This window comes from Dipodomys spectabilis, unplaced genomic scaffold (genome assembly GCF_019054845.1).
Source record: "Dipodomys spectabilis isolate Male_0828 unplaced genomic scaffold, ASM1905484v1 ptg000564l, whole genome shotgun sequence".
Taxonomy (NCBI): domain Eukaryota; kingdom Metazoa; phylum Chordata; class Mammalia; order Rodentia; family Heteromyidae; genus Dipodomys; species Dipodomys spectabilis.
The window spans coordinates 943,521-1,008,214 of record NW_024871241.1 but is presented as its reverse complement, the minus strand read 5'-3'; the positions used below and the strand labels follow the sequence as shown (position 1 = coordinate 1,008,214).

General features: G+C 40.1%; 1 protein-coding gene across 5 annotated transcripts; it reads left to right on the top strand.

The window, feature by feature from the left end:
• The first annotated feature begins 4,499 nt into the window (after positions 1 to 4,499).
• On the top strand, positions 4,500 to 62,473 carry Bclaf3 (BCLAF1 and THRAP3 family member 3). 5 transcript variants are annotated; one of them, XM_042670525.1, is made up of 13 exons: positions 12,893 to 12,919; positions 17,750 to 17,824; positions 22,687 to 23,256; positions 23,626 to 24,285; positions 35,660 to 35,835; positions 38,258 to 38,372; positions 39,040 to 39,103; positions 41,199 to 41,314; positions 48,597 to 48,711; positions 49,589 to 49,672; positions 50,883 to 51,038; positions 60,695 to 60,722; positions 61,435 to 62,473. In XM_042670525.1, exons 2-12 carry the CDS (start codon positions 17,784 to 17,786, stop codon positions 60,698 to 60,700), a joined length of 2,103 nt encoding a protein of 700 aa, XP_042526459.1. In that variant the 5' UTR covers positions 12,893 to 12,919; positions 17,750 to 17,783; the 3' UTR covers positions 60,701 to 60,722; positions 61,435 to 62,473. The 5 variants fall into 5 exon arrangements, with proteins under 5 accessions (XP_042526456.1, XP_042526458.1, XP_042526459.1 ...); XM_042670522.1 differs by lacking the exons at positions 12,893 to 12,919; positions 60,695 to 60,722 and adding an exon at positions 4,500 to 4,532; XM_042670524.1 differs by lacking the exons at positions 12,893 to 12,919; positions 60,695 to 60,722 and adding an exon at positions 4,567 to 4,582.
• The last annotated feature ends 2,221 nt before the right edge of the window (positions 62,474 to 64,694 follow it).

The window sequence follows — 64,694 nt, the reverse complement described above, 5'->3', positions numbered from 1 at the left end:
CCCAGGCAGGAAAGTCCGTGAAACTCTTATCTCCAATAAACCACCAGAAAACCGGAAGTGAGGCTGTGGCTCAAGTGGTAGAGTGCTAGCCTTGAGCTGAAGAGCTGAGGGACAGCGCCCAGGCCCAGAGTTCAAACCCACGACCGACCAACCAACAAACAGCAGTTCCTAAAACAACAGATCTTTAACTTCCCAACCCAGACCAGCAAACCACTGTCTGGATAGATATCAAATACAATTCAGTGATCCTCACCCCTACTCCTGGGATAGCAACACTGCTCAAGAGCTTCTCCTGAGGAGGAACTTAAAGCTCTAAGTCCTTTACACTTCAGTAAAAACTTGTACCTGGGTTAAAAAAGCCTTTTAGTTCTCACTCTACTGGTGAGCTGCTTTTTTTTCCCCCATCCTGGGGCTTGAACTCAGGGCCTGGGCTCTGTCCCTGAGCTTCTTTTTTTTTTTTTTCTTTGGCCCGGTTGTGGGGCCTGAACTCTGGGCCTGGGCGGTGTCCCTCAGCTCTTCAGCTCAAGGCTAGCGCTCTACCACTTGAGCCTCAGTGCCACTTCCGGCTTTTTTCTTTTTGCTTATGTGGTGCTGAGGAATTGAACCCAGGGCCTCAGGCATGCAAGGCAAGCGCTCTACCACTGAGCCACCTTCCCAGCCTGTCCCTGAGCTTCTTTTGCTCAAGGCTAGCACTCTACCACTGAAGCCACAGCGCCACTTCCAGCTTTTTCTGTGTATGTGTTACTGAGGAATCAAACCCAGGGCTTCATGCATATTAAGCAAGCACTCTACCACTAAGCCACATTCCCAGCAAATGAGCTGCTTTCACTGTGCTTCACGTCATGTCTTAATTCTTCTCTTATTAGATACAAGGATGGAGGTGCATTACCTGCACTGACTTGCAGGTTACATTTCCTTCATCTCCCAATTTTATCATTTTTCTAAATCACTCCAACATAATAGAGAAAGAGTATGGAGAAGATACACTGCTTTCCAACATTTCATCAGCAACAACTAATTTCATGCCCTATTTATGTGCCCAGGATGGGAAAAGCTTTGCTTCTTACTAGAAATACTATGCTATGGAAAGAGGAGCACATGGAATTTGGCACTTAGCTAGTTGTCTTTGCCAAGCCCTGACTTACTTGGACCAGAGCTTTCCAACAGGAAAATAATGTGAGTCACTTAGGTCATTGGCAGTGCTCTCTCTCTCTCTCTCTCTCTGTATTAATACTGGGGCTTAGACTCTGGGGCTGGGCACTGTCGCTTGGCATTTTTGCCCTGGCTTTTTGGTGGTTAATTGGAGATAAGAATCTCATGGAGGGGCTGGGAAGGTGGCTCAGTGGTAGAGTATTTGCATAGGGCCCTAAGTTGAAGCTATAATACCACCCAAAAAAATCTGGTTAGAAATAATTTTTGGTTAATTATCAGAATAAGTTATTGAATCAGAAGGCTGGTAGCAACTTCCAAATTTTGTTTTGAAATCTATCCTCCACCATAGTAAAAAAACAAAAGGGGGGTGGTGGGGATAAAACGGTGTGACTACAATGAGAATAGAGGAACCTGCTGTCTAAGTGTTCTCCAAACCATTTTCTTCCAAGCACAAGAAATCATTTCTGTTTGTACTTTCTGTGAACAGAGAGTCATTTTTTTAAAAAAAAGTAAAGACAGCAGCCACAAAAAATGCTTAGGCCATGAGCCAGAAGAAAAGGGGGAAATAGTGCCAACTAAGCATTACCTCGCCAATTTCATTAACAGTAAGAGGCCACACAACCAAAGTCACCCAAGTACAAAAAAGTCTGCTATCTCTTTCTGGCTTGGACTCTAAGCCCTGATGTCAGTACTGACGGCCAAACCCACGCTGTGCATATAAAAACACTGTAGCCATGCAGAAGCCAGCAGTGTTCTCAGGCTATCTGTCCTAATTTATTCTAATTTTCCTTTCCCCATATTAATGCATGTTATGAAGAAAGATACACAGACGGGCTTGTGGGATGCCATCAGGATCATTGGCTTTATTCACCTTAGAAGCTGACTCCCTTCTACAAATGACAATGACAGTGGCTACTTTGTCTAGGTCTGTAGCAAAGCCTGAGTCATCTTTTTGAAAAAAAAAAGTTTGCTTATTTGTTCTGCTTTAAGTCAGGGTTCTCTGGAAGAACAAAGCCAATAGAATGTATATTTATATATAATATGCATAAATATATAACATATATATATATATATATAGAGAGAGAGAGAGATGTAAAAAGGTATTCATTAGATTATTTTGAACTACTGGGGGCTGGTTAGTCACATAATGGCTATCTACATGTTGGAGAACCAGAGAACCTAGTGACTGCTCATGTGAGAAGCTGAAGCCTCAGAAGGATGGGATTGATGATGTAGTCCAGTTGGAGGCTGAAGGCCTGGTGGCTACCTGAAAATGCTCTGGTGTGTGTGAGTCTGCATTAAAAGACTGAAGAAGCTCGTGTCTGTTACTCACAGGCAATGCAGCAGCCATGCATGTGCTCCTACAGAGAAAGGGCACTTGGAGAGTTGGCTAGCTTCCTTTCATCCCACTTCTACTCGACCTCTCCCTGGTGCTGGTCACACCCAGGATGGGCCTTTTCCCCTCCCTTGCTGTCCTACATGTCAATCCTTTCTGGAAATGTCTTCACAGATTTCCTCAGAAGTGTGCTTTACTAATCTCCAAGGCATTTTTCAATGTAGTCAAGTTAAAATTAAGACTAACCATCACAAAGGTTTGAAAAGTTACCCTGAATTTCCTCAATTTTTTTTTTTTTTGCCAGTCGTGGGTCCTGAACTCTGGGCCTGGGCGCTGTCCCTCAGCTCTTCAGCTCAAGGCGAGCGCTCTACCACTTGTGCCACAGCGCCACTTCCAGCTTTTTTCTTTTTGCTTATGTGGTACTGAGGAATCGAACCCAGGGCTTCATTCGTGCATGCTAGGCAAGCACTCTACCATTAAGCCACATTCCCAGCCAGGAGCCTTCCTTCTTTGACACTTTCCTTCTTTGGTTCCTTCCGTCTTTATTTCTTTTCTCCCTCTCTCTATTTGCGGAAAGTCTCACAGACTTTCCTTCTCCAGGCTGGCTCTGAACCATGATCCTCTGATCTCAGCCTCCTGAACAGCCACGCTTACAGGTGTGGGCCATCAGTGACTAGTAAGGTGTGAGTGCTTTCTTAAGCATATGCATGGTCCCGGGTTCTTGCACCAAAAATGAAGCAAGGTAGGCGAGGGAGAGGAGAGCAGGATAGTTGATGGGCTGTGGGGCATGATCTCAGCATCTGGGTGCTGTCCCTGAGCCCCCTTTTGCTCAAGGTTTGAGCTCTGCCACTTTGAGCCACAGCGCCACTTCCGGCTTCCTGGTGGTTAATTGGAGAGTCTCGCAGACTTTACTGCTGGGCTGGCTTTGAACCGCGATCCTCAGATTTTCAGCTTCCGGAGTCGACAGACATGAGCCACCACCAGTGCCCGGTGAGTGCTAAGTGCCTTCTTAAGCACGTGCATGGTCCTGAGTATCTTGCACCAAAAATGGAGTGAGGGAGGAAAGAGAGGGATAGTTGAGGGTTTTGTTGTTGTTGCTGCTGCTGTTGGACCAGGCAATGCCCCTGAGCTCCCTTTCCTTTAAAGGTAGAGTTCTGCCATTTTAAGCCACGGCGACATTTCCGGTTTTCTGGAAGTTAATTGAAAAGTCTGGCTGACTTTCCTGCCAGAGATGGCTTCGAACCTTGATCCGCAGATTTCAACCTCTTGAGTGGATAAGATTACAGACGTGAGCCATGGGTTTTTATTGGTTCTTTTAACTTACTTCTTCAGTCCAGCAGAGGAGGTTTGTTTATTTCAGGTAGAAGCTTCATATGAAACTCTGGGGGAATGCTTAAAGTTTTTGTGAATAGTTACAGATATTAGTAGGCGGGGATTGGCCATTTGGGAATAGATTCAAATGATCCGCTTTTGGAAGGGCTTTAAACACTAAGCCAAGGGCTGCAAGGTGCTAGGCTGCCACCTCTCTCTTCTTGACCCAGGTGACCACATTCCGGCCCCAAACCGGACCCCCAGCCTTCCAGGAACCCAAGCGATCAGGTTCGTTTAGGTCTTCTCATGGCAGGAGGGAGGCGCAAGTGCTTTAGCTGAACTAGGCAGGTGGTGGCCGAGGGCGCAGGCGCACTGGGCCGAGCGGCCAACGTGGGAATGGTCGGCAGAGGGCGCAGGCGCGCTGGTTGGAGTCGTTTGGGCGGGGCATCATCACGGAGATTTAAGGGGTCCTTGAGAGAGCGGGCTTGCCTGGGAGCCCGAGATAGTGGGCAGGGCCAGGTTGGGGGTTGAGCCTAAGCCGTTCCGGAAGGAAGTGGTTCCGGGTCTCTCCGAGAAGCAGTGGCAGCAGTAGTTCCGCTGCTGTGAGAGGCGGCGGCTGCATGAGGGGCGAGGCCTGAGTGGCCAACGGCTGAGGCGGCGGCGGCGGCGGCGGCGGCGGCGGCGGCGGCAACAGCAACGGCGGCGGTGGCGGTGGCGGGGATTTCCCGGCTGGGTGAGAGGCCGTGGCGAGCGGGCGGGGCGCGGAGACCCGAGCCGAGGAGGGTGTGTCTGTTGTCCGGGAGAGGCGGTTCTCCGGGGTGGCGGGTGCGACAGAGGGGACGGTACGGCTGTGTGGCTCGGCTTTTCGGGGTCCGGGTCTTCTCTACCCCCCCCCCCAACCCCTGAGCCAAAGCATTGCCTTGGCGGCGGCGGCGGTAGCGGTAGCGGTGGCGGCGGCGGCGGCGGCAGCGGCAGCGGCAGCGGCGGCCCAGTTCTGGCTCCTCCGTGTCCCTTCGGCCGTGCGATCGTCCCCTGCTGGAGCCTAGGCACCTGCTACCGCTCCCACTGATCTTTCCCTGTGGTCGGACAGACTGCGGTCCCTTTGGATCTGAGCGACTGTCACCAGGACGGACTGGGAGAAGGCGCCCTTGTTCTCACGGGGGCGGTGCACGCGTCGCCCGAGAGACCGGAGTCGCGGGTTCCCCCCCCCCCCCCCCCCCCCCGCTTTGTCCTGCTGAGAAGCTCCTGCCGCGCCGAGGCCTTTCCCCCTTGATCATGTCTCCAATGAGTAGTGAAGGCTGCTCTTCATCGTACATGCCAGAGTAAAACTTGGCTTTGCACAAACGGGTACTGGAAATTGGCGCAGCTCGTGTGTTTCTGTGTGACGTATTTAGGGAACGGGGCCACTGTCAGGGCTGTCTTGTCAGTAGGTCGGGAAGGAAAGAAATGGGAGCAAAACTTCTCCCCTTTAGTTTTTTTCTGTGGTGCTTTTCTAACTCCTTCCTAAGCGATCGGTTTTCCTTTCTGGAACAAATCACAAACTACGGGTAGAAAAATCAGAGTCTCCTAAGTTTCTGGTGGAATAACCTTTGCAGCATTTAAAACACAAATTTGTTTTGTGTAAGCACTGGGGCTTGAACTCAGGCCCTGAGCACTGTCCCTGAGCTCTGTTGCTCAAAGCTAGAACTCTAGCATTTGAGCCACAGTGTCACTTTTAGCTTTTTAGTGGTTAATTGGAGATGAGAGTCTCAGAGACTTTCCTGCCCTGGCTGGCTTTGAACCACAATCTTCAGATATCAGCCTTCTGAGTAGCTAGGACTACAGGTAAGAACCGCCAGCACCTAGCTTCAGTTTTTGTTTGTTTTTTCCTTTCCTTTTCTTTTTCTCTGAGATTCAGGTGCATTTTGGTCTAAGACTGGGACTCCAACGCGGTGCTTGATGCTTTTACTCATTGCTAATCAGTCTACCACCTAATTCTCACATCCAGCCCCCTTCCCCTTTTTGGAAACAAGTCCAAATGGAAAGACTGGAATTTGAAAAGGCCTGGCTGTGGATTTTATTTATTTTGTGACATGAAGGTCGGTCTAAACTCCTCTATTACAATAATCCTCCTACTCCAGCTCTCAAAAGTACTGGGGCTACAGGTGCATGTCACTGCTGGGCTATAGTGCTTTTTTTGTGGATTGTAGCAGCTGAACTCTGGGCCTGGGTGCTGTCCCTCAGTTCTTTCGCTCAAGGCTAGCACTCTACCACTTGTGCCACAGCACCACTTCCGGATTTTTCTACTTATGTGGTGCTGAGGAATCGAACCCAGGGCCTCATGCATGCAAGGCAAGCACTCTAGCACTGAGCCACCTTCCCAGCCCATGCTTTATTTTTTTAACGGTATTTTAATAGTAATTGCATGGTAAAGTTTTATTTTATTTTTTTCTTCCCTTTTTCCATACCACCTTCTCTCTTTACTACCCCTCATTTTTTTTTTTTTTTTGAGAATGTTATGGAGGAATCAAACCCAGAGCCTGGAGCATGCTACCCAATCATTCTACCTCTGAACTATGCCCCATACCCAGTAATGCTTTATTATTATTATTATTATATTTTACTACTAAAAGTTTCTTTTGAACTCCTCCTAGTTTCACAGTGTCCCTCAGAAATCTTTAAAGTTCTTTTTAGCTGTTTTCCCTTATGTTGGGTGATTGTAAGAGTCAAATAGTCTCTTGTACTTAGAGCATAGATTTAAGGATCATTGTTTTTCAAGTAAATATCTATGTTCAAAAGTTGTTTTGTATCTCAGCACTTGGGATTCTGAGGTAGGAGGATTGCAAATTCAAGGCCAGTTTGGCAACTTACTGAGATCCTGTCTCAAAAAAACAAAACAAAACAAAAAAACCCCGGAATCCAGGGGCTGGGAATGTGGCTTAGTGGTAGAGTGCTCTCCTAGCATGCAGGAATCGCTGGGTTGGATTCCTCAGTACCTACTACACAAAAAAAGCCAGAAGTGGAGCCATAGCTCAAATGGTAAACTGTTAGCCTTGAGCAAAAGAAGCTCAGGGACAGTGCCCAGGCCCTGAGTTTAAGCCCCAGGACTGTCAAAAAAAATTTTTTTTAAAGGATTCCACGTGCTTGTGGCTCAGGCATGTAATCCTAGGTATGCAGGAGGCTAAGATCTAAGGATCACAGTTTAAAGTCAGCTCAGTCAGTTTCACAGACTGACAAAAAGCCAAGAGTGGAGGTGTGGCTCAAGTGAGAGTGCCAGCCTTGAGTGAAATAGCCACGTGACTTTTGAGGCCCTGAGTTCAAGCCCCAGTATCTGCACCAAAAAAAGAGAAAAGGTTCTAAAGTCCTTTCCCCACCCACTTTCACTCCTTAAGTTTGAAGTTTCATACTGCTGCCCTAGATTCTATTCAAAATAGTGTCAAGTGGGTCTGGGGGGAGTAGCTGTGTGTTACAGCATGTACTTAGTGTTCAGGGCCTTGTGCTCAACGTTCAGAACCGTACAGAAAAAGAAAAGCAAGAGTTCTGAAACTAGGAGAATGAAGCTGCGTGAAGGTTAAAAGAAAATATTTCAAGGCACTCACGCTGTATAAAGCAAAGGGGGCAGATATAAAGCTAAAACACAGCCCTTGGTCTCATGATAAAGTAAACAATAGTATTTATGTGCTAGAGGCTAGAGATTGTCCAAGCAGCTAGAGTGCATAAAAGCTGATTTCCAAATTTAGATGGCAATTTTAGATGGGATTTGGTATGTCAACTACTGTTGAGTGTGCTGAAGATCAGTTCTGCTGACAGGGCATCTAAGTAAGTGATCAGGTAGTCTCCCCAGGATCATTTTCTTTTTCTGTTTCTTTTTTTGTTTTTGGTCGAGGAGCCTGAACTCTGGGTTTGGGCGCTGTCCCTCAGCTCTTCAGCTCAAGGCTAGTGTTCTACCACTTGAGCCACAGCACCACTTTAGCTTTTTCTGCTTATGTGGTGCTGAGGAATCCAACCTAGGGCCTCATGCATGCAAGTCAAGCACTCTACCACTGAGCCACCTCCCCAGGGTCATTTTCTGCAGGTAGGAGTTGTAAGGTAGAGAAGTGTTAGTATTGGAGTCCCAGAGCATGGATTCTGTCTTCACATATGACACATGGAGCAGATAGTTAACCTTTCTTTGAGTTGGTTTCTTCAATCAAGTTATAGAGGTAGTCCCAGCTTTCACAAGTACTTGTGAGGATTAAATAAGATAGCATTTGTATAGCATTTAGCAAGCCAAGAATGGTTTATGACCATTCTTATCACCAGAGACTTGGCTTCTCTGGGAAAGAGGCTAGGGCTCTTCCTGGTCCCTCCAGACACTAGCACTTAGTAATATTTGCTAAAATAATGTAGAATATGACCACTGATGAAAATTCAGTTGGTCCCAAAACAGGAGATAATATGTAAATATAGAATATTGGAGTTAATATTAAGGAATAAAGAAAACCGCACTAATTGGACAGACTTGTCTCTCTCACTGTTATTCTACCTTAGCTCCCTAATGCCAGGCAAATAGTCTCTTCTTATCAAGAATAAATCTACCCAAGTTGATCCCATTTCAGAACCTCCCTAGATCCCCTTACTACTCTGCTGCTACCCAGATTTTCACCTTACTTTCTCTGCCTGACTGTTTAAAGTAGTTATTAATAGCCTTCTCAGTCTCTCGACTTTCTACTTACTCTATGCAGCATTTGCCTTGGATGTCTCCTTTTCTTGAAACAACTCTCTTTATTTTCTGACATCCTATGTTTTCACACAAAGTTCCTCTCAGTCTCTCTTTGCTAGTTTCTCTTCATTCAAAGGTGGATATGTTTGCAGGCTTGATCCTTTTTATGCTAAACTGTGTCTGGAATAACTTATAGTGCATAGAGGCGATCTGATATTTGGAGGTTTGCTCAGGTACCCTGAAACCATCTGGGCCTGATGCTTTTTATGAGATTGTTCCTTATATAAATTTTTTTTGCCAGTGGAAATTGGTCTGTTATAGCTTTATAATTTAACAAGGTAAATTTAGAGAGTTTACTTTTTAGCAATGTATACCTTTCATCAGGATTTTAAAATTTATTTGGTAGATGATTTTAATTTTCCTTTATTGTTTTATATATTTTTACTTTCTTCCATTTTTCATCAAGAAAAAGTTATACAGATAAAAAAGAAAGAGGGCTGGGAAGGTGGCTCACTGGTAGAGCGCTTGCCTTGCATGCATGAGGCCCTGGGTTTGATTCCTCAGTATTATATAAGCAGAAAAAAGCTGGAAGTGGTGCTGCGGCTCAAGTGGTAGGGCACTAGCCTTGCTGAAGAGCTGAGGGACTGCTCCCAGGCCCAGAGTTCAGGCCCCACAACCTACAAAAAAAAAGGAAAGAATATAGTAGTAATATATAGTATATAGCAGTATTTAATGGTTTACTTTTTAATGACAGAATTCTAAATTATCTCATTTTAAATTATTTTCCTTATTCTCTTACTCTATTTTTACATAAGAAAGTTGAGTATTTGCAGATTTTGGGGGGAGAGAGAGAGAGAGAAAGAGAGAGAGAGAGAGAGAGAGAGAGAGAGAGAGAGAGAGAGAGAGAGAGAGTGTATCCTGAATCCCTTCAGGTGACTGCAAGGAAAAGTTAACAATGGTGGTTATTACTTGTAGTGACTGCCTCTAATTCTACCTCTCTCTGTCTTTCTTACAAGTGCTTTGTTTTGGCTTTTTTTGTTGTTGTCGTTGTTGGTCGTGGGGCTTGAACTATGGGCCTAGGCACTGTCCTTCAGCTCTTTAGCTCAAGGGTAGTGCTTTACCACTTGAGCCACAGTGCCACTTCTAGCTTTTTCTGTTTATGTGGTGCTGAGGAATCAAACCCAGGGACTCATGCATGCCAGGCAAGCACTCTACCACTGAGCCACCTTCCCAGTCCTTTGCTGATAAATTTTGTTTAATCATTTTCTTTTCTTTTTAAAATTTTTTTTGTTGGTTGTGGGGCCTGAACTCGGCCAGGGCGCTGTCCCTCAGCTCTTCAGCTCAAGGCTAGCACTCTACCACTTGAGCCACAGCGCCACTTTTGGCTTTCTGGTGGTTTATTGGAATTAAGATTCTCACAGACTTTCTTACCTGGGCTGGCTTCAAACAGTGATCTTCAGATCCCAGCCTCTTGAGTAGCTAGGATTACAGGCATGAGCCACTGGTGCCCAGCTTCACTTTGTTCTTCTTCTTCTTTTTTTTTTTTTTGTCGGTCGTGGGGCTTGAACTCTGGGCTTGGGTGCTGTCCTTGTGCTCTTTAGCTCAAGGCGAGCGCTCTACCGCTTGAGCCACAGCACCACTTCTGGTTTTCTAGTGGGGGGGGGTTATTGGAGATAAGAGTCTCCTGAACTTTCCTGCCCGGGCTGGTTTTGAACGTCTATCCTCAGATCTCAGCCTCCTGAGTAGCTAGGATTACAGGCGTGAGCCGCCGGCACCCAGCTATACTTTGTTCTTTTGGTCATATTTCATTGTAGATATAATCTACAGTTTTGTTCTTTCATTTATTGCTTTGGTGTTGTTTGGGTTGTTTCTATCTTTTGGCTGTTATGAGTTTGGTCCTGTGATAATATAGAATTTTATGTGGACATTTGTCTTTTTTTTCTTTTGGTTACATACCTGGATTGAAATAGTTGGACCATATGGTAGCTATATATTTTAACTTTCTGAGTAACTGCCAAACTGTTTTCTCAAGTAGCTGTGCCATTTTACATTTCACCAGCAATGTATGAGTGATCCATTATATCTGTATCCTCAAAATACTTGTTATTATATATCTTTTTGATTATAACTATCTTTTTTTTTTTGGTCGGTCATGGGGCTTGAACTCTGGGCTTGGGCACTATCCCTGCGCTCTTCAGCTCAAGGCGAGTGCTCTACTGCTTGAGCCACAGTGCCATTTCGGGTTTTCGAGTGCTTTATTGGAGATAAGAGTCTCACAGACTTTCCTGCCCTGGCTGGCTTTGAACCTCAATCCTCAGATCTCAGCCTCCTGAGTAGCTAGGATTACAGGTGTGAGCCACCGGCGCCAGCTATAACTATCTTTATTGGTGAAAAGTGACATTCATTATGGTTTAGATTTACATTAGCCTAATGACTAGTGATGTTATATTCCTATTAGCCGTTTATGTTACAAATATTTGTGCTGGTCCTAGGGCTTGAATTCAGGGCCTGCGCTCTGTTCCTGAGGGTTTTTTTTTTTTTTTTTTTTTCCTGAAGTCTAGTGCTCTACCACTTGAGCTACTGCTCCACTTCTGGATTTTTTGGTAGTTTATTGGAGATAAGAATCTCATGGACTTTCTTGCCTGGACTGGCTTTGAACCACAACCCTCAGATCTTAGCCTCCTGAAGAGCTGGGATTATAGGCATGAGCTACTAGCGCCTGGCTATTTTGTGTGTGTGTGTGTGTGTGTGTGTGTGTGTGTTTATATGTTTATGTGTGTATGTGTGTGTATATGCATATGCATGGATATGTGCTTGTCTGCACGCTGCTGGTAGTGAGGCTTGAACTCCGTATATACTTTATCTCTTAGACTTTTCATTCAAGGCTGGCACTCTACTGCTTGAGCCAGAGCTCCACTTCTGGCTTTTTGATGATTAATTCTATTTGAGTTTCATAGACTTTCCTGCTCAGGCTGTTTTTGAACAATAGTCATTAGATCTCAGCAACCTGATTAACTATCATTTGTTCATTTTTTGTGTGTCAGTCCTGGGTATTTTTTTTGGGGGGGGGGGTCCAATCCTGGGGCTTAAACTCTGGGCCTGGGCTCTGTCCCTGAGCTCTTCAGCTCAAGGCCAGTGCTCTACCACTTGAGCCCCAGCACCACTTCCAGTTTTCTGGTTAATTGGAGATAAGAGTCTCACGGACTTTCCTGCCTGGGCTGGCTTTGAACCATGATCCTCAGATCTCAGCCTCCTGAGTAGCTAGGATTACAGGTGTGAGCCACTGGGGCCAGGCAATCCTGGATCTTGAACTCAGGGCCTGGTTACTGTCCTTGAGCTTTTACCACCCAGTTTTTTTTGGTAGATAATAACTTTCCTACCTAGGCTGGCTTTGAACTATAGTTCTCAGATCTTGGCTTCCTGAGATCTCAGCTTCCCTAGTAGTAAGGATTACAGATGAGAGCCACCAGAACCCGACTTGGTCCTAAGTTTTTAAATTTTTTTTTTTTGGGTCTGGTTGTGGAGCCTGAACTCTGGGCCTGGGTGCTGTCCCTCAGCTCTTTAGCTCAAGGCTAGCACTCTACCACTTGAGCCAAAGTGCCACTTCCAGCTTTTTTTTTTCTGCTTATATGGTGCTGAGGAATCGAACCCAGGGCCGCATGCATGCAAGGCAAACGCTCTACCGCTGAGCCACCTTCCCAGCCCTAAATTTTTTATTGTTACTATAAAGGTGATGTACAGAGGGGTTACGGTTACATGAGTCACATGGCTTACATGGGTTACCGTGTCACCCCTTCCCTTGTTCTCTTCCAGTGTTTCCCTCCTGTCCTTACCCACAAGTTGGATAGTTCATTTTCAACATAGTGTCTAGTGAGGACCATTGCTGCATTAGTTCACCTTTTATCCTTCCATTAGGTTCTTAAGTTTTGATGATGTACAATTTACCTTTTTTTCCCCCTTTTTTCTTATGTTACTGGTTCCATATCTTAGAAAACATTGCCTTATTCAAAGGTCATACATATTAGTTTGTTTCCTGCTAAGTTTTGTACATTTATCTCTTACACTTAGGTCTTCGACATATTTTAAATTAGTTCTTTTTTTTGTCAGTTGTGAGGCTTGAACTCTGGGGAGGGCCTGGGCGTGGTCCCTGAGTTCTTTTGCTCAAGGCTAGAGCTCTACCACTTGGAGCTACAGTGCCACTTCAGTTTTGAAGTGATTAATTGGAGATAAGAGTCTTATGAGGACTTTTCTGCCTGATCTGGCTTTGAACTATGATTCTCCGATCTCAGCCTCCCAAGTAGCTAGGATTATAGGTGTGAGCCACTGGCGCCCAGCTTGAATTTATTCATAACCCATTTTTTTTCTTTTTGCAGTGCTGGGGATTGTTGTGCATGTTAGGCAAGTGCTCTTAAGTTAATTTTTATATATGAGATAAAGAGGTAAGTTATTGTTAGGTTTATAAAAAGAGGTAGCCGAGTAAGAACAGCACTACGCACATGGTATTCAGGTAAGGGGTAGGTTTATTCAGTAGACCTGTTGGGACCAGGCCAGGTTGGCACTCCACGCAGCTGGCAAAGAGGTTTATTTATTTATTTATTTATGTATTGTGAAAATACTGTACAGAGGGGTTACAATTACATGGGCAAGATAATGAGTGCATTTCTTATCAAGCATTGTAGCCTCCTCCTTTGTTTCCCCTTCCCATCCCTTTCCATTCTCCCCCCCCCCCCCCCCCCCCCCCCCCGTCCGTCCCCCCCTCCGCCGGCAAAGAGGTTTTTAAAAAGAGGTAGCCTAAATAAAATTAAAAAAAAAAAAAAGAGGTAGCCTAGTAAGAACCACACCACGCACATGGTATTCAGGTAAGGAGTAGGTTTATTCATCGTTTTGGCTGGCACTAGGCCATGTTGGCCCACCACGTGGCTGGGAAAAGCCTAGGAAAGAGAGCGTCTGGGCCTGGGCTAGGCCTTATCTAGGGTATGGGTGGAGAAAGGTGTGGCCACATCAAATTCAGATGTGACCTCAGCAGATGCAGATGTGACCTCTTCCAAGTGTGCCAGTTGCTTAGGTAATGCAGGTACTGGGTGGAGTCTTCGCTGAGAGGAGGGTGGAGTCTGTTCGCCATCCAGGAGTGGACCTTACAGTTATGTGATTGTTTTTATTCTTTTTTTTTTTTTTTTTTTGTCCGGTTGTAGGGCTTAAACTCTGGGCCTGGGCGCTGTCCCTGAGCTCTTCAGCTCAAGGCCAGTGCTCCACCACTTGAACCACAGCACCACTTCTTGATTCTTTTTATTCTTTTGCTTATGAGTATCTGGTTGTCTCAAGACTGTAAATTGAGTTAACCTCTTAATATCTGGTGTACTAATGCGCCTAATACCCTTTAAATCTAGTAACGGTCTATAACAATGAAGCTGCTTCTATGATTCCTCCTTTCCACTCTCTTTTGCATTCCTTTTTTTTCTTTTTTAAGACAGAGTCTCAATACATAGATCAAGGTGGCCTGGAGCTCATTATTTTCCTCCCATGTTCTGGAATTACAGACATGTGCCACTTCATTTGGTTATAATTTTTCTACTTTACATCAATCCTTTACCCTTATCCTTATTTTTCTTTAGAAAGATTGTATGTGTGTGTGCATGTGTGTGCACACACATATGCATGCATTTGTGCTTTTGTCTTGTGTGTGAGGGCAAGGGGATGCTGGAAACTGAATCCAAGGCCTATCGCATCCTAAACATACACTCTGCCTCTGAGCTATACCAACAGCCTCTACATATTTTCAAATGCTCACTGTCAGCTAGGTGCCAGTGGCTCACGCCTATAATCCTAGCTACCCAGAAGGCAGACATCTGAGGATGGCAGTTCGAAGCGGGCTGGACAGAGAAGTCCCTGTGAGACTCTTATCTCCAATTAACCACTCAAAAACTGGAATTGGTGCTGTAGCTCAAGTGGTAGAGCACTAGCTTTGAGCACAAAGAGGCTCAGGGACAGTGCCCAGGCCCTACACTGACAAAAAAGTGCTGAATGTCAGTCATTTTGCTGACATTGATTAGATGAAGGTCATGCGTTAGTAGATTTCTCAGGAATGGCTAATGAGTTCTGAATTCCCTACATTCTTGTTTGTCTAAAACTGTTTTCTCTGTTGCTGTGATATTTAAGGGATATGTTGGCAGATATAAAATCCTTAATTCACACTCCCTTTCATTGAGGCTTTTAAAGATGTTGCTTTATTTTTCACCTTGTTTTATATTTAGGCTTTGAAAACCCTGATGCTGGTCTAATTGTTTTTCTTTTGCAGTGCTAGAGATACATGGCAAGCACTCTACCATTGAACTACCTTCCAGCCCAGGTGCAATTCTTTTGGATTTATAAGTTATTCTTTTGCTTGAAAGTCTTGATAATTTTATCCTTACCTTTGAATTTAAGTACTTTTTGCTAGGTTGTATTAGAGATGAGATTGATGTAAGTTTTTTTGGGGGGGTAACTGGTATAGATGTGTAGATTCAGTTATTTCATTTCTGAAAAAATTTTTTTTTTGATGTGAGAATTGAATTCAGGACATTGCATATTCTGTGCAAACACTCTACCAATGAGTGACATCCACATTTATAGTTCTTGATTTTCTTGAATTATAGCTTTAAATATGAGTTTAGTTTCATTGTTGGTTTTTTTGTTTGGTCGTCATGGGGCTTTAACTCTGGGCCTGGGCGCTGTCCCTCAGCTCTTAAGAGCAAGGCAAGCACTCTGTCACTTGAGCCACAGCGCCACTTCTGTTTTTCTGGTGTTTAATTGGAGGTAAGAGACTCACAGAGTTTCCTGCCAGGATTGGCTTTGAACTGTGATCCTTAGGTCTCAGCGTCCTGAGTAGCTAGGATGACAGGCATGAGCTACCGGTGCCCGACTAGTTTCATTGTTTGATTGTTCTTTTCTAGGAACTATAATCATACAAATATTCTTTATTTACTTTTTTCTCTTTCTACTGCTTTTTCTCTGACCCTGTGTTTTTCTCTCTCCTCCCTTTCTTCCTCCCTCCTATTTTCCACCTCTTCCTTCTTTTTCTCCCAATACTGGAGATTGAACCCAGGACCTTGTACATGCTAGGCAATTGTTGTACTACTTGATGCACTACTTGATGGTCAGTTGTGGAGCTTGAACTTTGGGCCTGGGCGCTGTCCCTCAGCTCTTTAGCTCAAGGCGAGTGCTCTCTACCACTTGAGCCACAGCACCACTTCTGGCTTTTTCTGCTTATGTGGTGCTGAGGAATAGAACCCAGGGCCTCATGCATGCAAGGCAAGCACTCTACCACTGAGCTACCTTCCCAGCCCAAGCTCTTTTGATTTTATTTTATTTCTAAAATAGGGTCTCACTGACTTTGTCTAGGCTGGCTGCAAACTGATGATCTTTCTCCCTTTGCCTTCTAAGTAGCTGGAATTACATGAGATATGTCACCCTGTCTGGCTCTTTTTTCACCCCCAATACTGAGGTTCGAACTTAGGGCCTGTGCTTGCTAGGCTAGCACATTACCACTTGTGCCATGCTTTTAGGCCTGTTTTCTTGCTGGTTATTTTTGAGATAGGGCCTCATGAACATTTCTGTCCAGGCTGACTTCCTTTTGATTAAGCCTCCTAAACAGCTAGGACGATTACAGGCATGAGCCACTAGTGCCCACCTTGATAAGTCAAGAAGAAAGAGGAATTGAGTATTGGATCTGGATTTTATTAGTATCTTTGCTTGAACAGTTTGGTGTAGTAGCAGGGGTGATGATGAAAAGCTGTATTACCAAAGGGTCTAGCAAGAATGAGAGGAGAAAAACTGAAGTTAATGATTGTAGCACACAGGCAGCCTTTTGAAGAATGTAGCTGTTAAAGGAACATATATATAGAGTGATAGCCTCATAGATTGCAGACATGAGCCATTGGTTCCCAGAGATGTTATTTGCTTTAGCAGAAGATTGGAAGCAAGATTGGGGATGTAGCTCAGTGGTATAGCATTTTCATAGCATGCGTGAGGCCCTGGATTCCTGCTCAGCAATGCAAAAAAATCAGAAGCAAACTAAATGTTCAATACTGCTTAATCAAGTTTTCAATTTATTTATCTGGTGAATAATTAGTCACCAATTGGGTATTATACTTAGGATTTGTATAATTGTATAAATCACCTAGCAATTTAGAAAAGAGTATTCTGTGATATTAGATTGTGGTTACATGAAATGTTGATGTATATGGCAAAATGAGAGGGTAGCAATTGTTGTATCAGATTAATTCTGGATAATTAAAATTTCCTCTTTCTGGAATGCAGTTGTTATGTGCCACATACTAACGAAGTGTTTTCATAGTTTAACACAGAAGTCATCAAAGTGTATTAGTCTGGGCAGACCTATTTTTCTTTAGCTTTTGAGCTAAAATGGTTTTTAAATTTTATTCTCCAGTTTAAAATTTAAGAATAGCATATTTAACCCAGTATCCCCAAAATAATAATTTTAATATGTAACGATCCTAAGAATATAGTAATGATCGTGGGTGGAGATAGGAGGGATAGAATGGCATAGAATGAGGGACCAGATGACACTGTACAAAAGGAAATGTACTTCTTACCTGACTCATGTAAAGGTAACCCCACTGTATATTACCTCTATAGTAACAATAAAGTAAATTTAAAAAAGGAATCATGAGCACTGTTAGGCACTCACACAATATTAATGAAATATTTTATAGTATTTTTGATCATGTCTTTTAAATCTGATATGTGTTACACTTAAATCATATTTTGAAGAGGTCTAATCATGTTTGAATTTTTTTGCAAGTCCTCTACCATGTGAGCCACAGCACTACTTCTGCCTTTTTCTGAGTAGTTTAATGGAGATAATAGTCCCACAGGCTTTTCTGCTCTCACTTACTTTGAACTTTGATCCTCAGATCTCAGCCTTCTGAGTAGCTAGGATTACAGGTGTGAGACACTAGCGCCCAGCATGTTTTTACGTTTTAAGGAGTTATTTTACAAAAACAGAAGTGGCAAATTAGAGAAAGATCGTATATAGCTGCAAAACCGAAAATAGTATGTGACCCTTTACAGAGGATGTTTGCTGGTTTCTGATTTAATTTATTTTATCCTGACAACATTCCAGGAAGGTGGGTGCTATTGTCATGATGCCCTTTTTACATATTGGCAAACAGAAGTACAGAGGGAGTAAGCTCCTCGTGGTGATACTCACTATGTTTTAGAGCATCTTGAGGCTCTTTCTCCAAACTTACTAATATTGTGTTTCTTTACAGTAGAAGAAGTGGATAGTGGCTTACATGTCAAAGGATGGCACGGTCACGATCAAGATCCCCAAGATGGAAACATAGGTAAATAATTCTTAGTTTTTAACTTGGCTACTATGCTATTCATTTTGATAATGCAATAACTAATTAATTCTTCAATTGTTTTCAATTTGTAATTCACAAGACCAATTGTAATGAGGACAAGCTTCAGAATAAAGGGAACGATAAAGAAATAAATGATTTTAATTGGAAAGGTATCTCAGAATTCATTTTGTTTCCATTTTTTATGTCAATTGTGGGGCTTGAACTCAGGACCTGGGCACTGTCCCTGAGCTTTTGTGCTCAAGACTAGGACTCTGTCACTTTGAGCTACAGCTCTACTTCCAGTTTTCTGGTGGTTAATTGGAGATTATACACTTTGCTGCCCAGGTTGGTTTTGAACCTCAATTCTCAGATCTCAGTCTCCTCAGTAGCTAGAATTACAAGTGTGAGCCACTAGCATTTGGCCTGTGTCACTTTTTTGTATTAGGCTCTGCTGAGGGGCACCCGAGCCCCTTCCAGGCTTAAGGCTTGATTTCTATATTCCTTTTTGGATTTATTTGTCAAGAGCTATAAAGGTCTGATATTTTACCCTGCTTGCAAGCATTGGCCTTCCACAAGACACCCATGAATTAGATCTGATGAAGACATTTATTACCCACAGGATCGCAAGCTGCTTGAATTTCATGTTCTTGAAGCTCCCAGGTCTTTGAAGGGTTAGTACTGCACAGGAGCTGCCTGAGTAGATGATACAAAGTTGTAGGGTAACATTCTAGGCAGTGAGATAATGAAATAGCTGAGGAACTTGAATTCCCCAGAAAGAGCTGCTGACAAACCCTCGCAGTTTTTACCTAGGATGAGGCACTATCTTGTTTTCCTGAGTAGCAAACAAATCAGTCCTCTATTCCTAAGGGAGACTCTATTTCCAAGGTTGTTTGCTTTGGAACAAAAGCTGGCAGTGTCTCTACTCACAAGGCATGCAGAACTCAAGAGACTGTGGAGAATTGTTTCCCAATAGACTCCTTGGGTCGCTTTTCATCTCTTTAGGGGAATTGAAAATGATAGTAACCATCCCAGCTACTGTCTATAGAAAAAAGTGGGTGCTAGACAAGAAAGTATATTCTATGGTCCTGGGGCCTGAACTTCCAGGCCTTGGTGCTGTCCCTGAGCTTATTTGCTCAAGGCTGATACTCTACTGCTTGAACCACAGCTCCACTTTTGGCTTTTCTGGTAGTTAATTAGAGTACAGAGTCTCATAAACTTTCCTGCTCAGGCTGGCTTTGAAGTGTGATTTCAGATCTCAGCCTCCTAAGTAGATAGGATTACAGATGTGAGCCACTGGTGCCCTGCCTCAAAAGAGGTTTTTGTTTTGTTTTGTTTTTTCATTTTTGGTGATGGAGCTTGAACTCTGGACCTGGGTGCTGTCCCTGAACCTCTTTAGCCCAAGGCAAGTGCTCTACCACTTGAGCCACAGTGGCCACTTCTAGTTTTCTGGTAGTTAATTGGAGATAAGAGTCTCACTGACGTTCCTACCTGGGCTGGTTTTGAACCGTGATACTCAGATCTCAATCTCCTGAGTCCCTAGGATTTAGGCAAGAGCCACCAGCACCTGGCTCTTAAAAGAGTTTTTAATATGAAGTAAGGATTAAACTTAGTTCTTGAGTATTTCATTCAGTCTCAAAGATTTCTACCTCTGTCAGCTTTTTCCCTTAGTAGTGAGAGAGATGAAATTTTCTAGCCTCTAGTCAAGTTGTAGTTGCTTTCCATCCTGAGATGAAATGTGGTCAGCTGGATGACAGAGTTGTTTCATTTTCCATTTTCCTTTCTTTCCCCTTTCCTTCTTTTCCCTCTTCTCCCTGTCCTCCCTATTCCTCCCTATGCCTCTCTATTCTTCCCTCCCTTCCCCTTCCTCCTCTTCTCTCCCCTTCTTCTTTCTCCCTTTTACCAGAGTTTGAACTCTAGGCTTTGTAGTCTGACTCAGCTTTCTTGCCCAAAGCTGGAATTCTACCCCTTAAACCATGCTTCCAGTCGGAGTTTCTTTCTTTTTTTGCCAGTCCTGGGGCTTGAACTCAGGGCCTAGGCCCTGTCCTTGAGCTCCTTTTGCTCAAGGCTAGCACTCTACGACTTGAGCCACAGTGCCACTTCTGGCTTTTTCTGCTTATTTGGTACTGAGGAATCGAACCCAGGGCTTCATGTATGCAAGGCAAGCCCTCTACCACTAAGCCACATTCCCAGCCCCGAGTTTCTTTCTTTTAAAACAATTATTAGCCAGCTGCTGGTGGCTCACACCTGTAATCCTAGCTACTCAGGAGGCTGAGATCTGAGGATCATGGTTCAAAGCCAGCCTGGGCAGGAATGTCCATGAGACTCTGGTCTCCAATTAACCACCAGAAAACTGGAAGTGGCGCTGTGGCTCAAGTGGTAGAGAGCACTTGCCTTGAGCTGAAGTGCTGAGGGACAGTGCCGAAGCCCCACACGACCAACAAAATAAAAAAATTATTGGTGTAAATTAATTGTACAAAGGAGTTTCATTATGATATTTCCATATATTCATATAATGTATATTTATAAAACTTACATGCATATAATGTATATGTATGACCCAGTGAGTACCTGAGGAAAGTAGATTTTCCTCCTTTCTTGTATAGACAACACAGATTTGTCACTGAAAGAGATCCAGTCACGTTTGCTCCAACTCCATGGCAGCTTCTAGAGAGGGTGATACAAACTTCAAGAATAGCTTTCTTGTTGATTAGAATATATCAAACCCTTAGGGAGGAGTTTAAGAAATTGGAAACGTCTTTGGACACCAAAGTAAAGCCTTATTGTTCTCCTGACAGTGACACTCCTCTATAATCTGTAAGTTTGGATAACCCAAATGAGTTTCCCTAGATAAGAGCCTCCATCCTCAGTGAGAATACAAGGCTTTGTGTTTGCAATGCTGAGGTACCAGTATGTGCATACTGAAGGGATGTGCTATCTCTTATGGCTACATTTAAAGCTCTATTTGAATAGCACATCTTGAAGTTGGTGTGTGAGGGAGGAGAAAGTAAAACAACTTATCTGTGCTAGAAATATTTATGGACAAACCAGGCCTAAAAGTGTTACAATTCTCTTCCCCTCCTCTTGCTACCTGTTGCGCGTGTTTCTTCTTTTTTTTTTTTTGGGTCCAGTCGTGGGGCCTGAACTCTGGGCCTGGGAACTGTCCCTCAGCTCTTCAGCTCAAGGCTAGCGCTCTACCACTTGAGCCACAGTGCCACTTCTGGCTTTTTTCGTTTTGCTTATGTGGTGCTGAGGAATCGAACCCAGGCCCTCATGCATGCAAGGCAAGCGCTCTACCACTGAGCTACCTTCCCAGCCCATGTTTCATTTTTTCTCTTCTTTTTCCCCCTTTTTTTTGTGCTGGTATTGGGGTTTAAACTCAGGTCTCAGTTGGCTTTTTTGCTAAGGCTGTCACTCTACCACTTGAGCCCCACAGTTCTTCTGGCTTTTTGCTGGTTAATTGGAGATATGAGTCTAATGAATTTGTCTGCCCAGCCTGACTTTGAGCCAGGATCCTCAGATCTCAGCCTCCTAAGTAGCTAAGGTTATAGGTGTGAGCCAATGGTGCCCAGCACATGTATATTTCTTTTTTCTTGATACAAGAGAATAGGAAGAGGATAGACAATCAATTGGGGAAATTATTGAACCAGTCTTTGGCCCCAGTTTGGATTGTGGTCTATTGAATATTAGAATGTAATTTAATTTTAGAGTTCCTATTCAGTCTTCTTTTTTTAATTTTCTTTGTCGGTCATGGGGCTTGAACTCTGGGCCTGAATGCTGTTCCTCAGCTCTTTAGCTCAAGGCTAGTGCCCTACCACTTGAGCCACAGCGCCATTTCCAGTTTTTTGGTAGTTTATTGGAGATAAGAGTCTCACAGACTTTCCTGCCTGGGCTGGCTTTGAATCATGATCCTCAGATCTCAGCCTCCTGAGTAGCTAAGATTACAGGCATGAGCCACCAGCGCCCGGCCCTATTCAGTCTTCTTGACACTCTTTTTTTTTTGGGTCCGGTCGTGGGGCTCTGAACTCTGGGCCTGGGCGCTGTCCCTCAGCTCTTCAGCTCAAGGCTAGCGCTCTACCACTTGAGCCACAGCGCCACTTCCGGCTTTTCTCTTTTTGCTTATGTGGTGCTGAGGAATCAAACCCAGGGCCTCAGGCATGCAAGGCAAGCACTCTACCACTGAGCCACCTTCCCAGCCCTTCTTGACACTCTTCTATGTGCTTTTGTTCTTGTTGTTGTTGTTGTTAATTGTTGGCCTTGAATTCAGAAGCTGAGTGCTGTCTTTGAAGTTTCTTGCTCAAGGCTCATGCTCTGGCACTTTGAGCCACAGCTCAATTTCTGGTTTTCTGGTGGTTAATTGGAAATAAAGCCTCTGTGGGCTTCTCTGTTGCCTTCGCAACACTGTGCTTAGGTCTCAACCTCATGAGTAGCTAGGATTACAGGCCTGAGCCACCAGTGCCTTGCTCTATGTGTTTCATGTGAACCTATTTCTACTTGTTCTTTTACTTGACTAGTGAACATAATATGAACTTTCCTCAGTGGCCCTTTTGTTGAAGGCCCTGCATCTGCTTTTCAATAGAACGTATCCAGAATAGATCCTGCTATATAGGACAGGTATATTCAGCTCATTTTGATGTGCATATGGAATTCATTAGTTCAGATGGAAAGAGTATGCTTGTTGACTAGGGTAATATCAGTATCAGACCTTCAAATGTACAGTTCAGAATGCACAGTATAGCAAATTTGTGGATTTAGTTCCCGTGGGAGAAGCAAAGGAAAGGTCTATGATTTAGGGAGATCATATTAAGACAAATGTAGTTTATTGTTGAAAAATGGACTTAACTCCTCTGTGTTTGTTTGTGTAGGTCTTTATCACCGCGACCTAGCAACGTTGAGTACCACAAGCAAAGACATTGTCATGGGCATTATAACTGTGACTATAGAAAAGATATGAAAAGACCTATTGCTTGGAGAATGGACAACGAGAAACATGGACAGAGTAAATCAAGGAACCTCTCTCGTGGACGTCTTTATTACCAGCCATATGAACATAGACCACCTACCCCAAACATAAGGAACTCTTTAGAAAATGTTCACACACATAAGCCTCACCGAGTATACTCAGTTGGAAGAGGGGATGGTAACAGAAGATCTCAGTACTTGCCCACACACTCAGAGGGTGCACCCTACATAGAGCATGAGAGGAATTGTTATCCCCAGAAAATGCAAGGAAGGTATACTTCTGATGACCACAGAGTTAGAGAAAGTGGGAGAGGAGGGAAACCACCTGAGAGGCCAATAGCAGATTCCCTTAGATTAGAAGGAAAGTGGCATGAAGATGAATTGCGACACAAGAGGACACAAGAAGAAAGATATTCCAAGTCACCCCGAAGAGGCTCACAAGACTTTGACGCAAGGAGCTCTTTTCCGAAGAGGTATAAGAAAACATTAAACCTGGGTAATTTGATATAAAGCCTCAAGTGAAAAAAAATCTGTTTACTTTATGGTTGAAGATAACCACCTTGAAAAGCTTTTGTCTCAAAAGATAAAAAGCAGTGTAATTTAGTTATGGTCTACTGGTAGTAGTAAAATATTTCTCTTTTGAGTAGATCGTGTTGATGGCTAGAATATTTTTAAAGGTGTTTTCCTCTTTAACCTTGTACTTCTATGAATTGGCTTGAGGGATTATAGATTATCTTGCCACTGCGCTCTACATTTAAAGCCATTCTTCCCAACATTCTACACGTGTAAATTCTCACTTTCTTCTCTGTAGTGCAAGTATAAACTGCTTTATGTCAACACAGGTATCCTGAGGATCGTGATTTTGGAAAACATGGACACACATCAAAAAGATCTAAAGACATGGTGAAGTACGAAAACAGAGAGCCTGCCAGAATCCCAAAGTGGAAGCCCAAACATTCTCTTCCATCTCATCAAGAAAAGACAGATCAGTGGAACTTTGGACTCCAAACTCACCGATATTCTGGGAAGGAATACCCAGAGACCAGTTCATCAACCAAAGTATCTTATGACTATCGACACAAACATCATAAGCCCTCAGATGACCACCAGGACTTTTCTGATGGAAGAACTCAGAAGTACTTGAAAGAAGAAGTTAGAAAATACAATTCTCAAAAAGGCTCTGTAAATAGAGAGTCAGACTGTTTAAATGCTGCAAGAGGGAGAGAGAATGAAGATAAACAAGTCAAAGAATCTCTTAAATCATCTAAGAAAGGACACATTTCCAGTAGTCATTCAAGTAAAAGTGAAATGGATTCGAAGTCTTATAATGACAAACAGAAGAGAAAAATAAGAAAAGATGAGGATTGCAGAAAAGAGAACAACTTTTCTGGTAGCCAACCCGATGCAAGTAAACTTGCTGATGAGAAACCATCATCTGTTAATTTTAAGAAGCAATTGCTTACAGTTAAATTAAATGTGAAGACAGCTGTAGACACATCCAGGTATTATCTTTGTTTTTTTTTTCTTTATGATATTTAATGTTTCTGCTACCTTTATTTGCTTTAAAAATAGAATTTGTAGTGTTGTTTATAGAGTCCATTGTTGGTATAGAGAGCACCTGAATTTTTCTCCCATACCTTAAAATGAGGATAAATCTTGTAGTTGTAATAGGACTCATATCTGCTTGTTTGCAAAGTCTATATTCAGATCAGTCTGAGTACCGGGCATTCCATGGAGTTAGTTGTTCCTCTTCATGAACACCTACATTTATTTTTTGTGCTGGTACTGAGGCTTGAACTCAGAGTCTGGGCACTGTCCCTTAGCTGTTTTGCTCAGGGCTGGGATTCTATCACTTGAGCCACAGATTTACTCTGGTTTTTGCTTGTAAATTAGGGATAAGACTCTCACTGACTTTTCTGCTAGGCCTGACTTTGAACCACAATCTCCCTAGCTCACCCTCTTGAGTAACTAAGATTACAGGTATGAGCTACTGGCACACATGCGTTTTTATGCTGCCAGATTTTTCTTATTTAGGGATAGGCTAGGTAAAGTTTAGGTCTTACTCCTTGCAGTTTTTCAGCGCTTGTGTTCCCTGTTGTGTGACATTCATAAGATTTTTGAGCAGGTCCTAGTTTTATAGAGAAAAGTGAGATCCTAAGAAATGAAGTGACTTGGCTATGTCAGTGGCTGGATTTCAAACCATGTGTCTCCTTGTGACTCCAAGATGCAGGTGACTTAATGTGATTCCTGTTGCCATCTTACAATGACTGGTTTTAACTGACAGATTCTCCCAGGTAGAAGAAATTGGACTATACTCTGGGAGTATGCTTATTTATAAGACATTTGCTTTATCTCTTAATTACTTTTCTTTTCTGGTACTGGGACTTGAACTCCGGCTTCATGCTCTTGCTCAGTATTTTTGCTAATGGCTGGTGCTCTGCCACTTGAGCCTTGCTTCCAGTTCAGCATTTTGCTGGATGTTTTGGAAATAGAGTCTCATGGACTTTTCTGCCTGGGCTGGCTTTGAACTGCAGTTCTAGATCTCAACCCTCTGGGTATGTGGAATTATAGGAATGAGCCACTGTCACTCAGTTTCTTCTTTGTCTCCTTATCTTCATTTTTTAATTATCTTCTTCCTTATTCTTCCTTGTCATCTTTTTTCATCTTCTGCCTCCCACTCCATCCTCCCCTACTTGGCCTTCCCCACCTCCTCCTTCTGACTATTGTTGTAATTTATACTTTCCTAAGCAAACTCACATTTTATTCTATTATAAATATTACCTTCTTATGGATTCTGAGAATAATGAGGTAGTATATAGTTGGCTACATCAGCTACATCTTTCCATTAGCTAATGCACTAGTAGTATATCAATGAAAATGAAAATAATTTGATGCACCCATATTCACACTTGACTCCTATTTGTATTTGAATCAAAACCATGAAATAAAGCCAAAAATTAAGATGGGAGAGTGTGTGGGGATGGATAAGCTCAAGATTTTTTTAATACTTTTATTAACGTACATTATCATCATATAGGAGGAGTTTCATTGTGATATTTCCATACACGTGTGTAATGTATCCCAATTAAACTCACCTCCTTTGTCACTTTCTCTTCCACTCCTCCCTTCTTGAGAGAATTTCAACAGGCATTATTGTTCTTTTCATACATGTAAGTAAACTACTCAAGCATATTCACATATTCATCCTCATTCATTCTTTTGGGTTTTTTTTATTTGTGCAAAGGGGTTTCATCATGGTATTTTAGATGTGCATAGTGTGTGTGTGTGTGTGTGTGTCCTAAGGCTCAAACTCACGGCCTGGGCGCTGTCCCTGAGCTATTTTGCTAAGGGCTAACACTCTATCACTTGAGCCATAGCTCCTTGTTGGGCAGTTTTGGTGCTTAATTGGAGATAAGAGTCTCACAGGCTTTCTTGCCTGGGCTAGTTTTGAAACAAGTGGTTTTGATCCTCAATAACAAGGCAAGTACTCTACTACTGACCCACCTTCCCAGCCCCTGTTCCTCTTCTTAAAGTTAGATCAGTACTCCTGTATGATGTTCTTTTGTGCATTATGCTTACAGATAAAATTTTAAAACATATATTTGTATATTTATATGTGTGAAAAGAAATTAGTAAATTGTAGCACTATTAAAGATTATTAGTGCCAGGCGTCAGTGGCTCATGCCTGTAATCCTAGATACTCAGGAGGCTGAGATCTGAGGATCACGGTTCAAAGCCAGCCCAGGCAAGAAAGTCCATGAGACTTATCTCCAATTGACCACCAGAAAACTGGAAGTGGTGCTGTGGATCAAGTAGTAGAGCACTGGCCTTGAGCTGAAGAGCTCAGGGACAGAGCCCAGGCCCAGAGTTCAAGCCCCACAACCAACAAAAAAAAAGAATATTAGTAATGCCAATTTTGAAAGGTTTTAGTTTAATAGGTTTCACGTAAGATACCGTACTGTTAATTTTATGATTTGATAGAAATGGGAGTTTGATCATGTGTCACAAAAATGAGTTTCCCCAAATGGACTTTTGTTTTGAATTTCTAAGCTATAATTTTGGAAAATGTCATGCTCTCACTGTGGCTTGGCTGTGTATGTGATAGAATGCCTGAGCAGAGCTTGCAGGATGACTTGTGTAATGGAGAGCCTTGCTGCAGTCCTCCTTATCCAAAGACCCAAGAGCAAATAACTGAACAACTATATGCATCTTTTCAGTTTGATCAAGTATCATAGTCACCAAGTCTTTCTCTTTGATTATAATTATTTATTAATGAATGAAGTGCAGATTTGATTATATATGAATGTATAAAACAAAAGTAGCTGACATCCTCAGTAGAATTGTGTTTTCAACTATTAATGTACACTAGAATTTTCTTTTCTAGAAAACATTAAATAATCATGGAATACAGAGAGAAATGTACTTGTTTATTTAGACAGTTTATCCACTTTTTTTGAAAGACTAGCCAAGACTGGCTAACTTTTTGTATTGGTTTGCTTAGCTCTGGTCAAATGTTGACATTTGTTTTTCCAGTTATTAGTATGGTTGAAAACAAACTTATCACCTAGTGACTTAGAGTTCGAGTTGTATCTAGAACTGCAGTAGATAGCTGCTCGAATGTTCGCTGCATAGACAGTACTTCTGTTTACAAAGACTTTTTTCTAGTGACTCACTCTGTCAGAAACCTCATTTTTGAAAGTAGAAAGTACATATGAGTCATAATTAGATATGTTTCAGAATATGAGTTAGGGAATCACAATATGAAATTTTCAGCTAAGCTTGTTATACAAAACATGAACTGTTGTGCACATCTGTAAGTCTTGAGGTAGATGAAGGAAGGTATTGCTTTATTGTTGGTAGGTCAGCCAAGACTGATCCTAGGCTAGATAGGAAGTGGAATGAAGGAGAGAAGAAGGGGAAGAAGGTGGAAAGGAGGAGTCTATTGCTATTTTCAATAGCAGAATAAGCTAGACCTGATGCTTTTATTTCTTGAGATGCTGATACAAGACACCTAGTATAAGAAAGGGGACTGAACATGTCAACTACATTTGTCTCAGTCCTTTCTGGCCATTGTAAGGAGATACAAATAAGACCTCCCTGAAAGAGGAAAAAGATCTCCCTACCTCCATCAGGTCTTTCTCCATTCTGAGAGGAGATTAAGTGATGATGGACCTCAGAGGACATCAGAGTCTTGACACAAAGGAAATAGATGCTTCAAGGTAGAGAACAATGCAAAAACCCATATCTAGGATTAAAGGAAGGAAGCTTAATCACAAATTCACTTTTGATGGGCACTGTTCAGCTAGAGAGGAAATAATAGGTGGAGATTTTTTTTATATCAAACACTTTCCCATCCATTAATATTGATAATTACAAGTGAAGATTACAGGTGTGTACTATCACACCTAGATTTTTTTTGTTCAGATATTGCCTTGCTAACTTTTTGCCAGGACTGATCTTGAAGATTTATCTTCCTAATTTCCAGCCCCTGAGTAGCTGAGATTATAGGCATGAGTCCTTGTGCCTGGCTATATGTCTGTATTTTGACTGTGATCTGTCACATAAGGAATTTTCTGCTTGTTGATACCATGTTGGCATTCAAAAATTGTTCAAATTTTTTTTTCTGATTAGTGATACTCAACCTGTATTAGCTGATAGGAGAGGATAGGTGACAGTTTTCTTTTCTTCAGTTTTAATTAAAAAATTTTTTATTATAAAGGTGATGAACAGAAGGGTTGTAGTTATATAAGTCAGGTAATGAGTACATTTCTTTTTGGGCAATATCACCCCTTCCCTAAGCAACTCAGTTTTGACTGCCAAAGGGTTATTGTCTCGGAGGTAGATTGAATAGGTGGTTGGACTGGCACGGTCCATTGAAAGACTTTTGTTAAAAAGGTAATGAGAGCTGGGCATTGGTGGCTCACACCTATAATCCTGCCTACTCAGGAGGCTGAGATCTGAGGATTGCAGTTCAAAGCCAGCCTAGGCAGGAAAGTCTGCGAGACTCTGATCTCCAACAAACTATTCAGAAAAAGCCAGAAGTGGCGCTGTGACTCAAGTGGTAGTATACTAACCTTGAGTGAAAGAGCTCAGGGACAGAGCCCAGACCTTGAATTCAAGTCCTACAACTGACTAAAACAAAAAAAAGGTAATGAGATACTGAATTAGAGGAGTAGTTGTCTCCATAACCGTAGCTAAATGCATTCTTAGGAAGATAGAAACAAATAATTGAGGAAATACTTTATTAATTATAGGATGTTATATAAAATGTTAGTTACTATTTGGAAGGAAACAAAGGAAAACTTTAGATGGGCACAGTAGTATGCACCTGTAGTCCCAGTTCCTAAGGAGGCTGTGATAGAAGTGTCATGTAAATGCAGAAGGTCTACATCATGAGATTGTATTTCCAAAAAAAGAACGAAAGAAAGGAAATGTTTGTATGTCTCATGTGGCTTTTTGTTGCATAAGATTTCCCAAGGTAGGAGAATCTGTGTGTGTGTGTGTGTGTGTGTGTGTGTGTGTGTGTGTGTGTGTGTGCGCGCGCGTGTATGTGTGCGTGCACACTAGGGCTTGAAGTCAGGGGCTGGGTGCTGTCCTTTATCACTCAAGGCTGGTACTTTACCACTTGAGCCACAGCTCTAACCAGTTTTTTGCTGGTTAATTGGAGATAAGAGTCTTTTGGACTTTCCTATCTGGGCTGGCTTAGATTTCAGCCACTTGAGTAGCTAGCATTACAGGCATGAGCCACTGGCGCCCTGCTGATTTGTTGTTTTTTATTTTCCTTTAAAATTTTTTCCCCTGTCCTGGGGCTTGAACTCAGGGCCTCTTAAACTCTGAGCCTTAGATACGCTCAAGGCTAGTGCTCTACTATGTGAGTCATAGGGCCACCTCCAGTTTTTGAATGGTTTTCACAGGGAGTTTTCTGCCCTGGCTGTCTTTGAACCACGATCCTCAGATCTCAGCCTTCTGAGTAGCTAGGATTGTAAGTGTGAACCACTGGCACCCATCCTTCTTTTTTTTTTTTTTTTTGCCAGTCCTGGGGGTGGAACTCAGGGCTGAGGTACTGTCTCTGAGCTTCTTTTGCTCAAGGCTAGCACTCTACCACTTGAGCCACAGCACTACTTCTGGCCTTTTCTGTTTATGTGGTACTGAAGAATTGAGCCTGGGGCTTCACATATTCTAAGCAAGCACTCTACCACTAAGCAACATTCCTAGCCCCACATTTGTCCTTTTTTCTTTCCTTTTTTGGTTCCAGTTCTGTGGCTCAAGGCTTGAACTCAGGTCCTCTTGCTGTTGCTTAGCTTTTTCTCTTAAGGATGACACTACCACTTTGGCCACAACTCCATTTTGCTGGTCAATTGAATAGAGTCCAGATTTGTGTACCCAGGCTGGCTTTGAACCATGAGTCTCAGATCTCAGCCTCCTGAGTAGCTAGGATTACAGATGTGAGCCACCATGGCCTAATGTCACTTTTTATGTTTTCTTAGTTATGTCCAAAACTCAGAGAGAGCATCAGCGAAAGTGTCCTCAGAGAAGAGAACAGGAAAAATGATGAGAGAGAATGATACCAGTTCTAGAAATAGTATTACAATTCAGGTTTGGGGCTATATTTTAATTTTAAAAACTGTCCAAAATGTATTTCAAATAAGAACATTTGGTCTTTTCAATTTAACTATTTATTTTGGGGGTTTTCCTAAAATTATTAACTTGTTAATCCATCTTGTAGGAAATGATGACTAGGAAAGTATCAACAGGGGCTTTGATTTACAAATGTAAATGCTTAGAACGATTGTTCACTTTCAGGTTTAAAGAGGGTTTCTCTTACGGCAAAAATGCCTTTTAAGGTGTTGTTTTTTTTTTGACAATACAGGGTTTTGAATGCAAGGCCTTGCACTCACCATGCTTGGTTGACTGTTGCTTAACCACTTTAGCCATGCCTCCAACCCTGTTTTTTGCTGGTTGTTTTGGGGTAGTGTCTCAAGGATTTTTTTCCCCTACTTGCTTCAAACCATGGTCTTTTGGATCTTGGCCTCCTCAGTAGCTAGGATTACATAATGAATAACTAGTGCCCAATATTACCTTTAAGATTTTTAACTTTTTTTGTTTTTTTTTTTTTGGTCAGTCATAGGGCCTGGACTCTGGGGTTGGGCTCTGTCCCTCAGCTCTTTAGCTCAAGGCTAGCACTCTACCACTTGAGCCACAGCGCCACTTCCAGCTTTTTCTGCTTATGTGGTACTGAGGAATCAAACACAGGGCCTCATGTATGCAAGGCAAGCACTCTACCGCTGAGCTACCTTCCCAGCCTCTTAACTAAAAATTTTTTTTTTTTAATTTTTTCTGGTCGTGGGGCCTGAACTCTGGGCCTGGGCGCTGTTCCTCAGCTCTTCAGCTCAAGGCTAGTGCTCTACCACTTGAGCCACAGCACCACTTCCGGCTTTTTTCTTTTTGCTTATGTGGTGCTGAGGAATTGAACCCAGGGCCTCGAGCATGCAAGGCAAGCGTTCTACCACTGAGCCACCTTCCCAGCCCCATTAACTAAAATTTTTATAGTGAGAAAACAGCAGGATAAGTTTTAACTTATGATAAGTATAAACATTAAAATTTCAGAAATTAAATCTAACTTCAAAGTAAACTACAGCATCCTATGGATTGAGGTTTGGGCATGGAGTTAGGACAAGAGTTATACCAATAATGTGTGTGTGTGTGTGTGTGTGTGTGTGTGTGTTCGTGCATTCATGTACATGTGTCAGTACTGGGGCTAGAACTCAGGACAAGGGCACTCTTCTTAGCTATTTTGTTCAAGGCTGGTGTTCTTACCACCACTACAGCTCCACTTCCAGTTTTTTTGCTGGTTAATTGGAGATAAAGAATCTCACAGATTTGTCTGCCTGGGCTGAGTTTGATTCAGAATCCTCAGATCTTAGCCTCCTGAATGGCTAGGATTACAGGTATGATCCCCTGGTGCCCAGCTACAAGTAAGTTTTAATAATTGTTTGAGTGAAAAATTGGGACCCTTTATTAAATGATTTCTCCCTGTGGAGAAATTTTTTTTGCCAGTCCTGGGGCTTAAACTCAGGGTCTGGGCTCTGTCTTTGAGCATCTCTGTGCTTAAGGCTAGCACTCTACCACTTGAGGCACAGTGCCACTTCTGGCTTTTTCTGTTTATGTGATACTGAGGAATCAAACCCAAGGCTTCATGTCTGCTAGGCAAGCACTCTACCACTAAGCCACATTTCCAGCACCAAAATTATTTTTTTATAGTTCCATTTAGATATGTTGTCTGGTGCAGTGCCTCAAGCTTGTACCCCTAGCTACTTGGGAGAAGGATAGGAGTAGATATTGTGCTTTGAGTCCAGTCCACGCCTAAAAGTTCATAAGAGATTCCATTTCCATAAATGGCCAGGTGTAATGGCATGTGCTTATCATCCTTACTATGGGAGAAAAATAAAGCAAGAACCTATCTTGAAAATGACCAGTACAAAAAGGGATTAGAAGTGTTGCTGTAGGGTAGAGTGCTTGCCTGTAAGCATGAGAATCCAATATTGCCAAAAAAAATTACTATTGTCCTATAAATTGTTCTAAAATTAGCTTTCTTTTTTTTCCCTATAGAGCAAGCTTTTTGTAACATCCAGCCCCTTTGAAAACTGAGTACTTGTCCTGGTATATTGGCTAAATTCCTTCTCCCTCCCTTGCATCATTAGAAGGAATCAAAAACCTTTTCTCTTAAAAGGACAAAATAAAATGAGAGAACAGTAATTGTAATTCTTTGTTAGTAGTGGTTGGTATGGGCCGTTCTTGCTTTTTATCAGTAAATGTCTCTTAAGCTAGTTGTCAGATACACAGTGGGAAGCTTGGAGCAAATAAGGAGGAAAGAAGAGAAATGGTCCTTCTAAATAAAGTCCTAATGAATCTAGGAACAAAATGCAGAATGCATAATCACTTTGCATGTTTCTGCTTTGGCAGGGAGAACAAGGAGTACACAAAGTCAGATGGAAGCTTTTCCTCTGATGAGTTATAAAACGGCACTTAAAGCCAGACTTTAATGGTTCATGCTTCTAATCCTAGATAATTCAGGAGGATGAGATCTGAGGATCACGGTTTGAAGCCAGCCAGGGCAGACAAATCCATTATCTCTAACCACCAAAAAGCTGAACGTGGAGCTGTTGTTCAAGTGGTAAATTACCAGCCTTGAGTGAACAAGCTCAGGAACATTGCCTAGTCCCTGAGTTCAAGTCCCAGTACTAGCACAAAAGAAGACACAATCATTTTGTTAGGAGTTACATTTTAATTTTTTTTTCTGTCGTGGGGCTTGAACTCTGGGCCTGGGCACTGCCCCTAAGCTTCAGCTCAAGGCGAGCATGCTACCACTTGAGCGGCAGTGCCACTTCTGGTATTCTAGTGGTTTATTGGAGATAAGAGTCTCATGGACTTTCTTGCCCGAGCTGGCTTTGAACCACAATCCTCAGATCTTAGCCTTCTGAGTAGCTAGGATTACAGGCGTGAACCACCAGCGCCCAGCTGGCACATCTTAATTTTTATTAATCTTTATTTTTTTCTTTAATTTTTAAATTGTTATCACAAGGTGATTTACAGAGTGGTTATAGTTTCATAAGTTAGGTAGTGGGCTGGGAAGGTGGCTCAGTTGTAGAGCGCTTGTCTTGCATGTATGAGGCCCTGGGTACGATTCCTCAGCCCCACATATGCAGGAAAAAAAGCCGGAAGTGGCACTGTGGCTCAAGTGGTAGAGTGCTAGCCTTGAGGTGAAAAGCTGAGGGACAGTGCCCAGGCCCAGAGTTCAGGCCCACGACTGGACCCAAAAATAACCAAAACAAAACCATAAGTCAGGTAGTGAGTTTATTTCTTTTTGGACAACATCCACCTTCCTTCTCTCTCCCAGTTTTTCCTTCCTATCCCCACCTACAAATTGTGTCAACATAGTGTCTAGTGAGTACCACTGCTGCATTTAATTTTTAATGTATTTATTTTAATTTGCATATTTTAATTATACAAAGGAGTTTTGCCTTGTTCTGGAGGTCTGAATTAATTTTTTAAAGAATAACTGTAAGCCCACCAGTACCTTGGAACAGTTTTATATTTATGAGTAACTGTACATGGATGCACTTGTTCCCTAAAACATAGATATCCAATTGCTTTTTGTTGCACAGTAGTGTAACACTCCAATGCTGCTGTTCTTATTGAAAACATATATTGGGGCTTTCTTTTCAGTTTGTCTTCAGATCCTGGAATGTACTTGAGTACTCCAGTAATTTTTTAATCTCATGTCTTTCGACAATAAGCTTGATTTTGGGAGGGGAAAGCCAAAAGGATTTTAGAGTCAAATACAGAAAAGTAAGATGGATGCAAGGTGATTAGTATCATTTTGGATCCAAATGAGATATAAGTATAAAATAATGAGACATTTCCTTCTGTAGTGCATAAACTTCCACCAAGTGAAGAATTTCAGAGTAGTTTTAGGGCAATAGCAGTTTTCTTAGAATAGGGTATAGTTTTCCATTGTGAAATTTGAGAGACTGATATTCATTTGAATATTCAATCTTTGGTATATAAAAAAAGACAATGAAGACATCTGTGTGTCAGTCTTTTGCACCTTTCCCATAAGGCTACTGTAAGGTAATAATTGTTTAGCACCTATGTTTGGTGTTTGCTAAATCATCAATAATTGTTAACTGTATATCATAATCCTTCCTTTATAGTTCTTAACAAAAGTGATAAAGACTCAGATGGCATTAAAGTGGTAAAATAGCTGAAATAAAGATGCAACATTTCTTTTTTTTCCTCTAAGGGTACATTCAGGGTGAACATTGTAATTGATTAGTTAATGATCATGTTTTTGCAAACGACTAAGACTGTTTTCTAAGTTTAGTGGGACTTTATAATCAAATTAACTTCTTTATAGTGTTCAGTTTCAACCTATTTTTCTAAGCTTCTTATTACTGATAGAGGCATAAAGATTTTGATCATCAGAACAGTTTTTATGTTTAATATCAGTTTTTTTTTTTTGGTTGTCGTGGGACTTGAACTCTGGGCCTGGGTGATGTCCCTGAGCTCTTCAGCTTAACATGAGTGCTTTGCCATTTGAGCCACAGCACCACTTCCGGTTTTCTGGTGGTTAATTGGAGATAAGAGCCTCACAGACATTCCTGCCCGGTCTGGCTTTGAACAATGATCCTCAGATCTCAGCCTCCTGAGTAGCTAGGATTACAGGCATGAGCCACTGGTGCTTGGATTTGATATCAGTTTTTAAAGTTGGTAGTATTTCAGCGTAGTAAAATCTTGTTAGATTTAAAAAAGTGTTTTTGCCAGTAGAAGAAAAATTTCTAATTGTTATTATTGCATATTAAATGTCTTCAGTGCCTTGTATTTTTAGAGCTAAAAATGCTTAAGCCAGGAGCCTGTGGCTCATGCCTTATAATCTTAGCTGTACTAGAGGCTGAGATCTGACTATTGTGATTCAGAGAGATCCTGGGAAGAAAATTTCATGAAACTTCTATCTCCACTTAAACATCAAGAAGCCAGAAATGGGACTCTGGCTCAAGTAGCAGAGCTGTAGCCTTGTGCAAAAAAAGCATAGGAACGGTACATGCCCAGGCCAAGTTCAAGCCCCAGGACCAGCACAAAAATATTCACTTTGAATTTTGAGGCTTTAATTATTTAAATGGCAAATATTTTCTAACCTCTGATTTAAAAAGAACTCTACACTATGTATCTGTAGCTCTTTTTCCTACTTGTTACTTGCATGTTTTATAGCATATAACTTAGTGCCTAATTATAAAAGGTGTATTTTATTTAATTATCTTAAGTTTTAATAAATTTTTCCATAGACAAATAGTTTAAAAACATTTTAAATTATTCTAGGATTGCTTCTAGCCTTTCTACAGAGAGACAGATGTCATATGATTTGGTTGCTGTTGGTAGAAAAAATGAGGACTTTCATCCAGTTTTTGAACATCTTGACTCATCTCAGAATACTGAAAACAAAGCTACAGAAGAATTTGCTCAGGAAATCATAGCAATAATCCATCAAGTTAAAGGTTGGTATATTTTACACATCAGTTAGGGATAACAGAAAAATAATGTATTGGCTTTTTTTGGCAGTACTGAAGCTTAAACTGAAGGCTTTACATTTGCTAGTCTCTTTACCTCAAGTCATGCCCCTAGCCTTTTTGTCACAGTTAATTTTCAGATGGAATCTTATTCTTTTGGCCTGGGGCCAGCTCTAGACTATGATCCTTCTACCTCTATCTCCCATCTAGCTGAGATTATAGGCATGAGCCACTGTGTCAGGCCTACCTACTGACTTTTCATGATATATCATAGGTAAGTAACTATGATACAGTTGACTAGTTACTAACATTTCATTGCAAACAAATAATGAATTAGGGAATCTGTTGTAAGAAATCAAAAGCCTCATTCTTTAGTTATATTTTTAGTAACTTTCTACTGAAAATTCAGCTGCTATTAGGTTAGAAATCATAAGCTAGGAGAACTTGCTGCAAAAGAGAGTGAGAACTGTGAGAAGCATTACCTAGAGCCTAACAAGGAGGAAGAAGAAAGATAGTAAACCCAAGTAATTTGGAAATGTAGATTATTTTGTGATATTCTTTTAAAAATGTTTATTGTTATTTTAAAGGTGATGTACAGAGGGGTTACAGTGACATAGGTAAAGTGTACATTTCTTTTTGGACAATGTCACCACTTCCCTCAGTCTCTCCTAGTTTTTCCCTCCCATCCCTTTTGTAATTTTTTTTTCTCGATCGTGGGGCTTGAACTCTGGGCCTGGGTGCTGTCCCTGAGCTCTTCAGGTCAAGGCTAACAACTCTACCACTTGCACTATAGTACCACTTCCAGTTTTCTGGTGGTTTATTAGAGATAAGAGTCTCATGGACTTCCCTGCCCTGGTTGGCTTTGAACTGCAATCCTCGGCTCTCAGCCTCCTGAGTAGCTAGGATTACAGGTGTGAGCCATGGGCACCTGGCTCTTCTTTGATATTCTTAAAGTTCCTTAAGGGCATTCCTTGGGACAGTGTGCCACAAGGAGGTTGCTAATTGATCAATCAAAGATTCCAGTTTCCTTGGCATACTTTATGATATAGAGAATTACATAATAAATGCTTAAATTGGTTTTGCTCTTGGCAAGTTTTCATTAATTGGAAAATTCAGTGATGTAGAACAACTTTCCCCAGTAATACAGCAAAAATAAGGTAATTATGGATATTAGAGGTTGTATGTCTTGAAGAATTTCAAATTTTTATTTTATTCTTTCTTGTGCTGGTAAAAATGCTTTTCTACAATCCTGATGGCTGAAGTATATTCTCCTCGCCATCCTATTACAAGCTTGTAACAGCTAATTTGAAAATTTCTTCATGAAGGCAGAGATAGGAGGATCATAGTTTGAGAGGAGCCCAAACAAAAAATTGACAAGACCCTATATCAGAGAGAAAGCTAGAATAGACAAGATGGCCTACATCTGTAATGCCAGTAATTCAGGAAGTGAAAATTTGGAGGATGGTGATTTGAGGACAGCTTTGGGGGGAAAAAAAGTATAGTAAGAACCAGGTGTTGGTGGCTTATGCCTGTGATCCTAGCTACACAGGAGGCTGAGATCTGAGGATCAGAGTTTGGAGCCTTCCTGAACAGGAAGGTCCATGAAACTCTTATTTCCAATTAACCATCAAAATAATGCTGAAGCCGGGTGCCAATGGCTCATGTCTGTAATCCTAGCTACTCAGGAGACTGAAATCTGAAGATCACAGTTTGAAGCCAGCCTGGGCAGGAAAGTCCTCAGAAAAAGACAGAAGTGTTGCTGTGGCTCAAGTGGTAGAGCTCTAGCCTTGAGCACAGGGAAGCTCAGGAACAGAGCCCAGGCACTGAGTTCAAGCCCCAGGACTGGCGGCAATAATAATAATAATAATTCTGGAAGTGGAGCTGTAGCTTAGGTGATTGAGAGCCAGCCTTGAGCTAAATAGCCAAGCTAAATAGCAGGGCCCAGGTCCTGAGTTTAAGACCCAGTACTGGTGCCAAAAAAAAAGATAGTGAGCCTCTATCTGAGTGCGGTGATTCATGGGGAGAGGAGCATGGCTCACATGGATGAGTGCCTGCCTCCTAAATGTGAGGCTCTGAGTTCAAACTTTGACACTACCAAGAAAAAAATGTCCTCATGAACTCCAGTTAATGTTAAATTTAAACGGCATTGGAATGACTTCTATGATATGTAAACATAACATGTAGTATTTATTTAGAATGTGTGGTGCCTCAGGGTAATTTTTCAACTCTTGTAGGGTTTAGAAAAACACATGAACACTACAAATTAGTTTACAGAGTAAATTTAGTCCCATTTATTTTCAAGAGAAAATGAATTGGATGTCTTTTTTATTGTCACTTCATGTGCTTATGTTCAGTCTTTTGAGTGGAATCAGTTTTACATTGAGATAAAACTATTTGTTTCATTTTTCAGCAAATTATTTTCCAATGCCTGAAATTACTCTACATGAGCGTTTCTCAAAAATTCGAAACATACATGAAGCAGACGTAAATGAAATTAAATTGAATTCAGATCCAGAAATTCACAGGTAATAATTGATTGGTATGTTCCCACTTAGCTCATGGAAATAAGCCTTACAACGTTTTTGGAAAGGTGCTGCTTCTGAGCTTGCTCACCTTGGCTTGCTGTATACTCTAGGAATGAATTTTCTACATAACAAATGGACCAACCCAGACAACATCTGGGCCAATGCATTTCAATGAAATAGATTCCATTAAAGCCATTGATTAACATTGCTTAAATGTGTATGACTTTGAAAATATCTTCCCAACTTAGGTTCTGTGTCTATAGTAGTTGGCTTTTGAAGTTATCACTGGAAGAATGAAAGGCAATTGTTAAGCCATTGAAAACATGAGCTGCTTCATGTAGTCACAAATGACTGTTCTCAGATCAGCAGGATGAAAACATATCTTTTGCTTGCACTTGTCTAGCAGATGGTGTACCCTGTCTTGTGAGTTGAGTTGGATCAATGTTAGAAGGTAATATATCAGCAGAACAAAGTTTGAAGTTACACAGAATGGTGATTTGAGAACCACTAAAACTTCCTTGTAATATGGTTCACAGAATATATATGTCCTGAGAAAACTCCATATAGTTGAAGAAACACAACAACATACCTGCTTTATTTCAGATTCTTTTCTGTGGTAGATGTTAGTATATAATTATTTCATTATAATATGCCTTTATTATTTTAGGAGAATAGATATGTCTTTGGCTGATCTTCAAAGTAAGCAAATTATGGTATATGAACCAGATAAGGTAAGTGACTGTGATTTTTGATGAAAGAATCTTCTTGTTGATCTTCTTGTTGGTATACTTTAACAAGAGGAGTTTAAACGCAGAAGGTTTGAGACCTAGGAACTTGAAATTTGAAAAGGGCTCTAAATGATTTTGATTATTGGTCAAGTGACAAAAGGCAAAATGTTACTGAAGAGGGACAGTCCCTAAGGATAACAACTTTATAAATTGAATACAAAAATGCAGCATTTGATACTCCAAAATTCCCCAAAGTAAGTTTGTGGAAGTAGGTTCCATCCTTATTTTTCCAAAGCAGACGTGTGGAATATATTTTTAAATTATATGTGAAATGAATGCAAAGGAACTAAGTTTCCTTTGATACTGTCCTCTATTTACTGTGGAATGTATGAAAGATTCTTTGGAATATATATTAGCAAAATTATGGAAAATACTATATTTCCTTATTATCTTGTTCTTTATATTAACCTCCTCACTACCATTTCTTTACTCTTTAGAAAGACTATCTTGACTAGCCAGGGAAGAAGAAAATTTTTTTAAGTATGTCAAGTTCAAAAAGAATTGCTAATGTATTCATTAAGAATAAAGTATATGAGAGTAATACAACTGGTAAATATTTTTTTTGTTGGTCATGGGGCTTGAACTCTGGACCTTGGTGCTGTCCTTGCACTCTTCAGATCGAGGCTAGTGCTCTACTACTTGAGCCATAGCGCTACTTCCAGTTTTCTGATGGTTAATTGGAGATAAGAGTCTCATGGACTTTTCTGCACAGGCTGGCTTTGGACCATGATCCTCAGATCTCAGCCTCCTGAGCAGCTAGGATTATAGCTATAAGCCACTGGCACCCAGCCTGATAAATATTTTTTACTTATAAAATAATTATCTTTATACTTGTAGAAATAGGTTAGTTTATTTAACGGTATTTTCAGAAAATTTTTAAATATCAAAGAATGTATCTTAAGGAAATTTGAGGACTTTAAATTTCATCTATAATTTAACTATCTAAAACAATAGTATTTATCTTTGCAATCTTATATATTGCATTTTAACATAGTCACTATCATAGTATAAGCACTTTTGTATGCTTTTTTTATTAGCATATATTGGCTATACAGGGGTGGTGTCACTATGGCATTTCATACATGTATAAAATGTATTCCAGTCAGCAATCCCACAGTTATCACTCCCCCTTACTCTCTTCTCCTTTCAAATACTATTTCAGGAGGTTCCATTGTTCTATTTTCATATACTTCCCCCCTTAATCCATCATAGTATTTATTCCTTTTATGTAAAAGTGCTGAATTCCCCATGACCTTTTATGATTGAGAATTTTTAAGTTTCAATTAACTTCTTTTCTTTTCTTTTCTCTTCTTTTTTGGTCCAAGAGCAGGACTTGGTACCTGATGATTTCACTCATTAGCACATTCTACCAACTGAGCCATGCCTCCAACCCCTAACTTTTTTTTCAAAAAGTTTTTTTCATGTTGACTTCTACATAGTATTTATTGATTTCAGTGGTTTCACATTTGCCATAATTTAATCAGCCTTTCCTTCCCCTTTAAATTATTTTTACATTTAATTTGCCTCCATTTTCATAATTTTATTTATTTCTTTATTTATTTGGTCATGGGGCTTGAACTCTGGACTTGGGCCCGGTCCCTGAGCTCTTCAGCTCAAGACTAGTGAGCCACCACTTTGAGCCACAGTGCCACTTTTAAGTTTTGTAATTTCAGATGTAAGATTTTAAATATTTTCATGTAGGCAGCCTTGTCTTTGGGATAGAATCCAAAAAGTAGCATTTACTAGTTTAGTGTTAGGAGTTTTTCTGATTATTGTCAATTGTCTCAAAATATTTATATCAGTTTACACTGCAATTAGAATGAGTACAGGATAACTTATTTAGGACTCCCCCCCCCCCCATTTCCTGGAGTTCATTTTGATAAATCTTTTTTTTTATGGTCAGATGCACATAGGCATTGTGCCTTTGTGTCCCTCTCCTAAGAGTATTTTAGGATTTTAAATTAAGGTTCTTGTTAGATATGGTCTTTGTGCAACTAACAGTAATGTGACTGGTTTGTCTTCTATCAAAATTCCTCAGACTCTGGTCAAGATAATAGACCCAAATGACCTACGACATGACATTGAAAGAAGGAGAAAAGAACGGTTACAGAATGAAAATGGACACATTTTTCACATAGCTAGTGCTGCAGAGAGGTAATCAGTAGATGAAAAACAACCTGATATCAGGGTGCTTTTGGTTTCCGCATTTTCTTCAGTTTTTGGTATGATCATTTTAGTGTAGGGATTTGATCCTTTGAATTCCTTTTATATGTTTAAGTAAAATGTGTCATAGTTATTCAGTGATTATTATATGCAGCTTGACTTTAACAACAAAAATTATGGGGTAGTTGAATATTAGAAGTTTTTATAATTCTAGAGAAGAGTGTAACAGCTTGTTGAAGAGAACCAGTGAGTTTATGGACTGTAAACTCTAGCTGATTAGAACTCATCTATTCTGTCCTTTAGATTCTGGGTTAGTCTTAATAGTATAACATTTGCTGAAGTACAACATTTTCGGATTCTTCAGTAGTTCTGCCCATGAAATAAGTAGGCATCATACAGAATTCAGAGGAGACCTACCTAAGTTTGAATATCACCACTATCCATTTAAAAGCTATTTGAAACTGGAGTGTCGGTGGCTCATGCCTGTAATCCTAGCTACTCAGGAGGCCAAGATCTGAAGATCATTGTGCGAAGCCAGCCCAGACAGAAAAGTCCCATGAGACTCTTATCTCTAATTAACCACACAAAAACTAGAAGTAGAGCTGTGGTTCAAGTGATAGAGTGCTAGCCTTGAGCACAAAAAGCTCTGGGACAGACCCCAGGTCCTGAATTCAAGCCCCACAACTGACAGAAAGCTGGAAGTGGACCTGTGGTTCAAGTGGTAGAGTGTTAGCCTTGAGCAAAAAGAAGCTCTGAGTGCCTATGCCCTGAGATCAAGGCCCAGAACCTGCGCTCTTGCATGCATGCACGTGCACATTTGTGTGTGTGTGTGTGTGTGTGTGTGTGTGTGTGCGCACGCGCGCGCGTGCGCGTGGGTGTGAGATCACATATGTATGTATATGTGTGCACACACACACACACCACTGTTTGATCTTGGGACAAATATGCTAACTTTCTAGAGAATGATGCTAAAATTCACTTCTTATGTGAGGCATTTATGCATATTAGATGACTGGTCCATCCGTATTACTATGCTATGCATGGCAAATAGATCATTAGCAGATCTTGGTTTTTCTTTTTCTTTTCTTTTCTTTTTTTTTGCCAGTCCTGGGCTTGAACTCAGGGCCTGTGCACTGTCCTTGAATTTCTTTTGCTTAAGGCTATCACTCTACCACTTGAGCCACAGCGCCATTTCTGGCCTTTTCTGTTTCTGTGGTACTGAGGAATTGAACCCAGGGCTTCAATGCATGCTAGGCAAGCACTCTACCACTGAGCCACATTCCTAAACGTTTCTGTCCTAAACGTTTATCTCTTTTTAGAAACTCTTAGTCATCTAGTTTGGCCCCAGTTTAGTTCTGAGAAATCATTAGACTCAAGGCCTAATGGACACCATATGATTATGAAGTATGAGACAAAATTCCCAGTTTAGACAATAATTCTTTCATTATTTGAATCTCCTGGAAAGCGGCATTATTTGGATAATAATTCAGATAGTTAGAGCTAAAGGATTTTCCATAATCCTTAGTGCTAAATTGAATCCAGAACCTTACATTCTTATTTAGATTCCTTATTTATGACTAGTGCTATACCGCCTGAGCCATAGTTCCACTCCTTGACTAGACTTTTAAAGCTAAGTTTTCCTGTTAGTCAAAATACATGGAACTTGTTTAAAACTAGTCTTGATTCTGAAAACATGTTTGGGACTAATTAAAAGACAGCGAAACTGTGTATTATGGCATATAAAACAACAAAATAAAATTGTAAAAATTTTATCTTTTACTAGGTGAGAGTCATTACTGATATGGTTAATATATGGCATAATTGTGCTCTTTAATGACACAAACTCTATGTCAGGTTTTTCTTAACTCAGCAAGTTTAAGAAACCCAGTGTGCCAAGAAACAGAACATTACAGATAGATTTAAAATGACCAGCCATGTAGCTGATTTGGTACAAGTTACTTAGTCTTTGTTTTGTCATCTGTGAAGTATGGATAAAAATTATACTTACCTCATACTGGTGGTTAAGATTAAGTGAAGTGATGAATATAAATTAGTGTAGCTGGTTAGCATTAAATTCATTAAGGACTTTGAGGACACTATTGTAGCATGCAATATGTTCCTTCAACATGTCTTGCTCAGGTGGTTGGATTATTTTATTAGTATTGGATAATTGGTGTGGCATCTGGAGCCATGAGAGTTTTAAAAAATTACAATTCAATACTCAATACATTCAATACTCAACAGCACACAGAGCTGTACAACCAGTATCACTATTCCAAAACATTTTAGCACCTAAGAGGCAAACAGTGTACCCAGTAGCTGTGACGCTACATTTCTGTTTTCCCCAACCCCTGCTCTACCTCCTGTCTCTATAGATTAGCCTATTCTTGATATTTCATATGAATGCAGTTATATGATATGTGTTCTGATCTCAGTTCACATTTATTGACTGAATGATGAATAAATGAAGACTTTCCAAAGAAGCAGAAAGAACAGAGGATATTTAAGTTGAAATGCATTTTAACAAGGATTACTATTTCCTGTGCCTTAAGGTACATCAACAAGCCAGATTCTTGGGGATTCCATGTAATCTCTTAAGAACCTAAACACAGTTTCTCATCCAACCAGTATAGTAAGTCCACTACAATGTAATTGAGGTATTATATAGGTATGGGTTGTGAGTGATTACATAGCTTAAATATAGTATCAGTGGACAATAAATTGCCAGAACTTTTTTTTCAAAAAGCTAGGTAATTTATAAGTTTATAGGTAGTTTATAAGTGATAGTTTATTACTGTAACGATCTATAATCTATACTCAACTAGAGTGCACTATGTAAAAGGTTTTATTCACATACACAACAAATATTTATATGCTAGTTCTTTATTCTAAAGTTCTTACCCTATATATTGGGCATACAGTGAAAAACTAAACTGTACACAAAGCACTTGCAATTTAATGGTAGAAGAAAGAAAACAAATAAATATATGTCCATGGAGTGATAGGTAAAAAAAGCACGTTAGGACTTTAAATTTTTATTTATTTTTGTGCCAGTCCTAGGGCTTGAACTCAGGACCTGGTTACTGTCCTAGAGCTTCTTTTGCTCAAGGCTAGCACTCTAGCACTTGTGCCACAGCTCTACTTCCTTAATTGGAGACAAGAGTCTCACAGCCTTTTGTGTCCAGGCTGGCTTCAAAACACTGATCCTCAGGGCTGGGAAGGTGGTCCAGTGGTAGAGTGCTTGCCTTGCATTCATGAGGCCCTGAGTTCGATTCCTCAGTACCACATAAACAGAAAAAGCTGGAAGTGGCGCTGTGGCTCAAGTGGTAGAGTGCTAGCCTTGAGCTGAAGAGTTGAGGGACAGTGCCCAGGCCCAGAGTTAAGGCCCCATGACGGACCAAAAAAAAAACCCCAAAAACCTGATCCTCAGATCTCAGTCTCCTGAGTAGCAGCTGGGCTATGGTGGGAGCCACTGGTGACTGGCTATGATTTTAAAATTTTAGCAGGGTATGAATTATATGAATCTGTTATCTGCAGGATTACTTGAGGAGATAACATTTCCAAAGAGAGACTGATAAATTCATAGAACTTGAAGCAGGGACATGGTTGCTCTTGTGTTGGGAAGACAGGGAGGAATTGTTGGTGGTCGTGCAACATAGTGGAAAAGGAGAATGTAGATGAGACCAAATCAGGAAGGACTTTAATGGACTGAAGGATATGAAGACTGTAATTTTTTTTTTTGGTTGGTCAAGAGGCTTGAACTCTGGGCCTGGGCACTGTCCCTGAGCTTTTCAGCTCAAGGTGAGCACTCTACCACTTGAACCACAGCATCACTTCCAGTTTTCTGGTGGTTCATTGAGATAAGAGTCTCATGGACTTTCCTGCCCCGACTATCTTTTTGAACCATGATCCTCAGATCACAGCCTCTTGAGTAGCTAGGATTATAGGCATGAGCCACTGGCACCTGGTATAAGATTGTAAGGCAGATGCTCTTCCACATGTCCAGCCTTAAACAAAGTATTTTTTATTGTGGCACTGGGTTTGAACTAGGGCCTGTGCTTTACAAGGTAGGATTTTTTGGCTGTGCCTCCAGCTCTGTATTTTACTCTGAGTAAAATTAGTATTTCAGGTTCTAATTAGAGAAGAAACATAATACCGTTTACTTTTTATAAGGATTCCTATAGTTGCTGAATAGAGAAAGGACTGTAACAGCTAGAGGAAAAAAAAATCATTTCTCAAGTGAAAAACAAAAACTTAGAGCTAGGAAGTCTACATGAAATAGGGTAGCATTATAGCATGAACTCATCTGGGAACCAAGCTCCTTAGATCTGGCCCCTTCCATATCCTCTGCATATGGTGTCAGCTTCATGACCTCAGTTGCTTTTTTTGTGCTCTAGCCATCATGGCCTCATTCTGTTCTTTCATTTAAAGACTTCTTGACATTTATACATGATACTTTAAACCTTTTTGCCAAAATTTAGTCCCATGGCTATGCTTAGCTGTAGGGTGGTTGGGAAGGGGGAGAATCCTTAACCAAGGTGTTCATTTCCTGGTCAAAAGTCACCGATCAAAACATTTAAAATTTTTAACTGTAGTAAAATATACCTATCATAACTTTTTTTTATGTGCTGGTCCTGGGGCTTGAACTCAGCGTCTGGGCTTTTTTTGCTCAAAGCTAGCATTCTACTACTTAAGCCATAGCTCCATTTCCAATTTTGTTTTTTTTTTGTTAAGTTAATTGAAGAGTCTCACAAACATTCCTTCCCAGGCTGACTTTGAACCACAATCCTCAGATCTCAGTCTCTTGAGTAGTTAGGATTTATAAAAGCGTGAGCTACCGGAGCCCAGCAGGATTCTTTTTATATATATTTTTGATGTTATACAGGCTGAGCATTCTTTACCTAAAATGCTTAGGCATAGACATGGTTTATATTCCTCCAAAAAAGACCCCAAGTCTCAATATGAAACTTAAGTTTCACATATGCTTTTTATGCAGTGTTTTTAGTGAAGCTGTGTGTGATTTTTCTGTTGTTTTTTTAAAATAATTTTATCAGGCTGGGAAGGTGGCTCAGTGGTAGAGTGCTTGCTTTGTATGCATGAGGCCCTGGGTTCAATTCCTCAGCACCACATAAACAGAAAAAGCCAGAAGTAGCACTGTAGCTTGAAACAGAAAAAGCCAGAAGTAGCACTGTAGCTCAAGTGGTCAAGCACTAGCCTTGAGCTGAAGAGCTGAGGGACAGCACCTAGGCCCAGAGTTCAAGCCCCACAACGGACATACATACATACATACATACATACATACATACATATACATACATACATACATACACACATACATATAAATAAATAAATTTAATTAAATAATTTAATTGTCTTTAAGTAGTTGTACAAAGGAGTTGACATTCAACAAAGCAGTTTATGAATACAGTGCTTCTTGATCAGTGTCACCCCTTTCAATTCTCACTCAAAACTACCAACCTACCCTTTCCTCATTTTTCTTAATTGAATGCTTTTGCCTTTTGACAGAGCAATTCATGTATATAGTGCATCTTGATTTGTGTCACCCCTTCAACACTTTCACCCCTTTTCACCTCTTCCCTTATTTTTCTTGATTTGGGGTATATGCAATGATTATTAACTGCATTCTCCCCCATTCCTCCCTTCAATCACTATGTCAGACGTGGAATTTGTCATTTGTGGTGTCATTTGTAGTTGGTGCTTATAAAGCTTTAGCTCTTGGAGAATTTCAGATATTTCCTTATATGGCATATGTATTTCCTTATATGGCATATGCTTCACAAAGAGGAATTTTTAAAACTCATTGTTTTGCTTTATTGAAGTAGTTATATATGTTAAGGATAATTATTGAGAAAAATATAATCAAGTATAAAAATATAAGGAATTTTTAATTCTACCAGTTAGAGATGGCCACTGTTAACATTTAGTACAATTTCTGTCATACTTTTTATAGGCACATGGGTATATACTTTAAATAATTGAAATTATCCTCAATATATAGCTTTTTACTCTACTGCTTTGACTTAATATATCATGAGCATTTTGACATGATATGGGTTTTATTGAACATTTCAAAAGGCTTGAGTGTCTGTTTCATGTCAGTTTCCAGGGTAAGAGACTCAGCTTACATCACTAAGTATGCAAGCATACCAGTAGTTACAAACATGGAGAGCTATGTTTAAAGACTCCAAAATGCTATATACATGTGCTCATAGCATGAAGTACCTAGTCTGCCTTGGAGGGGTTAAAGAAAGTCTTCCTTGGAAGAGGTGAACTTTCAAGTTAATCTAAGTGGAAGACAATGATACAGAAGGGAATGCAGGGGCGAAGGTGTAGAAACAGAAGTGATTGTGGTGCATACTGGGAACCACACATAGTCAAATATCCCTGAAGCTCAGTATGGTGTCCAGAACATTGGAGCAAGGCAGCAAGGGCCAGAACAAATATGTCCTGGGAATTATGCTGAGGTGTATGGGTTTTATTCCAATGCCAGTGCAGAGTGTCTGAGAGAAACTGAAGCAGGTTGAAGTGTGAGCAATTGGTTCAGTAAGGAGTGGGGCCCAAAGAAGAAGTAGAAAGGGTCTTAGAGTGTTATGAGGAGATGACAAAGTGAGATTTACATAATGGCTGTGGAAATGAGGTTTTTGGGCTCAGAGGAAAAGCCCAAAGAAGGACCTGCTTCCCACATAGGGTTGTAGGACTGCCTTGATAAACCCCTTAATGGCCTTAGGACCTCATGATATCAATGAAAGGGGAGCTTGTTCTTTGCTGCTATTGCCTAGAAACAACAGAACCCTGAGCTCTGCCAGTGAGGCAGCTTTATTCTATTCCCCACACCTCACCTCTGATGGATGGGCTGGATCTTGAGCCCTTAGAGCTTCTGCCTAGAGAAGTATGTCAGCAGGGGGCAGGCAGGGCAGGGCTGCCAAAGGCTTTAGAGCAGTGTCAATCTTTCCTCAGAAAACAAATGATCAGTTTCAAGCTCCAACAAGGCTATTCTTGGACCTAGATTGAGAACTCCTAGTATAGGAATATTGTTTTTTTCCTGCTGTTAACTTCCAGCGTAGCTAAACAATGCATGTTGAAAAGTGAGGATTTTACTCTTAACTACCATTTATAATTTTAGTAGTGATAAGTAGTTGAGGTTTTACTGGTGTTCTACTTTGTTTTTGAAGGGCTTGTTTCCTGTTCTTGTTATTTGTAAGATAAAAGTAAACTAACAAAAGGTTCTTAGTTTCTCTTTTTATTTTATTAGGAACAATCAGCGTTCCAGTTTTACAAAGTTGAAGAATATTCATGCTGATGGATTCCCCAAACTTCCACATTTGATAAAACCAAATTTTAGAAAATTTATTCAGAAACCTTACATAGTAAGATTGGAGTTTCAAATTTTTCATTTTTGTGCATCCTCTTTATATTTTTTTCAAAAATGTTTAACTACTCATTGATTATGTGTAATTTAATTGAAGTTATATCAGAAGAAATACTCATCTTTTATTTGATTTAGTTTGATTTTATTAGACTTATTATAGTACCAAGTCAAGATGTTTGGAAACAACTTTATTAAGATACGATTTATATGCTCTAAAGTTCACCCATTTTATATTTATAGGTCCTGTTTTACATTCTTATCATTCATTTGTTTTGAATTGTGTATTAATTGTTCAAAAGTGTTTCACCATGGTATTTCACACATGCATGTACAGTATGAAATAGTTAATAAGAATGTTGATTTTAGGAAATGGGAAACTATATACAGAATGAGCTTCATCTTTTCTATTGCCACTAGAGGATTCAGGTTCTTTGCAGTTACCAGTTATTTCTGGTACCTCCTGGGCTGATGTAGGAGCACCATCTCAAATCAATTAATCTAAGTTAGCAAAAACAGCCTCATATGGTATTGAAGATTTGTATTCTTGTAAAGTAGAAACCCTTCAGCAACTACAGATACTAATAGATTGCTTTCTATCTTTGATGCCTCAGTAAATGACTTCTGAATTTATAGTTCATTTTCTAAAGTTCAACAATTATACAACAGAGGTGTTTCACATTAATCACAAGCATAAATGAAATCAGTTCCTAAACTAGCATGGTTCATGTAAAAGAAGGAGAATTATGTATATGCTTACAGTTAATCTCTATGCTTTAGGTTCTTAACCCTGAATTCTTAAACAAGTGTCTTTTAAATGGTGAACTAGTTTTAAAGCCTTAAAGTATATTAACTCATACCAATGCTTTTTTGTTCAGAATTATACTATGCAAAGAAAAGATAATATTACTTTGAAATCATATGACTTTGACGAAAACCAAGGCTCTAAAATGCTTTATAAGGTATTGTTTTTCATTTAACTCTTTCTGTTGGCTTATACTTTGGACATAACATTCTAAGTGTTCATACATTGAAAGCTGTTTTTGTGGTATTCTTTCAAAAAGTAGCTATAAACAAGTTTTTTTAATGAGTATTTCTAATATTTATAGTTAATTGTGATCAGTTTAATGGTGACCTATTTCCTCAGGACTTGACTTTCATTTTTTATCCAGTAGAAGGAAATCTTTATCAAGCATTGTCTGGAAATAGAGATGCATAGAAAAGATACAGGTGGAATGATTTTAATTGGGGAGTCAAAGTCCTAGATCTTGTTGTTAAGCCTGTCCCTTAACCACTGAGGCCTAAGTTCAGAACTGTAGTGTTTTCTCCTGGAGTCATATTTAACAAACCCTGCCCATGAACATATAACCCTCTTGATCATCATATATCTTACTCTTAATTGATTGTACATCTATATAACTTTTTTGTATTGGAGCTTGAACTCAGGACCTAGATGCTGTTTCTGGGATTTTTTTTTCTTCTTAAAGCTAGCATCCTACCACTTGAGCCACAGCACTACATCCACCTTCTTAATGGTTAATGTGAAATAAGAGTCACAGAATTCCCTGCCTGGACTGGCTTTAACCCACGATCCTCAGATCTCAGCCTCCTGAGTAGCTAGGATTATAGGCATGAGCCACCAGCACCTGCTATCAGTTTTTGAAATTGGTTTTTATGTAAAACAATTTAAAAAATAATATTAGCAACCAACACTAATACCAAAATACATTAGCAAGTAATTAGAAATACACTTTTTTTTTTGCCATCATTAACCTCTTCCCTTTTGATACCTGTAATACCTAGAATCAGGACAGGTCTAAGTACTAGACATGTTGCCATCTGCTATACTAATAAAGTTGACTCAAAAACTGTAGTTTTGTCATCAGATTTTTTCCTTTTTAGTATTTATTTTTATTAAGTAGTTGTACAACGGGATTTCAGTTCCGAAATTCAGGCTATGAGTGCAGTTCATCTTGATCAGTGTTGCTCTATCCATTGTTCTCCCCTGTCTTTCCCCATCCCATCCCATCCCTGCCCTCACGTCATGTGGTTCAATTTTTATGTAATGTACATTGAATATAATGACTTATTTGCTCACCCTTCCTCTCTCCATTCATATACTCCCCCTCATTGCCCTCCTCCCCAGAACATATTCTTTTTTTTTATTTACAGAGCAACTTTAGTGGTGACAGTTTCCAGCCCCATTACAGATCAAACCTGGTACAAAAGAGCTTGTACATTCAGGCTAAATATCAACGTTTACGATTTGCTGGTCCAAGAGGATTTATCACTAATAAATTCAGAGAGAGATTACTGAGGCTAAAAAAGGTTAGTTGGATTATGATCATTTAAAAATGTTAAGTAGTTTTGGAACTCTTAAATCATATATTCATTAGACAAAATTATATTCTTCATTCAGTTTTAAGAAACAACTTGGATTTAAAAAAAGATTTTTTGCATGATATTTGAATAAAAACATTAAGGAGTAATGCTTATAGCGTTGTAAGACTATGTAACCTTAAAATACTTTTAGCTCAAACATGTTGAACTTCTTATTTTAGCTCCATTTCTTTTTGCATTTCTGTTCTATAGTTAATCATTAAAATGGGTATCTGAATGCCAAAAATACCGAACCTGACTTCAGACAAAATGTATATAATGGCAAAATATACTAACTTGTCTTTTTCCTCTAATCTATTCATGTATTTCTGAATTGTGGCAAAATAGGTAGAAGGAAAAAATTCCTTTTTAATAATTTTAAAGTATGCAATTAAGTGATATTAATTACATTTGTAATTCTATATAATTATTGCCACTATATTATACCTCTTCTAAAACTGATTTTGAATTGGCAAATAAAAATTACATATGTATTTGTGGAATACAATATGATTATTGATATATGTACTTCTATGAGTTAAGCTTTTTTAAGATTCCAGTAGGTTTCTTTCTTCGCCTTGCTATTTCACATAACATCCAAGTTCGTCCATGTTATTGAAAATGGCAGAATCTCCTTTTTTAAGGCTGGGTGCTATTCCATTATGTAAATATACCACATTTCTTTATCCACAAATGGATACTGATGTTTATTCATGTAATCATGTTCTTAATGCTAATTTTAAAATTTTCTTTACTTGGTCATTTAAATTGCCTACTCTTAAGTTGTGGGGTGGTTTTGTTCAAATTAGCCATGTTGGTATTTGAGAATACAGCATTAAAAATATAAAATTAAGTCATATATAATTATATTTTAACAGAGCAATACATCACATCATTTAAGTGAAGTATATTCATAATTTTTTTATTTTTTCATACCTTTAGATCTTTTTCTTCTGAGATATGTATATATCTCTAGTTTTGTTATCGAATAACCCAAATAGTTTTATAAATTTACAATTATAAATGTTTTGGGACTGAGAAGGTGGCTCAGTGGTAGAGTGCTTGCCTTGCATGCATGAGGCCCTCCCTTCGATTCCTCAGCACCACCACCACATAAGCAGAAAAAGCCAGAAGTGGCGCTGTGACTCAAGTGGTAGAGTGCTAGCTAGCCTTGAGCTGAAGAGCTGAGGGACAGCACCCAGGCCCAGAGTTCAGGCCCCATGACAAAAAAAAAATATTTCCATGCTTATAAAGCCTTTATACTAAATTTAAAGATTTTAGTAAAGCTTAACTTTTATTTTCAAGAAATGAACTAGTGGAATAAAGTTGACCTCTGATTTTTTTTGTTGTTGTTGTTTTGGTGTGTGTATGTGTGTGTGTGTGTGTTGGTACTGGTGCTTGAACTCTAGGCCTGGACACTTTATTAGTATTTTTGCTCAATGTTGGCATTCTATCACTTTAAGCCATACCTCCATTTCTGACTTTTTGCTGAGAGTAAACTTTAAAGCCTTTATACTAAATTTAAAGATTTTAGTAAAGCTTAACTTTTATTTTCAAGAAATGAACTAGTGGAATAAAGTTGACCTCTGATTTGTTTTTTGTTGTTGTTGTTTTGGGGTGTGTGTGTGTGTGTGTGTGTGTGTGTGTGTGTGTGTGTGTGTGTGTGTGTGTGTGTGTGTGTGTGTGTGTGTGTGTGTGTGTGTGTGTGTGTGTGTGTGTGTGTGTTGGTACTGGTGCTTGAACTCTAGGCCTGGGTGTGTGTGTGTGTGTGTGTGTGTGTGTGTGTGTGTGTGTGTGTGTGTGTGTGTGTGTGTGTGTGTGTGTTGGTACTGGTGCTTGAACTCTAGGCCTGGATACTTTCTTAGTATTTTTGCTCAATGTTGGCATTCTACCACTTTAAGCCATACCTCCATTTCTGACTTTTTGCTGAGAGTTAATTTTCCTGCCTAGGGTGGCTTTGAATTACAATTCTTTGACCTCAGCCACCTCTGTAGCTAGAATTATAGGCATGAGCCACCCCTCTAAGTTTATTTAGTGCCTTAGGTAGAGTTCTGATTTCATATGGCTTTAGGAAAGCATTTTCGTGTGTGTGTGTGTGTGTGTGTGTGTGTGTGTGTGTGTGTGTGTGTGTGTGTGTGTGTGTGTGTGTGTGTGTGTGTGTGTGTGTGTGTGTGTGTGTGTGTGTGTGTGTGTGTGTGTGTGTGTGTGTCCAGTGCTGCCCTTTGATCTCTGGTCCTGGGCATTTTCCCCAAGCAGCTTTTGCTCAGGGCTAGCACTCTACCACATGAGCTACAGCACCACTTCTGCTTTTTCTGTGATTAATTGAAGCTGGCTTCAATTAATTGGGCTGGCTTCAAACCATGATCCTCAGATCTCAGCCTTCTGAGTAACTAGGATTAAAGGCATGAGCTACCAGGACCCAGTCAAGCCATTTCCTTTTTAAAGAATAGAAGTAAAACTGGAGCCATTTTCTTCTCTCTCTCTCTCTCTCCATTTTTCTCTCCCCCTCCTCTCCCTCCTTCCCTCTCTTACTTTCACTCACTCTCTTGCTTGATTTTAGGGTGCTTGACTGCTATCCCTGAGCTTTTGTGCTTAACACTAGCACTCTACAAGTTGCGCTCCACTTCCAGCTTTTTGCTGGTTAATTGGAGATAAAAGTTTCACAACTTCATTGCTCAGGCTGACTTTGAACTGCAATCCTCAGCTCTTCACCTCCTGAGTAGCTAGAATCATAGGTGTAAGCCACAGTGCCCAGCTATTTCTCCTCATTTATATCTCCTCTTAGGCTAAAGAGATGGCACTTCTTTTTCTGCTTTTTTTTTTTGGTGGGGGGAAAGTTTTAACAGCAGATCTTCTAGACATTTGTGTCCAGTAACAGGTGACAACTTGGCTCTTGTAAGGGAAGCTAGTGACTGATTTCCACTCAAGGATTAAGAGTGAAGCAGACCTTTTCCTCAGGTGCTATGATGGGTTTCTGGTGCATCTTTTCCATTTCTTTTCTCTCTGCTCTATGTTAAACTTTGAATTTTAACCTTTTTCTTTTTTGCCGGGCTTGAACTCTGGGACTAGGCACTGTCCCTGAGCTTCTTTTGCTCAAAACATGTGCTCTAACACTAGAGCCACAGCACCACTTCTGGTTGTTTTAAGTAGTTCAGTAGAAATAAGAGTCTCATGGAGTTTCCTGCCCAAGCTGGCATTGAACCGTGATCCTCAGATCTCAGCCTCCTGAGTAACAAGGATCACAGACATGAGCCATGGTGCCTGGCTTAACCTTTTTTTTTCTTTTATTTTTTTGCCAGTCCTGGAGCTTGAACTCAGGGCCCACACACTGTCTCTGAGCTTCTTTTGCTCAAGGCTAGCATTCTACCACTTGAGCCAGAGCACCACTTCCAGCTTTTTCTGTTTATGTGGTAGTGAGGAATGGAATCCAGGGCTTCATGAATGGTAGGCAAGTATCTATCATTAAGCCACATTCCAAGCCCCTTAACCTTTTTTTTTTAAAGGAAATTTTATATAGGCTGAAAGCAGGTCAATGTCTGGGGTGAGCATGACCAGTTTTAGCTCCTTTGAACTCCATTTTGCCTCTGTCTTTTAGGTGATTTTGGTACTCCTTAACGCTTGCTTGACTGGCTACTTGAACCTGCAGTTTCTATATTCTCCTTGAACTTGCTTCATTTTCCTTTGCTTCAGATTGTCCAATTCCTGCTAAACACTGTATTCTTTTAGGCTATATTGCCCACACAGCAAATAGAAATCAGACTTCAGGCGTTTGTCATAAGACATAGGAAGTATGTCCCAGAAGGAGTTACAGTTTGCTCTGGGTCTTTAGTCTTTAGGCCTACACCTTTGGTATCATCTATGATGTAGCCGTTGTACTTAGAGTCCAGTGCAGTCACAGCCATATCTTCCTAATGCCTTTGAGTACAATCTGAATGCTTTCAAAGTGGTCCCAGCACACTGAATTTTTTTAAAAAGAAGGCCAAAACAGGTCGGGCTCAGTGGCTCAAGCCTGTAACCTAGCTGTTTGGGGGTGGGGCTGGAGATTAGGAGGCCATGGTTTAAGGCCAGCCTAGGCAAAAAGAAATGTTCCAAGACTCAGTCTCAACCAGTTAGTGGGTGTTAGAACTCATGTCTTTATCCTAGCTACAGAGGGGTGGGGGGAATACAAGGGCTCAGTACAGTGTTGCATGCCTTACATCACAATGACATGGGGAAGCACAAGTAGGAGGAGACAGCCTGGGCATACAGTGAGACCCTACCTTAAAAAAGCAAATGTAGCCCCACGACCGACAAAAAAAAAAAAAAAAAAGAAGCAAATGTATGGGGCTGGGAAGGTGGCTCAGTGGTAGAGCGCTTGCCTTGCATGCCTGAGGCCCTGGGTTCGATTCCTCAGCACCACATAAGCAAAAAGAAAAAAGCCGGAAGTGGTGCTGTGGCTCAAGTGGTAGAGCACTAGCCTTGAGCTAAAGAGCTGAGGGACAGCGCCCAGGCCCAGAGTTCAGGCCCCACGGCCGGACCCCCCCCCCCAAAAAAAAGCAAATGTATGAAATGGAGGAGAAGCTCAAATGGTATAGAGCATCAGCTGTGAAAGAAAAAGCTGAGTGAAAGTGTGAAGCCCCAAGTTCAAGCCCCAGGAGCAGCACAAAAAAAGCAATACAAAAAGAGGATGGAGATGTGGCTCAAGTGGTAAAGTACTACCTAGAAAGCAGAAGGCTAAAAAATTAAAGCATAAACAACAGCAAAAAAAAATCACTTCTATTTCTCCAGTATCTAATAGTCTTTTTTCTTAGGTACATTCTTTGGAATGCTGGTTTATGTATGTTTGTATTATAGCTCTTCCAATCTGACTATTATCAGTGCCTGCAAGCAAAGTCATAGCCAGACTTTTTATAGATTTGTGTTTGAACAAGTACATCACTAAATCAAGTACCCTACTATTAGCACACTGCTTAACAGTTGGGCTTCACTTCATTGACCTTTAGGAAAAAGAATGAGGCATTGCAGCTGTTCTATTTCTGCCAAGATCTGAACTAATCCATTTAAAACTAACTTAGCCTTTAAGTTATCTCAGCTTAGACCTCTCAGCTCACTTTCTGTGCTGGTCCTGGGGCTTGAACTCAGGGCCTAAGTTCTGAGCTTTTGTCTCTGAGCTTTTGTGCTCAAGGGTAGTGGTCTGCTACTTGAACCACAGCGCTATTTCTGGTTTTTTTTATAGTTAATTAGAGATAAGAGTCTCATGGTCTTTCCTACCTGGGATGGCTTTTGAGATCTCAGCCTCGAGAGTTGCTAGGATTGCAGGTGTGAGCCACTGATGCCCAGCCTTCTAAGTTCACTTTTATCTCAATTTTATGCCCTAAATAAATGCTTCCTTTTTCTTAAATTAGGGGAACTTTTGGTCAAATGGGGTTACTAGGTATAAGGCAACATTTATATCTTTTTTTTTTTTTTTTGGTCTGTGATGGAGATCAAATCCAGGGCCTTGTACATGCTAAGCAAGCACTCTACAGTAGAGCTGTACCTCTCAAGCTTTTGGCAACAGAGGGAACTTTGAGGGTCTTGCCCTAGAGAGACATCCTTAGTCTGCACCATTTTGAAGATTTGCCATGTTAGGGAGATTATTCTTTTTGCAGTTATTAAACAACTACCTAGAATAACTAAGGATACATGATTGATTACTTGCTCTAGGTGCCCTAAAATTATATATAAGTGTACTTATTCCCACTTACCTCAAAGTCCACCAGAATATATACATTGTTCTTGTCTGGACTCTATATTGAAATGTTCACTCATGACTTGAACATATTTTGTCGCTCATCTGCAGGATAATCTGGTTACTGTGCTATCATGCTATGTGCTTCCTGTCTACAACACAAAACAACTTCAGGAAGTGGCAGGGGTAAATCCATGTACTCCTAATACATCTTTTCTGCTTACTAGATTAATAGTTGCTTCCCTAAAACTGTATTGGCTTCCAGCTGCCTACAAAATAGTGAGATTCCTAGGCAGAGAGAAAAATATAGAAGTGAAATTATTCCTTACTCGTCACACCTTTGTCATGTTAATCTCATTTTGGTATCTCAGATCTCTTCTACCAGGTTTCTTTTTTCTTGGATTCTGTGCTTGATATGGAAGATGAGGTTGGGTGTTTATTATTACCTGGAACAAGGCTTGTTATCTTTTTATGCACTGACATTCAGACATTTCTTCATCACATATCTTTTGCTTACCATAAAAAGGTTTTGGAAACAATTGAGGGTCTGAATATGCATCAGAATAAAAGAAAGAACTTAGTATAAATAACTGTCAGCAATTGTGCTTTTGGTCAAGAAATCTTAGAGTTCTTTAGTACCATAGGCTTTCTAGCAGTTCTCTTGTGCTCCTAAGTTTTGTGCCCACCACATCCCTTTTCATGGATAGAAAGCAGAGAGGAGAGGCCATAAAAATGAAGCAGAAAGGAAGTTAGAACCTGACATTTGTGACTTTCAGGAAAAGAGTCCTTGAAAGTCATTTAGCACAAAGATAGAGTGGGACCACCAAACATTTCTATCAGATATGAGTGCCAGATATGAGTTCTGTAATCTCAGAACTCAGATGGCTGAGGCATCAGAATCATGAGTTTGAGGCTAGCTTGAAGAACAGAGTGCGTTCCAAGCCAGCCTGTGCTACATAATGGGGCCCTGTCTCAAAAAGTAAGCATTTTTAACTGTGATATTTGCTGTTTTCCCTCTCCCCCAATCTTTCTGCCTCCTGTGTAGTTGGGATTACAGGCATGAGCCACCAGTGCCCGTGTGCTCTTCTCTTTTGTTGTTCTTCCTACTTTACATAAATGCCCTCACCTCTTCCCAAGATTTGCTGTTGTCCTTACTACTTTCCAGACTTCAGCTGTTCCACTGCCTCCCATGGTAGCTGTGAGCTTCCTTAGAAATGTGACAGTTAAGTGACAGAAGCCAGACACAAATGATAACCTATTGTGTGACTCCATTTATATGAAATCTCTTAAGACAAGAAAAGCCATAGTGACAGAAAGTTGATTAATGATTGCCAGGAACTAGGAGTATAGGAGAAGATTGGGCAGGAGCATGGGTTTTTAGTAGGTATGGATAGAGTTCCTTTTTAAGAGTGAGAAAAATATTCTAAAAAAGATGATCATGTTCATCTATTTATTGTACATCACTGTGAATATACTAGAAAGCCACAGAACTATAAACTTCAAATAATTTAATTGAATGGAATATGAACTATATTTCAGTAAAGCTGTTAAAAATACCAAACTTACGTTCCTAAACAATTTATCTCCCCTCATGGTCCATAACACTTTGAGGTTAGCCAAGCCAACCTAGAAACTTGTCCTACTAATGAATCCTCAAATCTTATTTCTGTCACTCATTCATTTCATTTCATTCATTTTAGTGACTGCATATTCCCTGTTTAGATGCATTTTGTATTTCAGGGCTTTGCAAAACTTTTGGCTCACATGCTCTAAAATTTTGTAAAATTATCTACCTTCTTGCATCTTTTTGGTTATCTTATTTTTAGGTCCACATTATAGTAAATGATATAATTTCTGGCATATTATGAATACTGGCAGTCTTATTTTTATTGGGGCCACATCTTGTAGGTACCATTACCTGTGTGTACACACTCAAATTCCAGTCTCCCAGAAGGAAAGTAGATAATCAGCATAGCACTCACCAATTAAGGGAAGGAACTTTCCTGAAATCTTAGTTTCTAGATGCTAGCCAAGGGTCAATCTTGTAATAAGTAGACCCTTTCAATAACAGTAACCAGATCTTCTACTGTGTTTACTTTTTTCTGTACAACTATGTGTGCATGTATATATATATATATATATATATATATATATATGCGTGTATGTATATGTGTGTATATATACGTGTGTGTGTATGTGTGTGTGTGTGTGTGTGTGTATGGTGTTGCTGCGTTGCTGGTTGTGAGGCTTGAGCTCAAGGCCTGGGCTCTGTCCCTGAGCTTTTTTTACTCAAGGCTAGTAGTGTTCTACCACTTTGAGCCACAGCACCACTTCTGGTTTGGGGGCAGTTAATTGGAGATAAGAGTTTCACAGACTTTACTGCCCAGGATTGGCTTTGAACCTTAATCTTCAGATCTCAGCCTCCTGAGTAGCTAAGATTACAGGCATGAGCCACTGGCACTCCACTGTACAACTATATATTTTTTTATTATGAAAATACCACACAGAGGGGTTACAATTACATGAGCAAGGTAATGAGTACATTTCTTATCAAGCATTGTTGCCTCCTCCTTTGTTTCCCCTTCCCATCCCTTCCCATCTTTCCCCCATCCCTCAGTACAACTATATTTTTGAAGAGCTTGATTTCACAAGTGGTAAAGGGGGAGAAGAGAAGTACTATAGAAATCATTCTACATCATGCTAAGTATTTTCACATATTCTTCATGGAGGAAGTAGGCTGTAAGTTGAGACATGGAGGGGAGCTGGATAGCTTTAGCTAAAGTTAATGATCTGTGCTTGGCAATAGGCTATATAATTAGAAAGAAATAGAATGAAAATTAGACAAGGCTCCAAAATCTGGGGAAAATATTTAGGACTTCATATAGTAGCAGTAGTACCTCTTCTTACACTGAGGAGAAATTGGTACTTTAGGATGCTCACTTGATTAACAAGAGGTAGGGCTGTGGGGGAAAGATGTGGTACAGGAAGACCAACATGAAACATTTGCAGGGACCCAAGTGTCAAGTTATAAAACATACATGAAGTTGGGCATTAGTGGCTTGCACCTGTAATCTTAGCTACTCAAGAGGCTGGATCTGAGAATTGCAGTTCAAAGCCAGCCGGGGCAGGAAAGTCCATGAGACTTATCTCCAATGAACCACAGAAAACCGGAAGTGGCACTGTGGCTCAAGTGGTAGAGCACTAATCTTGAGCTGAAGAGCTGAAGGACAGCGCCCAGGCCCAGAGTTCAAGCCCTATGACTGACAAAAACAAATACATGAGAAGGGGCTTGTATATTTATTTTAACAAGTTTTGTAAAAAGATTTTCAAATCATTGAAAGGGTCAGGGACCAATCTGAGAGACGGTAGGTATTAAAGAAACTATGTCAAGCGTGGAAGTAGTTGATAATAATTGCATGTTTAAAATTTTTTACTGTTATTTTAAAAGTGATGCATGGAGAGTTTAGTTACATAAGTTAGCTAACAAGAACATTTCTTTTTGGACAATGTCATCCCTTTCCTCACTCTCTCCCAGTTTTCCATCCCTTCCCCACCCTAATTGCACATTTTTATAAACAAGATATTTCCATTGAAATTTTCTTCAGAATTATTGTAGTTAGTATTTCCTTGTAAAGTTAATAGTTAACAGATATTTTGTTTGAAGACAAATTACATGATTTTTACAATGTGTAAAGAAATAGAATTCAATGAAATCTACTTTGATTTATTTAAAGGAATGATGTTGACAAAACTATATATGCTTGTATTTATGAACATTTTATTAACCAAAATAGAAGAATAATAATTTCTATTACCACTGTTTTTGTTTGGAATTAAACATTTTCTTAGTAATGTAAGTGCCAAAAAAATAAATCAACTTTTAAATTTCTTTCAGTTTTAATAATGTAAGATCCTAGTAAAAGGTAAGGATACATGTATTATTGGTTTATTTATTAACGTCCCCGAAAATTATGTCATTCTACCAGTTTTTATTTTATTAGTTGCATGGTGTTAAGTTCAGCTTGTGATTGGCAATTTAATATTTTGCTTAGTATCCAATAAAAAAGTCCACATTCATTACCCTTTAATCATAGTCTTCCTGTTCACATAAATTCCTTTTCCTATATTTATTGAAACCTTACGTTTTTGTTTCATTAACCATCTAACAGCAACAAAGCTTCTAGTAGTTTTCTCTGCAGATATCCATCATTAGAACAGTCCAAATAGTTTTAGAATTGGAGAATCCTGTATAATGAAAGAGATAGAGTACCAGTTTCAGGTTGTGCTTCTACTGGAGAGACTAAGGTTTGAGTCTTCAGTTTATGCCAGGGTTGGCTCCACTGGAACTCACCCAAATAGCAGAAAGTCGTTTTCATCAATTTACTAATACCAGTGTTATCTAGTATTATATGTGGGTTTTTTTTGTCCTACTGACTTATCCTTTGATATCTGCTTTGATGTGTTCTGTGTCACTTTGCTTCTTTGGGACCCCACATACCTTTGTGGGGATTTTGAGGTACAAAAAGTACTATGTAAATTAAACTGTTTTCAAAATTACATTGTGAACTAACTCTAGCTTAGATGTTATAACTGACTCTTTTTGAAGCCTGTATTTCTCTTGTTGTCTCTCTATAGGAATATACAGACGACACTGAAACGTAGTTTGGAATTACTACAAATGGAAACAACACTACTGAAGGATATTTGGAAGCATCTCTTTTTGTCAAGAGTTAGAATTGGCACTAAGGCACTAATACTGTAACTTTCTTGATAAAAATAACTATTTTTCAGTAGTGGAATGCTGCAACATTTTTACACTTGATTGCTTTTAAAATACAGTATTCAATTTAAAAGTTGTATTAACTACAGTTTCTTTGCAAAATGTCTCAATAGAATCACTTGAAGGGCATTATTTCTTGATGCATTTTTCTCCAAGCATGGTTTCACTGAGAGAAAGTTATATCTGGACATTTATATGTTGAAAGCTTTGGTTTGGAAATAAGACTATGAAAATCGTATGTCTGTACATGAAAGAACTTTACAGTGGCCTTACAGTAGCAAATTTTATACCAGATTTTTTTCTTTTTCTGATGACATTTTGGCTTATAACTTGAAGTTTTTCTTAAGTTTCTGAAGATCAAGGCCTATATAATTCATACATTTCATAATACAATATAAGAAGGCTAGAGAAAAGGTGCTTCAACTTTTCCATCAGGTAGTTGTGAGTGCACTGAATTTTTGGTAATATGTTCATTCAGTTTTTTCCACAACTATTTGCTCTTTTCCAGTTTCAAAATGCTATTGTGGAAAATATGTAAAGATTTTATAATCTATATTCCATCTTATTTTTCCCTCAGGGCAAGCTTGTGCATATATTTTTAAAGGCTTTTAGAACATCTGACAAATGAAATGTCATATTTGAAAATTGTACTTTACTACTACAGCATTACACATTTTGCAAGCACATCTTACAGAGTGTTTATTTTCAGTTCAGTTGATATGTACTGCATACCTACTATGTGTAAAATAGAGTTGATGACATTTTAAATGCAGTTTTTAGGTCTGAGTACTTTGTTTCTTTATGTTTTTGGTGTTCTGCTTACCAGTACATATACATTCCCAAACCAATTTTTGTGAAATGTTTTATTTGTAATAAAATAAAATATTGTTGGTCTTCCTGCTTGAAGAAGTTGCTTGCCAATTTATCAGAACATTATTTTGGTTTTCTGAGCTTTTGCGCCCTAAGTAGGAGCTGTCACTGTCTAACACTGTTAATTATGTAGGTAGAGCTTCTGAGTGGAAACAGAGAGGTTGGTTAAAACTTTTTTTCTAGGCTGGGCACTGGTGGCTCATGCCTGTAATCCTAGCTATTCAGGAGGCTGAGATCTGAGGACCACATTTCAAAGTCAGCCTGAGCAGGAAAGCCCATGAGACTCTTATCTCCAATTAACCATCAGGAAACCAGAAGTGGTGTTGTGGTTCAAGTGGTAGAGCGCTTGCCTTGAACTGAAGAGTTCAGGGACAGCGCCCAGGCTCAGAGTTCAAGCCTCACAACCGACCAAAAAACAAAACAAAAACCTTTTTTCCTAACTTATTATGAAGTATCATAGTTTTTACATTTATTGAAATGATGAGTCAGTCTGTCTTAAATGGGACAGTGATAAAGAGGGATAAGAGTACTTGACTCATTGCTAAATGGGTAATAAATTTAGGTAAATGGCCTTTCTTATATCATGTGCCATTTCTGTAAGGTTAGGTTTCCAAACATACTAACATTCTGCTTATAGTATGAAAGAATAATATTGCAACTTTATATTGTGTAGGTACTTAGAAAAGTTGTCTTAAATGTGAAGATAATTAACTCTGCTGTTGTTATATTCTAGAAGACTGTTATAAACCTTGAATATTTAACAGTTTGATTGACAGCTCTGTTTCACCAATATTGTATGCTGAAATTGAAGCAATGAAAAGGAGAACAAAGTACAGGGACCATACCTTTATGATGCAAACAACCTAATAGGGAAAATGGACATGGAATATATAAATGAAATGTGGTAAACAACATTGATTCTGTAGCTCTCTTTTCTTCCCTTCTTTTGTGTTGGTCCTGAATCTTGAAGTCAGGGCCTGGGCTCCGTCCCTGAGTGTTTTTGCTCAAGACTAGTCTTTACCCCTTGAGTCACAGCTCCACTATGCAGGTCAGTTGGAGACAAAGAGTCTTATGGACTTTACTGCCTCAGCTAGCTTTCAATCATGATCCTCAGGTCTCACCCCCCTGAGTAGCTAGGATTACAGACATGAGCCACTGGAGCCTGGCTATATCTCTGTTTTTACTTTTTGCATCCCTAGTCCTGGGGATTGAACTCGGCATTGAGCATTTGCTTAGCCTTTTCACTCAAGGCTGCTACTCTACCACTTGAGCCACAACGCCACTTCCAGTTTTCTGGTGGTTAATTGGAGATAGTCTCATGGACTTTTCTGCCCGGGCTGGCTTTGAACTGTGATCCTCAGATCTCTGCCTCCTGAGTAGTGAGAATTACAGGCATGAGCCACTGGCACCTGGCCAGTTTGTTTCTTAGATAGGATCTCATGCTAACTTTGCCTGGGCTAGCCTCAGCCCTATCCTCTTCTACCTCCTGAGTAGCTAGAACCACAGGTATAAGTCACCCTGCCAGCTTATTTTTGAAATGAAATTGCACTTTTTGTCTGAGTTAGCCCCAGACCTTGATCCTCCTGTCTCCTTTCTGTGTAGCTGAAATTATAGTCATGTACCACCAAGCCAGGTAGTACATGAATGCTTGATTGCATAAGACTTGGGGATTTTTTTTAAAAAATGCATTCTATACTATTGCCTTATTCCTACACCACTCACTATATACTAGGCCTTTCACTGGCACTAGAAATAGAAAAATAATGAGACCTAGTTCCTGCTCTAAGGAATCTCAAGTTACTGGGGAATAGATTTATAAAGAAAAAGAATTGTAGCTGGGCGCCAGTGGCTCACACCTGTAATCCTAGCTACTCAGGAGGCTGAGATCTGAGCATCACAGTTCGAAGCCAGCACTTGCAGTATAGTCATTGAGACTCTAATTAACCACCAGAAAGCCAGAAGTGGTGCCTCAAAGTGGTAGAGCAATAGCCTTGAGCAAAAAAGCTCAGGGACAGCACCCAGGTCCTGAGGTCAAGCTCCACTACCAACCAACAAACAAAAAAAGGAATTGTAGCATAGAGTACTAAGTATTATCATGAACATAAAGGCTAGAAAAGTTGACATTCCCGTTTAGAATCCCCTCTTCAAGTTTATTTATTGACTTCAGAAGACATTATTCTATTGATGGTTTTGCTTTTTTTATAAGTTGATCTATTGGAGGAAACGGTAAATTTACATATTTTTA

Coding starts and splice junctions, on each gene's coding strand:
- Bclaf3 (XM_042670522.1), top strand. CDS start 17,784: ATGGCACGGTCACGATCAAGATCCCCAAGATGGAAACATAG. Junction 24,286..35,659: donor ACAGCTGTAGACACATCCAG/GTATTATCTTTG, acceptor AAATTATTCTAG/GATTGCTTCTAGCCTTTCTA. Junction 49,673..50,882: donor GCTCTAAAATGCTTTATAAG/GTATTGTTTTTC, acceptor TTTTATTTACAG/AGCAACTTTAGTGGTGACAG.